Below are 56422 nucleotides of genomic sequence, written 5' to 3'. Positions count from 1 at the left end.
TGTATGGGTGCTATCCAAGTCTCTAGTGTCAAATTTAAGCTCTATTCATTTCTTTTCTTTGCGTTGCTGTGCTAATATCTAAAACAAACTTTATCTTTTATTTTTCGCATTAAGTATTTCCGGTCGTTTGAATTCGAAGAATAGAAGACTTTCCAAGTTTGCAAAGTTTTTTATAAATAGCAAAAGCAGATAACGTTGAAAATAAATTTATGTGTCAGTTTAATACACTACACGCCCTTGTACGTAATTGAACTAGGATATCTTTTAGTCGCGCATTTTCGACTCTCAAGACTCGAGTACTTTTCCACGCAATCTCGAAAAACACTTTTTCTTTCGACAAATTCGTATGCGTACTAAGTGTGTCTTGTCAATCGAATCCACTTGGATTCCACAATGGAAGTCACTTCGATATGCCACTCAAGATAAACTAATGACGCGTGTTGGGGAACCAGGAGAAGTATGCGATAAGCATGAAGAAAGAACTCAAGAACTTCCACGAGAGAATGTATGCGTAGCTTTAAATTCCAAGAGTGTTCATTTTATTCTTAATTTATGGAAATGAAAAGTTCGATCGAATTTTCTTGTTTCTCTCTCAAAAAATTTTCCCTAATTTAACTATTTGTATGTGTGGGGACGTTTATAACGGCGCTTAAAAATAGTTTTTTCTGACATTTGATGACCAAACATTAGAACCCTTCACTTGTTTTGGAGTGTGGAAAGGTGTTCAAAGCAATCGATTTCATTCATAATCACAAAAAATGTGCCCACGTGATTTTTAGTTTCTATCTCAAAACATGAGGGTAATAAACATCGGGACTTGTAAAAATTTTATGTGATGATTGACACGAATTGAGTGACATGCTTTTGAGCTCAGCTCAAGCGAGACAGTGTAGTGACTGTGATGATGCTGATGATGATGACCGCGATGATGCAGGCACAACCCACTGCATATGGTATGTGTTCTTGAGTTTCGTCTTTTATCTGATGAAAGCACAGTTAGAACTCATCTCATTTGGTATGCACATGGAAATGCCCTGCAACGAATATCATTAAAACTAGTTCAAACTGTTTAATATAAAAGACAGATGCCAAGGTCTGTTCTCAACTCAGTTTGTGGATGCTGCTGCCATAGAACACATCATGTTATCGTATTCTCTGCTTGCCGTGCTGCTGCTCGGTAAGTGCCCAAAGGATTAACTGTACCTCAGCTGCGACTGCTGCAACTTCTTCGACTTTCTTCAGGCTTTTACTCGGCTGCTAATGCTTCGCTCTTGAACTGCAACTGTGAGCCAGGACCTCCGGGTCCGCCTGGACCGCGTGGCCCTCCAGGTCTTGGTGGCCTCGGCAGTGCTGGAGGCGGTGGCGGCATCTGGGGTTATCCGCCTGTGCCGCCCTTCAACCAACACATTCCACCACTGATTGGACCCAGAGGATTGCCTGGACCGCCAGGACCACCTGGCTACTGCTTTCCCTGTCAGTACGGTGGTCAAGGTGGCCAAGGATTCGGTCCGAATAACTTTGGCTTGGCTGGTCCCGGCGGTGTTCAAGGACAGGGCATTGCCTCAGCCATTGGCAACATTATCATTATTCCCTCGGGCGTCAATGGACGTGCGCAACTTTTCCGTATCACACCCGATGGGCAGCTAGTGCGAATTGAAAACCCCCGCGAAGGGATAAATGAGATACTACCCAGCAATTTGCAAGATTTACTCGCCCAACAGGCAGCTGTACCCACAGCAGCCACAACATCAGGAATTACGCCGCCAGGTCAGGCCAGACCAGGAGCTACGCCCCCCACACCCGATGATCAACCCGAAGGATTAGATGAAGCCATGTTTGCTGTTTCCTCTAACAATATGGAATCGCGCAAGGAGGCAGCGTTGCGTGGCATTACCGATGCCAACGATTGGCGTCGGGTGCTGCTTTTGGGTGAACCGAATGCTCATAGTGCGGCCAGCTCGGAACCGGGAAGCACTAATCAGCTGGAGAGCAGCATGGATAGTTTTCAGCGCGCCCTCGTCGATTTGAGGGACAAGTACGCTTCGCTTATTCAGCCACGCACCACCGATCAACGATATGCCGTCATCCTCTAGACTCCTAAGTAGACCCACTTAATATACAGTTATTATAATAAACACGTACTGATAATTCCTAACAATCTTGACACAATCGCGTCTCAATCTATGGCTTATTGACACACCCTAATGAAATACCCTCAATGGAGACACAGACGTTGGTAGCGAGAAGGAGAGTGTGCGAAACATTCTAGAGTCTAAATATGGAATTTCCTGGGGTCTTGAGATAATCTCGCCTCAAATCTCGACAATATTGACAATTCATTCTGAAAAAAAAATCAAAAAATAAATGGGATATTTATTATTCTATGTATAGTTCGGAATTTCCATAGATCGATCATGGTTCAACGTGCCATTAAAAAATACCCCCAATAGATAGATACGCAGTAAAAGAAAGACAAAGAATGAAACGTTCTTTATATTCGTGATATGGACTTTACTTCAATCCTAATCTCTATTAAATCGCAATAAAATTGATAACTTATTCGGAAACAAGAATTTTCCTACAAGAAAAAAAAGTAATTCCTATTTACATATCTTAAAAGAAGAATGAAATGAAGAATGCTACATTTAATACAGACTAACCACAGACCAAATATATTAAAACTGTTTTCCTTTAATTAGGAAATGATCTCACAAAAGAAAATACATAACGAGTTATCTATATTACGGAATTTCCGTTTGAAAACCTTTTCAAACGCTGATAGCGATAATTATTATATAGTTTCGATTTCTTAAGCTAATAACTGAAGGGCAATCACACGACTGCAGTTTGATTAGATCTAGAAAGTTGTTTGTTTCAAATTCGAAAAAAGATTAGTTTCAGCGACACTCATATCATATCAAATTGTCTGTCGAATTTACGATCAGAACAATTTAATTTCACTTATACTTATACGAGTACTTATAATCAATGAACATAGCGTGATCTCATATATCATTGAGTTGCCATTAAAGTGCTCATATTGTTTGGCTAATCATTGAAAATTTATTTATAATAAGTTGTTCAGAGAACCCATCAGATTCGGCGAATGTTGTTGAACTTATTCATAACTCCAAGCGGGTTCCCCTCGAAGTAATCTTCATAGAAAAGACAGAGTACAAGGTTATTAGAGAGATTATTCAGAATTATGACAGCGGAAAGTTAGGGATTCGATTGCTCAGAGAAACTATAAATAGTCTTCTATTGTTTTTTTGGTAATGTAGTCAAGGTGCATTTTTGTTTTCAAACAAATAAATAGGTACATATATGTAGATAACAAAATTAATTTATAATGTTATTCTACTATAATCTATAATGATAGCTTGTTGATTTAGGAAATCTTTCACTATCTAGTACCAATAAATTATACTTCTTGCATTTCCCTTGCAATCTGAAGCTATCATTTGATTGTTCGGCTCAGCAACGAGAGAATATTTCATGGTGCTCTTGAGATACAGGTTTTGTTAATTTAATAATGTTTTGAAGGTCTTTTATACTGCTTACATCCTTTGTATGTTAATCTATCGCTGGAATTTTTATAGCCTAGATAATCCTAAAACATGAAAGGTATACAATTCCATAACCTTTAATTACCTTCATGAATTCAAAGGTAAATTAACTTAAGAAGTATTTCCTCTGAAAATCTGAATTTTAAATCAATGACAAAACAACTGTTTTCATTTCAATACTTAATTTATTATTATTTTTGTATATTTACATTTAAATTATTATTCAATAATGAATCTATGGTCTTCAACTCTGAATTCAATATTCTGCGGAATAGAATCAATTCCATTATATTGTCCCGCTATCTAATCCCCATTTAAAAGACAACTTCTTATGTAAATATATTTTAAATTTATTCAAACTGTAATCCCCTTAAAAAGAGAACTTTTTTCCCAGCCGGATGAATATGTTGATTTGTGAGTATTAACGCGTATATGAGAATCGTTTTGGCAATCGTCACCAAAGAGTGCGAAGTTTAATTAGAACTAAACAATCAATCAATCAGTGCTTTAATCACAGGCAGTTTTGCCATCGCCAACACACGCAGCAAAGGCAAGCATATGAGGAATGGTGTTCTGCTCATAGACTCCAGTAAATAGATGAGCCCAAGGTCCAGAGGCAAACACGCCGACATCCTCGCCGCCATGAGTCTCCGACTCCAAAGGAGCTGTGGCCGGAAACAGTTGAGCAGTGTCCTCGGACAACAGAGCAGTGGGATCCATACGCTCATGGGCTTCCGTATCGTAGTACTGATCGAAACTCTTGCCGTTCGCATAGCTGAGGGTCAAGTAGGGTTTGCCATCGGTGCCCAGGGATTCGGCCTCGCCAAAGATGTCGCTGCCACGTGCCTGATAGCCGCCTACACTGAACGTATGCGAGTGATCCGAGGTGACCACGATGAGTGTGTCTTCGAGGTTAGTTAGTTCGCGTGCACGCTTAATGGCCTTGGAGAACTCGGCGGTCTCGTCGAGAGCAATGCGTGCCATGGTGTCGTGATGACTGATATCAATTTTGCCGCCCTCCACAAACAAAAAGTAGCCGTTCTCCTCCTTCTGTAGCATTTCGATGGCCTTCTCTGTCATCTCCTCCAATGTGGGTTCGTTGTTCTCGGGATCAGCCAACTGCTCCACATGGTAGTGCATATGACTCTTGCTGAACAAACCAAGCAGACGATCCGTTTCAGTCACATTCACTTTGAGCAGCTTCTTTTGGGTCTTCACGAAAGTGTTGCCCTCGGCCAGAGCTTCGAATTCGGCAACCAAATTACGTCCATCGGTGCGACGTCCCTTCTCATAGAACTCTGGATCGTAGAAGCTGCGTTTTCCGCCGCCAAGTATCACCTTCAGTTTGCCGCCAACCTCGCCATGAATAAGCTGCACTGCAATATCATCCAATTCCTCAGCTAGATCGCCACAAGCTTCCTCCAGCACAGCATTGTTCTCCCACTCACGATCGGCGGTGTGAGCATAAACTCCGGCTGGCGAAGCATGGGTTACTCGAGTGGTTGTCACTAGACCAGCCGCTTTGCCCGCATCCATGGCCCATTTACCAACAGAGAACACATGGTTGTTGGTGTCAGCCATAGCCTGGCAATCGCCACGTTTCACATGCGCATTGACACCAATGGTGCCATAGTTGGCTTTCACACCGCACAAATAAGAAGTTGAAGTCGAAGCCGAGTCGGGCACAATTTTGTCCACACAATAAGTCTTGGAGAGACCCGTGTAGGGGAACTCCTCGAAGGACAGTTTCTGCTCTTCACCGCCAATGTAGCTTCGGGCAGCAGCCAGCGTAGCCAAGCCCATGCCGTCGCCCAAGAAGAGAATGATGTTCTTGGCACGCTTCTCATTGCGCACATAGCTCAGCTTCTCCAGAATATGCGCCTTGCTCGCCGACAGCCAATAGTCCTGTGTGTCCTCGCCCTCAATGATGCGAGCCCGTGTGCGCGTATTGCGCTGCAGATCGGGATGCATGTGCTCCTCCTCATCCACTGGTGGCGTGCCGGGCACAGCGCCGCCCAAGACGCAGGCAGCCAAGAGCAGCGCGGTCAGCAAACGTAATGTCCACATCTCGATAGTCAGGCAGATACTGTACTAACTACCCAATTGATCGACCGTTTTATAACCACGCTACGGACACTCGGACAAACGGCAGACAAGCTGTTGTGAGGCGTTGATAGCGTTGATTGGCTTAAAACCGCACAGATGTTTATGGCCTTTTATTCGCGCTACCCAATACCATATGCTGGTGGCACTCAAGATTAATCGATCGCCACTCAAGATTGGGACAAATCACAATAACAATTGAAATACACCGGGGATTACTGGCCAATTCAGCTAACTCATCGATAAGCAAAACTTGAGGCTATATAACCAGGTCGCATTCACTTTGGACAACAGTCTAGCAGCAGCCGTCGGACGAGTTGTAACAGAAGAGTAAAGATGTCGCTGAAGTTGCAAAGCAGTTTGCTAGTCTGGTGCACCTTGGCCCTCGCCCTGGTGCTCACGTCGCCTACCAGAGCGGATCTAACAGACGATCAAGACCATGGTAAGTGAATGTCAACGATAAAGGCTTATCGTTAGCTAAGGCTAGAAAGTAGGGAAGGGATCCCTAAGTGAAAGGGAAATAGTGAAAGATAATTAATACCTCTACAGTGTCGCTAATCATTTGCTTTAAGTTGATTAGTTGCGAAGTGGAAGCTCCGACCGATTAGCAGATTGTATAAACGATTTGTGCTAAGGGGGAATAAAGTCATCAAGATAGGAGGTAATCGATTATTTATGAGATTTGAGAACATTATGGGAGGGGTTATTGAAAACCATTTAAGAGATTTTTGTACTGGCAAGGAAATATAAGAAAAAAGAACAAAGAGTTGTTAATAGCGAATAAGTAGAAGTTTTGAGGGACACTTAGAACCTCTTTACTTTGTTTGTGGTCTTTGCCAAACAATAATTTTCAGAATTGAATAGAATAGAATATATGTAATAGAAAGACGTCTTCGAGGGAGTCTTATAACCTCTTAAAGCCTTCCTCCGTGAGGGACTGAGTTCTTAGAGGCAATTTAAAAAAATGTATAAAGGAGCTCTGGCGGATGATGGGTTCATAAAGGAACTGTCTATTAATTTCTCTTTACTAAAGGTTTATCTCCTTAACGTTTAGATTATTTTATTTTTTTTTAAATCGTCAGTTATCAAGGCTCTTAATTGGTAATAATGATTGTGAAGAAGATTTGTTAAAAAATTCCATGAATAATTTTCAACCAATCCGATAATTTTATTTGTGCAGAACAACATCCTAAAATGCCAAGCTCCCGGGCCTACGTCGAATTGGATGAGGAGCTCGACACCAAGTTCTGGTACGACAAAGCACAATCTATATTGGCCGACAAACTGGAGCACCACAAGAAGCTTAATGAGAATCGCGCGAAGAACATCATACTCTTCATGGGCGACGGCATGTCAGTTCACACTATCGCCGCTACTCGCAACTACATGGGTGACAGCAACAAGCAAGTCTCCTTCGAAAAATTCCCGTATGTGGGACTCTCAAAGACCTATGCAGTTGATGAACGCACTCCTGACTCGGCAAATACAGCAACGGCGTATCTGACTGGTGTCAAAGCTAACTACGGCACCATTGGTGTCAATGCCCAGGTGAAACGCAAGGATTGCTATGCCGGAGTTGATAACAGCACACACACCCAGAGCATTGCCCAGTGGGCACAGGAGGCTGGAAAGTGGGCGGGTCTAGTGACAACAGCTCGTGTCACACACGCTTCTCCCGCTGGTGTCTATGCGCATGTGGCTAATCGCGAATGGGAACACGATGAGCGTATCACCAAGGACGGCTGCAGTGCGGAGGTCAACACGGACATTGCTCGCCAGCTGGTGGAGTGGCCTGTGGGCAAGGATCTGCGCGTGGTTCTGGGTGGCGGAAGAGCTTACTTCCGTGACAAGAAGTTGCGCGATGAAGAAGGCATCCTGGGTCTGCGCACTGATGGACGCGATCTGATCAAGGACTGGCAGCAGGATAAGAAAGAACAAGGCGCTGAGGGGCACTATGTCTGGTCGCGCAAGGGTCTCTACGATCTCAACCTGGACAAGACAGACTATCTGCTGGGACTCTTCGATGTCTCGCACTGTCCGTATCACGGCGATCGCACCCGCAGCAGGCTTGACTATGCAGAGCCCTCGCTTTCTGAAATGACCGAGGCAGCCATCAAGGTGCTAAGTCGCAACGAGAAGGGTTATTTCCTTTTCGTCGAGAGTGGACGCATTGACATGGCGCATCACGATACCCTGGCACGCAAGGCTCTCGAGGACACCAAAGAGTTTGCCTACACCGTTGAGATGGCACGCAAGATGACCTCCGAGGAGGACACACTCATTGTGGTCACCTCAGATCACTCGCACACGATGTCCATCAACGGGTATCCTGTAAGGAATTTCACTATATTACCTCTTTTTAGCTCTGCTAATTCTTTTTCCTTTGCAGTATCGTCGCCAGAACATCTTTTCGCTGGCTCCCAATCTGGCCACCGATGAGAAGCCTTTTACCATTCTTTCATATGCTAACGGTCCTGGCTATGCAAACACCTATAATGAGAAGGGTCGCATTGATCTCACTAATGTAGACACCTATCAGCCCGACTTCATGTTCCAGGCCACAGTACCACTCTACTCTGAGACGCACGGCGCCGAAGATGTGGGCGTCTTTGCCTCAGGTCCCAAGGAGCACTTATTTGCCGGCAACTACGAACAGAGCACCATTCCCGCCCTGATGGCTCATGCTGCTGACATTGGTCCCTTTGCCCAGGACAAGCTGAAGAAATAGAAATAGAAATAGTAGTTGCAATAAAGTGATGCCTTTGTTGATGATATTATAGTATAAGATTCCAGTAGTCAACTATCTTAGGGATTAAACAGGCTATTAGGAGATCTGCACATTAGTCTTATATGACGGCTATATGATAAAAGCTGCGTATACTTTATGTTTAAATTTACTATTAAAAGATAAGATAATTGAATGATTAATTTATGCAACGTTCATGCTATGTTTTATATTCTGTTATCACACTCAATATACCCTATAAGCAACTAAATAAATATTTAAAGTAAAGTTGAACTTTTTTTTAGATACATAAAGTCACGAACGCAAAGCTTAATAATTTTGAAACCAAACTATCTACTTGTATCTTATTTATATCCTTTTTAAAAACCATCGAAAACCACCAAATCAAAAGAAATCTTCAAAGGATTCGTGAGCAATCAAAATGTCTTGTTATCTTCTTCAAGGACTCTCCGATTTTATTGCATAGTAAGGCTTAAAGCACTCTAGTCTTTCTGCATGTAAGAGAACATCCTGGTATTCCTTAAATTAAAGAAATCATAGCTAGTTCTATATGATCAGGATCAATTTTTTTATACTTATCATTTTGTCATATCCTTTCGCACATTGATAGGGCATTGTTTGCTAGGTTACACAAGTGAAACTTTATCGATTGGCATAAAAAAATAATATGGTCAAATTTGTAAATTGTAAATTTTTGCCCAAAAGTCGCAAAGGAATCGCCCAAAAACAGAAAATCCTTGATAACTTCGAAACTAACAGGTCGATTTGAATGATATTTGGCCAATTGATAGACCTTTGTTAACAGCTTCGATTGACACCAATTCAATCATCAGGATCCTTCAAAGGACTCTCGAGTTATAGCTTATTTTTTCTACACAGAAATGTACGATTAATTCCGCTCCTGTAAGGACTTTTATCCTTTTTATATTATATTTCAATTCAGGGCACCAAGCACTATTGGTATGCCAAAGGACATTTCGCTAGTACTTCAAACGGCGGAGTTACAACCGATTTTCCAAATTTTCGACAATTTTTCCATGCCTCACCCTATAAAAATTTTCAAAAATTTTGTGGTGAAAAATCTTAAAATCCTTGAATGCAGATCGGTAGAATCGATCACTAACGGCGCAAAAATTAAGGTCCTTTTTACATTTGCAAGGAAATAAGGGAACTAGAACTAAGTGTAAAATCTGTTATGTTTTGTATGATTCTATGTACGCAACTGTACTTTCGTTTATTTGCAGAATTTAGTATAAATGTAGTTTGTTTAGTTTTTCTCGATTGTTTTGTTTTTGTTCTTAAATAGAATACGAACTTTGCTTAGACTAGGGATTCGATTCGATATATTTTCACATTTTTCCAGATGAATCGATTCTATTTACAGGCGTTTTAGTTTCTTGTAGAAATCAATGGACTAAATGACAATGAGGATGCTAAATAATGCTCTCAGTTGGTTAAATCTATCTCGAGTTAACAATAAATGCGTTCTGCTTCCAATAAACAAATGAAATCAAAATGAATTCAAAATAATAAATGTTTCTATGGAAGTATAAAACCAATGTAAATGATACGTATATAATTGCCAGGAGTTTGGCTCGTTGGTTGATCATGTAAAAAAAAAGAAATAGGTCTACGTCCATACTAAGGCTATAAGATAACTACTTAAAACTAGCTTGTTATATGATGTGTCCAGCTTGCAGGTTTGTCGGTTCTAAGTACTTGCGAGTATCTATCTATAAGAGTGTATAATATAGCGAACCGGGTGATCTTAAAACTGATCAGGAAGTGGCTGAGGAGCGTGCATAGTGTTGTGTGTCTGTTCCTGTTCTCTTCGATTTGTGTCTTAGGCTTCAAGCAGTTGTGGTGCTGACGGCGTTTGCACCTTGGCATCGGCTGCCACTTTCGGCGCCGCTTCGGCATCCGTGAGATCGGAAGTGGGCTCATCCAGGCCAGGATCCAAGTCCAGTGTTTTGGGCAACGGTCCAATCTTTTGCAAAATGTCCACTGGCATAATCTCTCGCATTGTTGACACCGGCTGCACCTTGAAATGCGATGATAACGTGGGCAGCGGTGGTGGCGTGAAGAATGGCGGAGGTGTCGATGTCATGGGCGATGCAGTAAGCGGAGGAACGGGCAGTGGCAGCGGCAGAGGTAGCGGCACAGGTTGTGGCACAGGCGCTGGTGTGGTTAAAGATGCAGGCACTGGTATGGGTGCAGGCGTTGGATGATACCCGCTGTAGTTCTGTGAACCGAGCACAGGAATCGGCTGTGATGCGGGTGCGGGCGCTGTCATCGCTGGCGGTGGACCGCGCAGATAGTGGGGCAGCACATGATGTAACGGCGGTGGCGGATGTCGCGTGAAGAACTCTTGCAGCAAGGCCTCTGCCTGGGCAGGCGGTGGCGGCGGTCGATGGCGCATAAACGAAGGCATGGGCAGATGTCCTAATTTCACCAGCATGGCCATGTACTTGGGATCAAAGTGCGGTGGAGGGGCTGGATGCGTGGGTCGTAAGATGCGTTCCCGTGACTTGATTACCAAACCTTTGGCTACATCACAATGGTAATAACGAAAAACGGGCTTTTTCTGCACCAGAACCGCCTTGCTCGCAGTCGCTGGCTTGGGTGCCATGGGTCGAGGTGGCACAGGCAACGCCAGCAGCTGTTCGCGCGCCTGTTGCTCGCGTGCCAACTGCGCGGCTGCTCGTTGTTGATTCTGTCGCACTTTTTGCTCTAGCAGCTGCACCACAACTTTGCGATCTTCCTTGTCGCTCTCGTAGTTAGGCAGCACCATATCCACAAAGTTGACGCGCTTGCGCTTTGGTTTGCTAAAGGATTAAAACGAAATAATAAAAGAGTTGAAATAAAGAATGCTTTGGCAAAACTTACCTGTTATCTTCGAGCGGCACCTCGGGCTGCACAGGCGCCACTATAGCCAGCGGCTCCACAGTCGCCACCATCGAGGGCACAATCTCCAGCACATTGCCCTTTTGCACAGCCACCGATGACATAGGCATGCTTGCTATGGGCATTACAGGCGTCATGGACGACATGGGTGCCATAGGCAGCTCTCGTAGCACAGGCATCGCCGCGCCAGCTGCTCCGACTGGTTCTACTAGCGCACCGTTATAATCATAGTTCATGGGCGCCACAGCAGCTGTTGCGCTGCCCGCATACTCTCCGCTGTAGTGCGCATAAGCCTCCTCCATGCTGTACGCCGGATCCATGTAGGCATATCCGTCGTAGTGCTCGCCACTTGCCGCCGCCTCCTGTTGCTGCATCAGGGTCATGTTGTAGTAGTATTCAGCTGCCTCCATGCTCTGGTTCTCCACAAAGTAGTCAGCAAAGCTCTGACTGTGAGGCGATCTCGAACGCGATCTACTCGGCGATCGTGTACGCGGGCGACGTCGTGGCGGCGAGCGGGATCTCGACGATGACCAGCTGCGTCGCATGGGCGGCGAAGGTGGCTTGAAGGGCAACGGTGAGCGGGAGTAGCATCTGTCGCGACTGAAGGAGCGACGTCTGTTTGGCGGTGGTGGCGAACGTGGACCAGCAAAGAGCTTGCCGCCGCCGGGCGGTGACAGCGAACTGCGACGACGTCGCATCATCGCTGGCTTCACGTTGCGATTACGCCTGTGCAGCGGACTGCGGCTGCGCGTTCGACTGCGACTTATGCTGCGACTGTGACGTCCCATGCTACCCATGCGCCCCTTGACAAAGCGTCCGCGTCGCAGCGGAGGCGAAGTAAGCGGTCTGCGTCGTCTGGGACTTGGCGAGCGGGTGATATCCTTACTGCGACTCGGTCGCACATGACGTCGGAAGTGATTACGCGAGAGCGAGCGAGATCTGGAGCGTTCGCGGGTGCGTGAACGCTTCAGCGAATGCGGCGGATGTTGCTGATGTGATGACGGCGGATGATGACTTGAGTTATGGGAGCGGGAAACGGACAACGGAGACGGTGGCAGTGGCTTTGAGTGACGCGTATCCATAATAGTGGGCTTCACAATGGCAATCTCCTTGTGCGGCTTCACCAGCTTCGGTTCTGTTGGCGCTGGCTGCGTCGTCGTCTCCGGCTCATCCTTGTCGAAGATGGCGGGTTTGCGTGCCGACAGCTTCAACGGCGAAATGGTCAGCTTGATGGCCTCGCGATTCGCATTGAAGATGTTGTTCACAGGCGATGCAATTGCGGCGACTTGCGGCGGTGTCTCAACGGCTCGCGACTGTTCTACTTGCTGTTCCTCATCGCCAGCTGCTGTCGGCGGCTTTAGCTCCGATTTGCGATACTTGTTCATGATGGCGTTCCGCTGTGTAATGAACAGCGATTCCATTTTCAGCAGCTCCTCGCAGATATCATCACCTGAATCGTAGTTCTCTCGCATCATTTGTATGCGCGCTAGATTATCCTCGAGACTCTGCAACTTGCGCAGATCCCGACTCACATTGTTCTTCTTGTAGTTGAGTTGTTGCTTGCCGGGCATTGACTCTTCGGTGGCGGATGATTGCGATTGCGATTGTGATTGATCGGTGCTCTCCATGCTGAGAAGTTGCTTTTGCTCTTCCTGCTCGTTTTTGTTCGTCTGCTCTTCGTCCTCTGCACTCGAAGCTTCAGCATCATCATCTTCGTCATCTTCCTCCTCTTCGTCGTCGTCATCATCAGAGCTGCTTGCACTGCTGCTACTGCCGCTGCTGCTGCTCGAGGTGCCGTCGTCTGTGCCATCGCTGGAAGATTCTTCGGCAGTGGAATTGCTTAAGGAACTATTTGTTGTTGCTGTTGTGGTTGTGGCAGTTGTAGCCAGATTTGCTGTGTTCTCGCTTGCAGCGCTGCTTGCTTCAGTCGAGCTGTTACCTCCCATCTTAATACTCTTCATGAACTTGTCATACAGATCGTGTATATTAATCAACGGCTTGTCAGGCACAGTTGTTGCGACTCCTTCTCCTGTCGCTGCTTCTGCTACTACTGATGTTTGCTGCAGTTTCGCCCTGGGAGGCGGCGTGCTCTTGGCATTCCACAAGGTATTCGAGTCATCGTCGTCGCCATTCAATCGCGCCACAATTGTGCTTGCTGCATTCTTCGGTGTGCTGCTGTCGCCGCCTGCTGTCGAGTCATCGTTCTCCCAGTTGTCTATGTAGTCATCAGTATCCGGACTGTGTGCATCAGCGGTAACAGCAAGAGGTTTGGCTAGCGGAGGCGGTTCATTGGCAACCCGCGCTCCATTACGCACTGGCGCGTCTCGCTCCCTATCACGTTCGCGTTCTTTTTCCCGCTTCATTTCCCACTCGATTTCTCGCTCCACATCTCGCGGCGGCGGCGTCAAATTGCGCTCCACTTTTATCTGTCGCGCTGTGAGCAACGGCGGCGTTCGGGAGCGATTCTTCTCTTGCTTAATGCTGCGCTCCCTGTACTTGTTGTCCCGCTCTCTGTCCCTCTCTCTGGAGCTATTTCGATAGCTACCATTGCGCTGCATGCTGCGGCGACCTTCAGTTAATACTGTTTCACGCTTGAAAGGATTCGCATGCCTTGGTTTCTCTCTCGGTTGCTCCTCCTCGACGTGTTCCTGCTTAATGTGCAGAACTTCCACCACCTTCTTGGTCCGATGCTCATGACTCTTGCGCAGCAGCTGTTCCTTAGTGGCCAGCAATGCATCCAAATGTAAATCATTATCCTCGAGAAGCGCTCCAATGCGACTGTGAATCTCGCTGTGCATTTTTAGCTGCGGTGTTGTTGATTTTGAGGGCTCTGGGGGCGTTGCTGATTTGTTTACGTGTCGATTGTCAAGAGGTGGCGTCGTACTTCGCTCCAGCGACACAACTGGCGTGGGCGTCAATGTCCTGACTGGGCTGGCTTCTTTGTTCAGTCTTGGCGGCGATTCGGCAAATATATCGAAAGCTTTGCGCGTCTCGACGACATTCGTTGGCGCTCTTGGCGGTGTTAGCGGTTGCTGTTGCTCCTTCTCCTGTTCTTGCACATTTTGCACTACAGCTGGCAGTGTTTGTTGCTGTATTTCTGGCTGAGGCGTCACCGCTGCCGTTGCTACTGTTGGTGGCGGTGGCGTCGACGGTGTTCTCACTTTTATCTCTGCCTTGCGACTCTTGCTGCGACTTCGTCGTGTCTCCCTTTCTGTACGTTCCCGGGACTTTTCTTTACTTACATTGCTGCTCGTCTCGTGGCGACGCTCTTGCTCCCTATGGCGTTCATTTGACTTCTCCGTTGGCTTCGATCGCCCCCTGGAACGTTCCCTTGCCCTCTGATGGTTCTCCGTTCTCTCTCGCGAACGCGGCGTCTTCTGCCTCGGCTCTTTGGATCGTTCCCTTCGTTTTTCCCTGTGATTGGATCGCTCCCGTCGTCTGCTGCTCTTGCCGGCATCTGGATTGCTTGCTAAACTGGAACGTGATCTCTGCTGTGCTCGTTCTTTAGAACGTTCTCGTCGCTCCGCTCGTTCCTTGGAGCGTTCGCGTTGCTTCTCCATATGTTCCTTGGGCAGCTCTTTGTTAGCTTTCTCCTTTGACCTGCTGCGTCTATCACGCGGCCCGCAATCTCGATGCTGCTTGTTGCCGCAATTTTTGACCAATTTAAAAATGAACGACATCGATGGCTTCGTAGTGGTCCAGCTACAAAAAGAGATCGATTTTAAGGTAAAGACGTCGGTATCTTTCTGCTACTTACAGTAATTCAGAGCGGGAACGCATTCCGCTTTGTCCTGGGCCTTGATTGGGAGGTAAAGCTGGTCCATAGGTGCTGCCTGCTGCTGCATTTGGAGACGTCGTTCCCTGAGGTCCATTGCACGTTGTTGATGACGATAGTGTTGATAAAACGCTGTTGTTGGGCGTTATACAACGATTGGGTGCCGGCGGCCGACTGAAGAAGGGCGAACGCATGCCTCGCATGCCACCACGCGGCATCCTCGGTCGAAATGGACCCATGCGCCCGAAGTCAAAGCATTGCGGCGGCGGACGCATGTGAAAACGCAGCGGATTGATTCCAATGAAGTTGCTGTGATGCGGGGCGGGCGATGGTTGTTGTGATTGTGACGATGCTGATGAAGATGGTGTTGATGTTGAAGCGGCAGCTGCTTCCGCTTGTTTCTCCTGACGCGCCAACTGCACATCCTTCACATCCTGCGAATCGGAATCGGTATCAGAGTACAAACCTTCGCTGTCATCCGCATCCGCTTCTGTTGAGGTTGTTTCGCATGTGGCGCTCCCATTTGGTTGGGTTTGATTTGCAGTCGCCTCCTTGCGCCTGATGGCTTCCAGCTCCAGCAAAGCGCGCACATTTTCTTCGCCAGAGTTCGCGTTATCGTTATCGATTTGTGATGTCAGCTTGCGCAATGATTTGTTCATAACGTCCTTGGCCAGTACTTTCTTCAGCGCTGGACTTGCATTGCCTTGTTGTTGTTGATGGGGCGGTGTGACCAGCTCTCCCGGCTCCAGTTCTCGGCTGTTGTCTCCATCTTGCATTTCCTCAGCCAACGCGACGCCGCCTTCGCCTCCACCTCCTACTGCTTCTCCTCCACCAATTATTAGCGACATTTTTGCATAAATTTGCTTGTAAATTGTTTTTTCGTTGCTCGCTGCTCACATACAAACACACACACACAATGATGATGATGAAAATATGTAGTAATCAATGCGATTGCTTTTGCGGGCTGCGTGGGGTGCTGCACGGGGGGGTGTGGTTCATCCTCGTTTTGACACTTTTGCGCTTACTTGGTTATTGTGTGATTTATGTTGTGTTTCCAATTAGTGAGTGCACTGTCCTTTGCACTGTTCACCTCGTACGGCACACACGCTGCGTCGCATCCACGTGCACACGATTTGAGTTTGCTTTTGTTTGAATACTTCATGTAAAATGGTGTTTATGCATTTTCAAAGACCATTACAATTGTGTCGAATCCCGTTCACATCTATAATGCCCTCAGCGTGACCGCAGCTTTCAATACTCAATATACCAAATACAAATATACCAAATACACTTGACAGCGTTCGCTCAAATGAACTGCTTAGTGGCTCCGATAAGGGCGCCAACTGTTAATTAGATTTTTTGTGTTTTCCTTTTTTTCTGTCACACTAATATCAAAGCAAAACACTTTTAATTCAAAAACTGCAAAATTTGTTGTGTTGTGTGGCAATAAGTTCCTTATATCTTAAATATATACTAAAAAGTACCACATACCACAGCTGTCGGCCATAGAGGTTTTTCCCACAAACACGTGCCTGGAAGGGTGCTTGGAATAAAATATATTCGAAGCTTAATATCGTAATGCATGACGAATATTTTTTCATTCATCTGAAAACACAAAATGAATTATTATTATTTACAAAACGATGCAAACATGTGGCTGTAATCGATAGATTTTCTCATGCATTATACACGCCGCACGAAAGTATGCAATAAAATATGTGCTTACAGTTTGAAAGTCGTACGTAACTATCGATAAGTGGCAGCGATAAGACGCTACACTTTCAAATTGGTAAAAACGGTATGCTTAAGTGATTGGCAACTTTGTTAAAGAGCAATTTGAAACGGGCAAATTGAATTTAAACGCACTCAAACATCACACTCTACAACAAATGCCACTTATTTCCGCTTCCTGCTGTTTCTGTGGCTGATGTTTGCCGTTTTCTGCAAAAACGCAGTCAAATGCGAAGTGCAAAAGCAAATAAATGACAAATAACGCACACAATTGCCAAGTTGGGTTAGGCACCCAACTGAAGCGAAACGCTTTTAGCTTTAGTTTAAGCTTCGGCTTGCAATGAGGAAAAGACAGTGCACATTATGACATAGCCATAGCCACAAGAAAAGAAAAAGAAGGGCCCTCTGGGAAGCAGCAGCCTCCAGAAGAGAGTGCACCAGATCATGATTTGAATTTGCAGCTTGCTGCTGCTGTTTGAGCCACAGTTTTTTTGTTGTTGCTTTGCTTTTTATTTGCATGCAACTTTCACCGGCTGCTGTCTATAGATGTTGCTGCTGCCACGACAGCTGCTGCTGGTTGCTGCTGCTGATGTTGCAGCGACAGCGACGGCAGCAGAGGCGAAAGGTGCAAATTAATTTGTGGCGCCCCACAATATGCATACATACAGATATATACATATACTATAAAACCTTCCTCGCTTTGTCTTTGTCATTATTGTTCATACTTCAAGTGTAATTTTCGTTGCTTTTCTTCTATAATTTCCAAAAAACCAAAAAAAAACTCCCAAATGTGACTTGTTATCGCTTTCGAAAATCGCATTCGTTAAGTGGATTTGCAATATTGCGAGCACAACAAAAGAAATACAACTTGAGATACAGCATTGTATGTTTTTTTACGTTTTGAAGATGTCAACAATGACAAAAAAGTACAAAAAAAATGAAGAAGAAACGTCCCCGAGACAAGACTTTGACTCAAATTTGGCACCTTGGTGTGAAAACCTTGAGCATTGTCTTTTTTTAGCATCCAACTCCTTGTGGTTAACGATCACGTGCTCGAAGCAGGAGCACAATTGCGTTGGATTGTATTTTGTTTCATATATTTGAACAGTGTTTTTTCTTTCCTCATAGAGCACTCCCAATGATTTTGGCCAATTAACATTTCTAAATGCCATTTTAAAGCCACAATAGTTGGATTTGAAGTTACAACTAGAATTGCTGTTGTTGTTGTTGGCAAGTATTTATGATCTGCTTAACAATTAATAACACAAAAGCGTTAAAAGCGCAACGCTCTATGGCTATTGAGGGCGACATTGCCATTGTTGTTGTTCTTGTTGTTGTTATAGTTGTTGCCTCTTGTTGTCGTTGCTGCTGTTGTTGTTGTTGTTGTTGACAAATGAGCACTGCAAATGCCACACTCTGCCTCCAGCTGAAACAGAGCTCTAGTTATATAGCTTCAGCCAAGTCATTGACATTCAGAGCTAAAGCGTTGAAGCCAGCCAACAGAGCTTGAACTAGAAAATCAAAGCAAGCAGCAAACACAGCAAAAGCCAAAGCCAAAGCAAAAAGCAAAAGCAATTTGGGCTTGCCAGAACGGATGGTGTTAATTGGCATTTATATACAAAAATAAAGCCACATTTATCTATACCCATATATCATATATACTTTAAATATAGAAATGTTTTCTATACAAAAATTTCTCTAAACTGACCAAAAAAAAAAAAAAAATAATAATAAACTGTGGCGTGGATAATCTGCGCATCCAAACAAACTCAATTATTACTCGTCTCGCTTTGCTTTTGTGCCACAGCAAATTGATTAAATGCAAGCTCAGAGCGGGGCGAAGGGGAAGGGGAAGGGAGCTGCGTGTTCTATTGTTCAGGTGTTAATCACAAACATACAAAAAAGTGTTTCTTTGAGTAGGAAAACCAGCTCACAGCAATTACTTTTAATTAAGTTCCTCTTCGATGAGAGTGCGATCTAAAAGAAATGCCGACTAACTTATGACTGAGTCAAGTAAACCTTTAAGAAAACAAGCCTCTGACACACCCACTCCACATTTAATGTCATTCCCAGAGTATCCCACAACAAATCAAATCAGGTAGAAAGAGAAGTTACGTATTTGAAATTAAATAATATATATATTGCAGCAGATGGTACTTTGTCCATTGGGAATACCCTTTCGCTTGAGAGTGCAGAAAATCCCCCTAAAAACGATCTTCAGACACGTCAACAAAAAACCAACAACAACAAATACTAATTGTAATCACCGCAACAATCGTTCTCCCGTGACCAACTCAAAATATAATCATTGCTTACTCAATAGTTGTTCACACTATCCTACAGAGTTGACCAACTATGTATATTTGCAACTGCTCCCAAAAAATCTCAAACTCAATCTCAAAAGCAAATATGTTACAAAGCTCAAAACAATTCCACAGACAGTTTTATATTTTTCAACTTATATTTCTATTATTTATTGTTCATATTTCGCATGACAAAAATTGCTAATGATCTTCGCTATGCGTTTGAAGCTGAAGTTTTGTTTTTTTGTCGCGTTTGTTTACCTTTTTTAATACTCTGTAAATAATTTTTATTAAACAAGAGATGTGTGAAAAGAAAACAAAAATTTGATAGCTGAAAAGTCTATTTTAAGAAAGTGTAAATTTCTAATAATGAATGCATAAATACAAAGTCTTCTAAGAAAATTACTAAAAATTATAATTATCTCCACTCCCTGCTATAAAAACGAAATATGTAAATTTATACACTTTTCTTTGTAACTCAATTTAATAAGAAATAATTATATGCATTGTAATGAAAATTAATGCACTATGAAAATATAAATAATCTATACTTACTTTTAATTTTTATATTTATCAAAATAAATAATTCAAATGCGCAACAATTCCAAAAATTTGAACCTCAGACAACAAAGCGGGACTAGCGCCATCTATCGTTCGTGGTCTAAAGCACATAAGCCTTCACATGCGTCTTAAGAATTTGCAACTGAATTAAGAGTATTCTTTAGCCGTTTAGAGGGTAACTTTGAGTCAAGCAATCGCCTCCATAGCGTTCTCACAAGTTTTTGCTAACTATTTTTGCTTTTTTTATTTTGGACTTTTTTCAATACGAGTATTATTATTAGCTAATTTGAAGCCGAGCCAAAATGGCGCAGCTGAACAGCATCGAGCGACTTGTTATTATTTATAGCTTTACTGTGCTTGTTGTTGTTAGACACATATGTGTGTGTGTGTGATTGTGTGAGTGAATGAGTATCTGTATACTTCAGTATCTTTTAGAGTATCTTTCGCTGTTTCGGCTGCATCAAGTGCGAGTTGAAGTAAGCTCGCATTGAAAGCGCTTTTGTTTTCCTTTTTGTTTTCGCTGCTTTTATTTTACTTCATTTTGTTTTTTATTATTATTTGTTGTGGTTTGCTGCTCAATTCCCAGGCATGTGCCCCGGCTCGCTTGACTCGACTTGGCAGCAATGGTGCCAAGACGTAGCTTGGTACCGTCCCAGCCGGCTCCCAGCTCACACACTCAGCTCCCACAGCTGAGATAGCTCCCAACTAAATTGCGATACAGGTTGTCTGCGCTCGGCTCATCGCTGTTTTTTTTAGTGTAAATTGAATTTAGCGATAGTTAAAATCAAAATAAAAACACAGCAAAAATCCCCAAAGAAAATGAAATTTACAAGCCTCGCTCCTCCCTCCAACGCGTCCCTCAAACCCGTAACTTATTGGCAATAGACGTTAACAACTTGGCATCATCCCCGCTCATTAAATGCGCAGTAGACACATCCACATACCACAACGGGGATGCGACGTGCATATAAACAGCCATCGCCAGACCAGATTATCATCTGTCCAGACCCTGGTTCCAGCTCCAGCTCAAGCTACAGCTCCAGCAAACAGGTGACGGCTTCTCTGTTTCCCCGTCGCCCACGTTTCACGTGCTTCATGTTGTGGGGGGCTATTACGGTGCGGTCTATAAATAACATATACTCATTGAATCTAACTATAATATGAATTTATTTCAATTTCAGTTCGTTATTGTTTTGATTAATCGCATGCAATGGCAGTTTACCCTGTAGACTTTGAAATGGGGTGTTATTACTATACTCAAGAGCAGCTTAGCAAATTATTTAAGTTTCGTATGAAAAATATAACTAGTAATTACATAAAATAAAAGTTGATTATTGTTCTCTTACTAATGTTATTTTTCTGGCATTTAAAGATAACTAAATAATCTTAATCTTAGAATTTCAGCATAAAACTCGAAATATTCTTCTCTACTCAAAGCGATCATGAATTGAATTATTATAGTCTCAGTTTTATACATTAATTTCTATGAAAACCAGTCTTTGTGGAAGCTAACAAGTGATTCTTGATGCCAAAGTCTGCTTTTCGCTAAAGTGTAGGTGGATCAGCTTACTCTATAAAAAATTTAAAATGCTGTTGCTTAATGATATTTAAATTTTATTGAGTAGCAGAGCATAGTCTGAAGAACAGGTACCTTAACGATTATAATTTGTAATAATATTTTACTTTTTTTCATTAATTGAAAACTAACTTGTTAATAATGAATGACAACTTTATATTATCACTTACGTACCAACACATAATCTATCGCCGTGCTATTGAACTAAAATTAAATTTTATTTTTTATACCCGCTACTCATAGGGTAGAAGGGTATTAACACCTTTGTACCTGCTGGAAATGTATGTAACAGACAGAAGGAATCATCTCTGACCATAAAGAGTATAAATATTCTTGATCAGCGTTAACGACCAAGACGTTATAGTCATGTCCGCCTGTCTGTCTGACCATCTGTCTGCCTGTCCGTCTGCTCGTATGAATACCCAGATCTCGGATACTATAAGAGATAGTAGACAGATGATTTTCGAATAACAAGCGTAATTTGGAAGTTGTGTATTTTGGTATATATGTATGTTACAATAATAATTATGATTCCAGAGAATTTGATTATTTAAAAAATACTTCAAATTACGCCTACTGTAATGGGTCTTAGGTGCTTTGGCTAACAATCTAGTATATTTTAACCTCTATTATATATCTTGAATGTAGTACTCCATCGATATACTAAATATGTCCTTTAATATTTTTTATTTTAGCAGTTTTGCGGTTAATTATTTGATATATCAAAATACCGCATTGTTTTACATTTATCTAAGCACACACGACTGAAGCTTTCTTGCTTGTTTATTATTATTATAATAATGTTAAATACAAGTTTATCAAAGTTGCTGATATGTTGTAAATAATGCAATTAACATATTTTATAAACGTACTTCAATTTTTGTAACTTATATACATATATTTTTTTTTGCTGGCGACTATTACAAAAATTGCATCTATTTAGTTTTCACCAAATCATCTTTGCTGCTACATATAATTTTGAAAGTGTTAAATAAAGTTGCCTCTTTGAAAGGTTCTTTCCTCTGTCTGAAGAGTATTTTGCAGTCAAAATCATAGTTCAATGGATTATTGTTTTTTCTTTAGCGAGATTTAGCAAAGAAACCAGATACGCAACTTGTTTTTATGTATGTAAATTCCTGCATAAATATTGGGAATTGCCCAAGAACATTAATAATTTCAAAGAGATTAAATAAAGTTGGAATTGTATGCGAGTTTTATGCATCAGCGATAAGGATATTTACATAATTATTGCGATACGTTTCGCAGTTTGCTGCAATTGATTCGATTGTTAATTAATTTGGCAAACAAATTATATGCAAATTGGGGGGAGATCTGTTTGAAATTGAATGAAAATGAAAACAGCAAAGCAGACAAAAGAAATGGAAAGTCATGCGAAGACTGAAGCTGGCAATTAGCCTCAACTTCAAATTCAACTTCAACTTCAACTCCAACTCCAACTTTAACTGAGGGGGCAGCAGCATCCAAACGTTTAATGAACCGACCGACTGGGAATCGAGTGAAGCGTGGGCCAAACGGTCATTGGGCGTCTTGGGTTGCATAACGCCAAACAAAAACATAAAAGATAAAACCCTAAAAAAAAAAGAAAAGAAATTTAATAACTAATAACTCAATGTGAGTTGAGCTGAGCTGAGCTCCAAAGTTAAAGTTTGTGTGCTGCTGCGTTCGTTGGCTTGTGACATTTTAAACATAAAAATTATGTAATTACATTAAGAAAAAAAAAAACATAAATAAAGCAAAGATTGCATAACGGAAATGGACAAACGCCGGAGATGGAGATGAAGTCGGAGTTGAAAACGAAGACGAAGATGAAGATGAAGCCGGTGCCATCGGCCATTGGGTCATTCCCCAAACAAAAAAAACAGAGTTCGAGTTAGATGAAGATATTGGCTAGACGTAATAAACGAGCATCTAGCATGATATAAAACATTAGCAAGGCAAATCTTCGGCTCGCTTTGAATGCGTTCGTTCATATATACAATATGTGATCATTTATAAGAATTAAATAACAGATTCGGCGATGCCAGCGACAAGCACCAATAATGCGAATGACAGACGAAAAACAAAAAGACGAAAATGCCGAAAAACAGAGATCAAAACAAAAAACAGCCACAGCTGTTGTAAGCTATCAAAAGATCATAAAGATCACAGTCAAAAAAAAAAAAACAAACGAGAAATTCATATTAATATAAACAGCAAAAATATAATAAAAATAATACTCAGAGCTATTCAACTTAATCGCTCACAAAATGTAGCGACTAATTTGATGGTAATACTTTGGCATAATGATAATGCTTCGGGTCATTTGATTGGCCATAAGTTAAGTTAAGCTAATAGCTGGCGACGTGGCGTATGAGTAATATATCGAACTTTATTCTGCGTTCACTGCGTTTGTAGTTGCTATTGAAATGTGCAATGCAATACGCTTAGTTATGGCATCGATTTGCTTGGCCAACAAGCTGGCTTTGAGCTCAAGTGTTTTGTGTGTGTGGCGAGAGGTTAAATGGACAAAGCTAAACAAACATTCAGCGGACAGTGGCAGCTGCTGAAGCAATCAAGATGAACCCGAGTCACACACTCACCAAGTACATATATGTTACTATATACTCGATATTGTGTACATAAATGTATCTGTGGAGTGCAATGATTTGTTGTTGTGGCCACAACAATTATTCGAGCTACAACAATAATAACACAATACTACTACTACAGCAAAAGCGAAAAGTTTATGTTTATTTTTTGGTTTTTTTCGTAAGCAGCAACAAGTTTGAGTGGTGCAACAACAACAACAACAACAACAATAACGAAGGCAGCAGCAACAGCTGCCACAAAGGCGACTTGATCAACGGCCGTTGCAGCAGCTGAAGTAGCAGCAACAACGTCAGCTGAGACGTCAACGTCAACGTCGACTGCGGCGTCGCTGCCGATGCCAACGTCAGCGGCAACAACTTTGAACCGAAGCTAGTTTTACGAGATCCGAGTTTTAATTTGTGTGTACACGAATGTATTGGGTACCTTTAATTTTCGTATGCCAAGCTTTAGCGTTGCGCTACACGCCAATGATCGAGCTTATTGATTCAATCAGAATATGAGTATGGTATGTCTCATACATTTATTTTTTCCTAATTATGAATTTTTAACTCCTTTGTCAAACAATTTTTGTCAAATCGCATTAAAAAAAAGTCTGTTGTTCTTTATCAACAGTTACGGTCTATAACTTCAGAATAATAAAAATAATAATTCCTAAAGAAAAACAATTTATATAGTTCATAAAAGAAACTATTTAAAAATACTAAGGAAAACTGAAAACCGAAAAAATATAAATATGCTGGAAATGAATGAAAAATTTACACAACAATGTTTCATTTTGTAGTTTTAGTTTTTACATTAACAATTTAACATTTGAATTTATGAATACATTTGTATAGTATTTGAACTCTGAAAGTTGCATTCTAGTCACACTTACTTTATGAAAATATCGCTGTGTTTTATATAATATTTGCAATGCAATTTGCAATTTGCCATGCAATAATAATAGGGTTGATAATTTACTTAAGACGCAATTAAATCTTATTATACATTCCAAAGCAATATTATCAACTTTGCTTTAATTGATTCTCAGAAAAGACTTCTCGCATTGCAAACAACCTAATTCTTAAATTGTTTATTGTGAATACCGTCAGATTTGGCTTTTTACTTTATTTTTATTTAATTGACATTGCTCTCCATCTGCATTGATAAGCTCATTGCGATTATTAGTTATCAACTGATACTATATGTGTTTAAACTTTGACATGACGTCACGATGCACCGAGTTAGTCCAAATAATCTACATAATCAAAAATATACACTTTAGAGAGAGAAGGTCACGAATTCATAATCCGGAGCTCAACCGTTAGAAATAAGAAAATATTGTTAGCTATATAAGACCTTAGATTTTACGAAATAAAGGTTAGTTCTTAAACATAATTCATACGTGTGTTTTGTACATGTAAATTTAACACACATGTCTGTGAGCGACAAATGAAGAAAATCAATACTGGAATTTTAATTTCTTCTTGAATATTGTATGCTGCTTTACTTACGTATATTGGTCAAACGCATCTGTAATTTTCATTGAAATAATAATTCTATTGAACTTTAATTTATTTTTTATTTACTTAATGAAAGGACGCCTGGTCATACGTATAGGTTTATCATCCAACGTGGCGGAATAATGCCCTAAGGCAATGTTAAAGTCTTTGTAAGTAATATTCTCGGAAATTGGATTATATCCTAGATCCCCGAATATTACGGTCGCCAGGAAAAAAAGTAAAATGTATAGCCATCCCATAATGCAGTCCTGATGTTATGTGGATTCTTCGCTTGTCTGCGCCTATTGAATTACGTTCCTTCAAGACTTACAAACGAATGCTTGAACAATTTACTGGGCTTCTGCTATTTATGAATCCTGAAATGGCGAATGTTTACAACATTTAATTTGATAATCGACAAGAAAAGGTCAGATGCGGGCAAAAAAATAAATTTAATTTATTATTGAAATGTGTTTACAGACATTTTATACCCTTGATTAACTTTACATATGCCAGTAAGTAAACAAAAATAATTGATTATTATTACGGCATTTTTTTAATCTTTATGCTAAAATCTGCCTGTCAAAAGTGATTAAAATGCAATTCAATTTCAAAAATAAGGTATTTTTTTAAATTGAATTTTAATCACTTAACTTTGTACTAAAAATATGATATATAATATGTATGTATGTATACTATTCACTTAAGATGTATTTCCATTATGTATTGGTGTATTTATTATTACAGCTAGAAATATATGCTAACTAATGATGAAAAATCAAAATTTGTAGATAAAAAAAGAAAAAACTAAACATAATTTTATTTAGAATTGGAACTATATGGAATACGAGCTAAAGATTAATTCCAATTACTTCAATTTACTAAATTTACTTATAATAAGTGAAGTATTCAAATTCCAACAAAATTTAATTTGCAAGTTTGAAAGTTTGACTGCAACTGTTGTTGTTGTTTGTGTAGGTGATCTGAGAATTCAGAAGACTGCAATTGAAAGCTTTTTAAGCTTCGTGTCAAGCTTGGCTGCAAAGCACACAGCAATTGACAATGTAAGTGTATGTGAGTACTGTATGTACGTGTATGTGTGTGTGTTTTTGTCGTTTTACTCTTATTTTTATTCGCTTCTCGTTTCGTCGTTGTTCGTTTTTGTTTTGTTGTTGCTGTCGCTGCCGTTGCCGATCGTGTGCTTTTAGCTTGGGTGTGCGGCTACTGCGTGTTGCTGTATATGTGTGTGTGTGTGTGTGTGTGTGCGGCAGCGCAGTCGACGGCGACAGCTGAAAAAAGTTTTAAATCTGGTAGAAAAATCTGAAATGAAACGCGTTTGAGGCCTCAGACGGCGAGTGGCAGTCGTACAACAAAGACGTATTATTATTTTCGTTATCCACCTGGCGGAGGCTCTAAAAAGTTGGTCAGACAACTTTTCAAAAAAACACAACTAAAAACAAAACCGACAACAACCAAAAAAATACCAACAGAAAAACCGCAAACATATTAAAATTGAACTCCTTTTACTTTTTCGTAAAAATTAACAAAAATTTCAATGTAAGTGAATGAAACAAAGTGAAATTTTATATCGTATTTCGAAAGTGCCGCCAAAGCAAGCAAAAGAAATATGGAACAAAAAAAGACGAAAAACTGTGCTCAGCAAGCGAAACGCAATGCAAAAAGGATAAATGTGAAATATGTCTTCTATATTTTTGTAGTGCTATCTACTCTCTCTGGATATTATATAGATGACCGAGAAGGATAACGTATCCATGGCTACCGTGCAACTGAAGCCCGACTATGCGGCTAGCGAGGTCTACAGCACGGCCAGCGAACCGCCACCGGTAAGAATCGATATACTATATACTATATATGGTAGATTAGTATACTAACAAAAATAATAATCTGAATTGATGTGAAGTTTTGTGCGTTTTTTTTTTGGTCGATTGCGTTTTAATGCGTACAATTTTTGTCATTGTTGAATGGCCAAACTAATTACAATTTCCATATGTCATTTTGTCATTTAGTGTGGCAATTATTTGCGCTACCTTTATGTAAGCCAGAAGCAGAAGCAGGTCAGCAAGATCTAAAGGTAGAAACTGAGCAACTGAGCAACTGACTCGCCAGGGTCAATTGGTTCGCTGTGTTGGCCAGCACATCCGTTGCGGCGAGCACACAGCGCGTATGCGCAATATGTCGTTGTCGTCCCTCTATCTGTATCTGTATCTCTGTGTCTCAAGCCTTTGTCTTTTGTCTGGTTTCTGTGTCTGCACGCAGCTGCAAACGTGATCATTTTCACTAAGCAAGTCGCGTCGTCGAGACAGTGCAACTGCATGCATAAGCAATTTGGCTGTGGATAATTTTAATGCAATTGTTTTTTTTTCTTTGCTCTTTGCCTGTATTTTTTTAAATTATTATTATGATTACAATATTGCCTGCTGACTGCTGACAGGCTTTGTGGCAATTGCATGCAACGTGCGCTGCTTTGACAATTGTCTCTGTGATTCTGTCGGCGACCCCCGTTGACATTTTAAAACAGCAAAAATAAAATAACACAGACTAACCGACTAAATCAAAAACCACTCTGAGCCTGAGAGTGAGAGCTTCACAAGTGGTATGTGTGGCTATGGCGCAGTTGATGTCGGTACAAATAAGTGTGAATAGATTTGTACTCATTTGCAACCGCAGCCACAGTCGATGTTGAAGTCGGATGGCAAAAGCCCGGAGATCAAATAGAAAACCAGTTGAAAACCCAAATTCGAGATCTAATACAAAAGTCACGACTGTAAATAACAAAAACCTAATAATGATAAACTCAAACAAATGAGTATAACAATAATCCGCTATGACAACATCCACTTCGAGTCGAGTCGAGTCGAGAAACTGGCTCAATTTAGCGACAGACTCTAAACAGATTTTTTTCTCTCTCGTGAGTTCTGAAACCGTGTTTGTGGGCTGGCAAATTGATTTGTTGAATTTGCATAAAGCGCGATTTGCATTTTTGTGCAGTTTTCCGCATTTTCTGCATCAGCCCATAAATTGCAGCTGCATTACAGTGAAAGCCAGCAGTTATCTAACACACAGATGGCAGTTCAATTACTACCTTTTAGTGTGTGGGATCACAAAGCTGTGTGATCAATCATGCCAAAAGCCCTATTCACCGTGTGCGTATACTTACAGCTTTCACTGTAACTCATTAACCTTTCATCTCTTTCACTCTCTCTGTGTCTGCTCTCATTTGCTGTGTGTTTTTCTTTTGTCGTAATGCACACACATAATCGAATCATCAAAGATATATATACATATATACATATATTATATGTTCGTATTTTTCAATCTCCCCCCCCTTTTCGCACCTCAACAACAACAACAACAAACAACTGCAAAACAACCATCACAACAACAACAACAACAACAACCACACAGCTGGGATTTTTTAACTTTAATCATCAGGTTTGTCGCTCAAGTCTTTTGTCTTTAACTGCACCCCAAAAAAACACCACCAACCAACACCAACCAACAACAGTAGCAACAACAGCAGTGTAGTAAAAAACCCATCAACCATCCATTGGTAAACGAGCAACAGCTGTTTTGTTGTAGTCGTTGTTGTAGCTTTGCCTCTAACATTCACCAAAACACACTTCACTTCTTCTTCTTCTTCTTCTCTACGTCTACGTCTACGTCTATGTCTACGTCTCCACTCGACTTTACTCCACTTCACTTCAGTTCAGTTCACTTCACTACACTTCGCGCTTAACAACGATGATGATGTTGTGACGTCGACTGCGACTGCGACTCACTTTCGCAATTGCATTTGAAAACATGAAAATGGGCACAAAACTCACGTAGTAACACACAAAGGTGTAAAAATTGCACATTTCGCTGCACACACACACACACACACTCGCACACACTCATGCGAAGTTGTGGCCTCACCCATAGCAAAAAAGCAAAACGCAAAAAAACACAAAAAAAACTATCCTCTCTTTTATTTTCACTGGGTTTTTGGGGCTACTCATAGCACACAGATGCGCTGTTGCCAAATTTCATTTCCTCAATTTTCGCCAGTATATTTTTGCGGTATTTCCTGCTAACGCTCTGCAAGCATATTTGCTTTGCTGATTCGACTATTTTGACATGATCTTGGCAATTTTGGCACCTATAAAAACTATGCAAATATTTATGTGCCAGAGAGAGACTGTGATCTAATCGAGTTACAGTTACGCTTGGCAGTTATCGCACACCGTTTGGCCTAATCAGCATTTGCGCATTATGCAATTCTCATCATCAAGTAGCTCTCTTACCTCGACTTTTTCTTTTCGGGTTTTCGCTTTGACACTCGATTTTTTTTTTTGTTATATGTTTTTTTGGTTTTTCCTTGAGGCGTTTTCTTTTGCTCTGCACTTTTGCACTATGAAACGTGAGTCAAAGACAAGGTGAACGCTTTTACTTTGCTCGCAACGCCAAAAAGGTCAAGCCCCAAGAGCACAGAGCGCACTCACAATAACAATCACAATCACAATCTCAAAATGAGCTACTTACGAGTCTAAAAATGTAATTACACAAAAAAAAAAGTAAATGAATTAATTAAACTTAAATGCTTAAATGTGATTATTACTACAAATTTTGTGAACTGTTTTTGCAGGCCTACAAGCGTCAGGCGAATTCGGTGAAGATCGCCAAGATCACCGCATTCACCATCATCGTGTCCTCGTTCATTCTGGGCGCCTTCATTCTGGCCTCGTCCTATCTGCAGGCCAAGGCCTCATGCGATCAGGTGCAGGCCCTCGACTCGGTGCTGGAGAAAGAGCTGATGCTGGAAACGTTGCAGCAGGTGAACAAGGTAAGTGAAGTGATCGGTGGGGGCATGTGGCAAGCGGCAGCTAAGTGGTTGGTTGCACGCCTCAATGCACAGCGATTATATCGCAGAGATCTGAGAGATTCGAGTTAGGGAAATAAACGCCCAGCTCGTATCAGGCGGTGTCAGCTTGTGCTTTTTTTTTTGCACACAGTCCAAAAATACAAAAATTATTGTGTTAGGTAAGCTACACACATACGCTAAGGTATGTGTATGTGTGTGTGTGTGGTTGTTATTGCCTTTTGCATCGTTCGCTGAACACGCCACAAAACTTTATACTCGCCGATTAGCCGCAACAGACTCGAATTATTAAGCCAAATTAATGATAATTACCGGAAAATGTCGGCATATATCTACAACTTCAACTACTTATAGTATATATGTATATACATTTGTTTATAACAACAGCTGCGTGCTTCTGATTATTGCCGCTGTTAACACACACACACAAGAAACGTTCGCTGTTGTTTTCCCATTTGATTTCTTGATTTTTTATTGCACGCACTATTTAGTTTCAATAAAACAAAAAAAAAGTGTATGCACACATGCAATATGCAATATTTCTGTGCAATAAACTTATTTATACTGATAACATTTAGCTAGAAATGCAAATGGGAATGGGAAAACCCAAAGTCAGCAATAATCTCACATCTCAACCTTTGGCTTTTTGTGAGCTTTGAAAGCATCTGAAATACCCATAAGAAAAACAATGCGCTGAATGCTAAATACTTCAAGTTTCCTACAGTTTAAAAGTCTAATTAGAAGAGCATTTTGTGAAGGGAGAATTACATTACATTAAGTGTTTATAATTAAAAAGAAAAGCTGAGAAAATGTATTCCATAATGTAAGCTTCGGATTTAAAGAGAGAGAACAAAAAGGGAGAAATACTTTTTATTACTTGTAATTATAATAAAGACTTTACACAAGTTAAAAAGAGCAAGTGACAGTTATTATGATATTACGATTTCGTTTATGAACACAAGACAAAGACACCTCAAACTCTTTAGAAATTTAAATGAGTCATTGTGTGCCAAATGCACTTGACAGCTCATAACAATTTCTTGCAGCATTTTAAGGTTATTCAATAAAGGGAAGCTTAAAAAAAAACTGACCCAAAAAGATTACGAAGAAACATACAAAATTATTACGAGATAACAAATAAACAACAATATTATTTGAAGATTACGAAGTAACATCAAAATGGGTTTCAACAATTAAAAATGCTAAAGATAGATTACGATTACGAGGAAACATTGAAATTATTTCAATGTTGCGAAGACATCATCAAAATAATTTTCAACAAATAAAAATGTTTGTAATCTCAACTAAAGATAGATTAAGATTAGGAAAAAACAATTAAAATTATTGTTACAAAGTTTACAAAGAAATATCGAAACTGATTTTCAACAAATTAATAAAAGTGTAATCACAGCTAAAGATTGATTGAAAAAGTGACTTGGCTGTACAAAATAAAAGCAAGATCAGAGATCAAAATAAAGGGTTTCCTGAAGCAATTGCATTGACCCAGTCGTATACGTGATAAAGCCATAAAGCGATTTGAAGAAGGAAATAAATCGATTCGATATGCTAAACTGCAACCTCAGTTGTCATCGAGTGTTAAATTAATGATTTCTACGATTGCATGAGTTATTCATAGCGAAGTATTCATATATACATTCATAGCTATATTCATATGCAATTGTATAAGTGCAAATTGAATTAGCGTGTTGCGTGCTTCCTTGAGAAATTTCACTCATGTAACCGAATAGACACAATCATTAAACCATAACCATAACGATATGGCGTTAACAGCCATAGGGTATGCATCGAGTATGTAGTATACACAGGGTATAATTCAAATTTAATGGCACTTAAGTTATTTTTTCTTATTATTAATCACATTTGCATGCAACGGCATTATGCGACGTCATCAATATTCAATTAGCGTGCAACAGAAAGTACATAAACAATAAGCAATCAAACTAATTAAATGCCATTCATTAATATGCAGCGGCAATTAAATTTAATGATGAGTCGCAGGCCGCGATTGAATTGCATTGCATTGAATCGCATACGATTGCATTGAAAATGATGCTGCCCCATTTGGGAGTCGGGTTATTCAACTCGACAGCGATGAAAAACTCTCTCACACACAAAACTTATGTAAAGCTGCTGCGGCAGGCAGCAAATGGAAAAATTCAATCAAGCGAAATTCCCATAATTTGACGCTTAAATGGACAACGAAATGATACAGCTGGGAGAGACTGCAATGAAGTGGAGTTTGGGAGCTGTTGCTGCTGCTGCTTGCGACATAATCATCGGTGGCAACAATTGGCGAATCAAATGGCATACACAAAGTGAAAGCAGCAAACGGAACAGCAGCCAAGAGGGAGATGAAGTTGAAGCTAGAGACTTGAGTGCTGCATGTTGCAATGTCTGTGCATAGCTAAACCTGATTTGCTCAAACGGGGGGAGCGGGCGTGGGCGCGGCAAAATGCCAGAGATCATCAGCTGCAGCAACCATAATGCAGTCGCTGTCACTTTTTGCCGGCTGGCGCCGCTTGGCACCGTCACACAAATAGACAAGCGGACAGCCAAGACAGACAGACAGTTAGACGGGTTGTAACCGCACACACAAACACACACACACATACTGACTGTGACTGAGTCACACACTTGCAGCCACAGAGACCGACAAACGAAGACGCGTTGACTGTTTGCCATTTAAGGCAAGTTGCGCGCTTAAGTCTTTCGTTTTGAGCACGCAAACAAAAGCCAGCAACAACAATAACATCAACAACTTATGGCCCGCAGGCGATTATGTAATGCCAACACACACACACACACACACACACACACACACACACACACAACACTCAATATATGCTTATACTTTAATTTATTTGACGATTGTGCAAATTTGTTTCGCCAGCGGAATTATTATTATTGTTATTATTATTGTGAATTCTCTTTTCTGTTGCTTTTGGCTTTTCTAAAGGAAATTCTGTTGTATTCCTCTAGAATTTTAATGCTGAAACATTTGCGTCAACGTCTAAAAATAAGTGTAAATTGAGTGGAACAATAATTGCAATAGAAAAAAAAGAATGTAAACATTTAATTATCGCATTTGTGATTGTTTTTTTTTTTCTTCTCTCTTTTTTATTGAACGTTCTGTGCCGTGTGTAATTTGATCTTATCTTGTCGCGTTCAATCGAGTCATGCAGTTTAGTTCAGTGTTGGCCTTGAAATCGCCCAACAAAAAAGCTTACAGCAAATTGAGCTGTAAACCGGAGTTAAGTTTAGCAAACAGACTTAATGAAGGGGGCGAACTGGAACACAGACTTGTCGAGTTGACTCGATTGTTGTTGTTGTCAAACTGGTTTAGTTTCTGTCTTCTGTTTTTATTTATTTTTCGCTTTTTTTTGTTTTCTTGAGTGAAATTTTTGAAGTTTTTGATTTGATTTCGGGCGAAAAGCAATTATGTGTCACACGCCTTGGCACCATGACTCAGTTAAACTATAGTTTAAAGCGCTGTTCGCTAATGAACTAATGTTGAAAATAGGGCGCAAAAAACATTCCATTGCCTCATTACGTATGGAAATTGGCAAATTGCAATTGCACAGCTGCTTTTGCGATGTTTACTCAATTGGTCAATAGCATTTCCTTAAGCGTAGCTATCCGCGATGCTCAATCTGTTCAATGTCAAGCTAGATAATGACCCAGAACCCAGCAAAAGCAACAACAGCAACAACAACAACAACGGCAGCGAAGCCATCAGCTACCGGATATATGTATTACGAGGCGTATACATTATTTTTCCAAGCCAAATCACTTGCTGCTTGCGTGGGCGCTCTGCCCCTGGGCAGGTGCTGCTGCTGCCCCTCCTGCCTCTGCCCCTCCGGCACACTCTTGGCTCCCACTATCAATCATCATCATCAACAGCAACATCATCATCATTATCATCATCAGCTGCGTCGCATTGAATTAATGAGATTTTTGTTCTCTCTCTCTTGTTTTGTTCAACAAATTATTTAAATTTTGCTTTTGTTTGCTTTGAAGTATGCTCAACCACACTCACACACACACACACACACTCGAGTGCTTATGTAATCTATGTGTGTGTGTTTTTTGCTTTTGCTCATTTTGTTTATTTTTATGGCATTTTACTTTTGGTTTCAGTCGCAGTTGACGTCGCTTCGCTTCGGCTTTGTATGTAGGTTGGGGTCACATCTTCTGACGACAACGTCGCATTGTTGTTGTTAGTGGCACATAACAATTGCAGTCACTGTATGTACTTTAAATACTGCTGCCCGGTTTCGTACGTGTTCGATGGCCCAAGTCATTTTAACTGCCTTCTAACAACGCAGAGCAAAAAATAAAAAATAAAATACACAAAATGAAAAAGACAAAACGCAAAACAGAAACATTTCCTTGTCAAATAAATGGCATGTTAGACATGCTTTTCGGAGACGAACAGAATTAGAGCCTTGACTTGACTTGAGAATTCCAGAAGTGAACACAAAAAGCGTCGATTGTAATTGTCACTCTTTTTTTATTTTGCTAGACTACAAGTCAATTATCGGACTTCAGTTAAATCTTCTTGTTGGCATTGAAACTTCTTTAAACACAACAGAATTGGAGTCTTGATTTACCTGAGAAGTAACGAATATTGTAATTTTCACTCCTTTTTTGCTAGACTACAAGTCAATTACCAGTCCTCAGTTAAATTTTAAAATCATCTTAAGATTCAATCATAAATACTTTGCTGACATTGAAACTTTTTTAAAACACGGCAGAACTGAAGCTTGACTAAGAATTTGAGAAGTGACAATTGTAATTGTCACTGCTTTGCTTTTTAAATATAATCTTGCAGGCAATCTTCTTAAAGTTTAGCACTTTGTTGACATTGAAAACATCTTTAAAAATGTTTCCTAAAAAAATTTGTCATCTGTTTCAAACACAAACTTAAGTTTATTTAAAATTACAAATTGCAAATTGTTGATTTATGCCGCTTTAGCTTTTTCATTGCTCATTAACTTCTTAATCTTTTTAGAGATTCTCTGATTTATTCAAAGTGTTTTTTTGTTTTTGCTGATTTAAATCTTAGCTATACAAGTTTATTTGCACAGCCGTCCATGAATTGCTAATTTTATTGAGACTTTTGCATGGATTAGTGGCTTTAAAGAATTTTAATTTTTGCAAACAAACATCTTTTTTGGGATTCTAGAGTTGACTGCTAATTTTTATTTAAATTTTTGCATGGATCAGTGACTTTAAAATATTTTAGTTTTGATTTCAAATATCCCTTTGGATTCTGGAAAATATTTACATTTTCAGGTATACTTTTGCATTGGATTTAGTGGATATTTTATCCGATAAACTTGATTAAACTTTATAGCTTAAAATATTTTTATTAGTTTTTGGACATGCTAAAAAGCATTCTGAGTAATCAAATATTGAACGACGTTCCTTTGTTTTTGTTGACAATACAAGATTATTTGCAAAGTCATTGAGTTGCCAAAGAGATGCTTATTTTTATTGAGATTTTTGCATGGATTAGTGGCCATAAAATATTAAATTTTTTGCACAGAAAAACGCTTTGAATTCGTGGATTTGATTAGACTACAGACATCTCTTTGAAGTGTAGAATTGTTTACATATTATTATTGACAATTTTGCACGGATTGAATTTTAGTTAAAATAAAAACCTCCTGAAAATATTTGCATGTTGGGCTTGACATTTATAGCTACAAAGTAATTTTTTGTAATCGATTTCTTGGGGTACTCAAAAGATCTCTCAAATGTGCTCAAATATTGAAATCCCTTCTAAGTATAAAGTAATTTCTAATCTTTTATTCAATCATAATTTTAGGAACTACCCCGTGCTGAAGCTTTGCTGGGCAAATCCGATGGCGGCGAGGACTTGCAGAATCTGGATCATGATGATGCGGATAAGAAGCGCGACCCCAAGGCCGAGGACATTGAGCCGACTGTGAGTGAGCACGACAACTCGTACTCGGACAGCGATGAGACCGAGGAGCTGCAAAAGTTCCCCGGCAAGATGCCGCTCGAGCTGGACTTGAGCGATCTGGCTGCCGCCATTCTGCGCAACAACAAGAAGTAACTTTCTGAATAATCAAATGTAAACATATGTAATAATAAATGTGTTTTTGCAGATCCCGCATGAACTGCGTGGTCGAGCGCAAGCATGCCGAGGAGTTTGTCGACTCACCCTCGAAGACTGTGGCGCTGCCTTTTGGCGTCAATCTGACCACCGATCCCAAGAAGGCGCGCATCACCGGCGAACGCATCTCCATCTTCTGCGACGGCGGCGACGACAAGGAAGACAAGGAGGAGAAGGAAGCCAAGCGTCAGCGTGAAGAGGAAGACGATTCCGAGGAAGATGAACCCATGCGTCCCATGTTCATTCCCTTCCAGCGTGTGCCCATTCCCTTTGGCCGCATTCCCGACCAGATGCCCCTGACCCACATGCCCCAGCGCATGATGCCTCCGGCAATGCAACAGCAACTGCCCCAGCAGGGTTCGATCATCATCCGTCAGCTGCCTCCCCCATTCCAGCATCTGCCCATGCGTCCCCCCATGCCTCCTCAGGTGATGCAGGCCCCACGCATGGAACAGGAGCAACCTCAGCCACAGCAACCCCAAGTGCAAACCGTGCGCATTCACATGCAGCAGTTGCCTTTCCGTCAGATCCACATGGCCGATGATGTGCCCATGCAGATTCCCGCCCAGCAGCAGCGTGAGATGCAGATGCAGCGTGAGATGCAACAGCAGCGCGAGATGCAACAGCAACAGCAGCAGCAGCGTGAGCGTGAGATGCCCCAACAGCGTGAGATGCCACAGATTCAGATCCAGCACTTGCCTCTGGGTTTGGCACTGCAGCGTGTGGGGATCACCGCCGATGATCTGCGCAACATTCAGCGCATGGCCGAGAATCGTTTCACCGAAGAGATGCGTCGCCTGACCGCCGAGGAGGCCGCCGACTCCAGTGAGAACACCAGCTCCAATTCCAGCGAAGAGGATGAGCACAGCGAGACCCCCATGTCATCGGATGAGCAATCATCAACCTCCTCCGCACAGTCCGAGCAGCAGCAGCCCGAGCAGCAACAGCCCCGTGAGCAGCAGCAGCAACGCGAACAGGAGTCCAGTGACCAGCAGGAGGAGCAGACGCCTCAGCTGCAGATCCAGCGCTTGATTCTGCAACCGCTGCCGGAGCAGCCACGCGACACGATGACCCCGCCGATGCCCGATCAGCCCGCTCAGGTGCCATTCGGTCGCATGATCTTTGGCCGCAGCCTGGCGCAACCGGTGCGCATTCCAGTGCCCATGATGCAGCCAGCTGAGGGCGGTGCTGCCTCCGAGGAGTCGCAGCGACCACACTGTGAGTATAAAACTATGTTCATACCAAATATAGCCTTCGGTATATTATAGTATTTCTGCGGTATATTCTGAATGCCATGTTTTATCAATATACCAAATATAGCCTTCGGTATAGTATAGTATTTTTGCGATAATGCTCTATCAATATAATATAATTGAATTGATTGAGCATTCAGAAAATATAAAAAGTAAATTTTTGCGGTACATTCAGAATGTTATGCTCTATTAATATACAAAATGCATCCGTCGATTATATATTATATTTGGTATATTGATTAAGTATTCAGAATATACCACAAAAATCTAAAAAAAGTAAATATTTTTGTGGTGTATTCTGAATGTAGTACTTTATCAATATACCAAATATAGCCTTCGGTATATTATAGTATTTCTGCGGTATATTCTGAATACCATGTCTTATCAATATACCAAATATGTTATATCCTACGTAATTTTTTTTTTTTAATATTTTTGTGGTATATTATGAATGCAGTACTCTATCAATATACCAAATATATGTAGCTTTCGATATATTTTTTGTATTTGTGGGGTATATTCTGAATGTAGTACTTTATTAAAATACCAATTGTAGTCTTTGATATATTTTGGTATTTTTGCGGTATATTCTGAATGTAGTGCTCTATCATTATATGAAATATAGCCTTTAGTATATTTTAGTATGTTTGCGGTATATTCCAAATGTCGTATTGTATTAATATAGTAAATATAGTCATCCGCATACTTTAGTATTTTTACAGTATATTAATTAGGTATATATTCGAAAAATTTTCGCTTTATTGTTATTAAAAATGGGTAACTTTATTACTCGTTTAAATAAAATATTAATCCCTTTCTCTTCCTCTATATCTCTTTGCAGTCGTCCAGCCTCGTTCCGTTTAAGTAACAACAACACCATGCCTGTGATTGCTGCTCTGCGAATTCGAATTCGAATCTGAATCAGAATCTGTATTGTAATTTTCGTTAATTTTTTGTAACCATGTCGCGTCATCCGATTCCGATGCTCGATTCCGAACAAAACAAAAACATCTCAACAGCAGCCTCCCAAAACACCAAAAAAAAAAAGAAAAGCAATGAAATCAAATTTTTGAGTTTTGGCCCTAACTTTCGAAATCTCCCCTCCAAATCTCTATCTATATATGTTACATATCTGTATTCTCCACTTATCTATGTATATCTATCTACCTACATATATGTGTGTACTACTTTTCGTATATATAACTATCTATATATTTGTATATTGATATATTGTGTGTGTATAACATTCCAAATTGGTCTCGTTTACAACAACAAATTTGATGTGAAAAATTACAAAAGTATCATAAAAAAAAAATGAAAAACAATTTGAGTTCCATTTCGCGAGTTTTGATTTGATTTTTGTTTTCTATTCTTCGCCCTGGCCTGTATTTCACAAACAAAAAAAAATAAATCCGATGCAAATTTGTACATAAATTATTGTATTTTATTTTTAAATACGTTTTACTAGTTTTTTTAGTAAGTTAAAAACAATCAACAAAACGAACAAAGCCAAACAACAAATTGTAAATTTTTTTATATACATACATTTTGAAGCGAATAAAATTGTGGATAATTGGAAATCAAAATGGGAAATCGTTTTGAAAATGTTTATGGGGAATTCTTAGAAAACGTGATTGGCTTTGATAATAATTGAAGTCAAGTCATTAAATCCAATTGCAATCAATGTGAGACAGATTTTATTACAATTGTGATTGCAATGAAAGCGAATATATAATCTATATTTAAGATTAGACATTTAAATAAAGCTGAGTTGAAAGCATATTGAAAAGTTCAGTTATCAGTTCCAGACTGATTGCCTTAGATGACAAGAAAGTGACTAGGTTCAAAGCACTTTAGTAGAGTTCCATGTTAATATATATTAATATATATATATATATATCTTATCTAGCATTTCAGATTAAAATAAAGTAAAAAAGTTTTTAGAATTGGGAATAAAATAGAATGAAAAGTAGCATCATAATCATAAAAATATAATAAAGTATTGAATATCTGAAATCAGAATATGAATATAAAAATACTTCGACAGGATTTAAATTTACATTGGGATTGGTTAAAAGTCTTATAAACTAGAACAGTTCTTAAAATATTGAGCTGTCTGTACAATTACCATTTAGGGATTGCAGATTATTTAGTTGTAAATAGTTTTAGACAAACTTTAGATGAAAACAACATTCAAGTTACAGCTTTCAATTTTTTTTATTTCGTTTCTAAACATTATTTCGTTTTTTTTCGTTACGTTAGTTATCAATCTTTTTGTTTATTTTTTGTTTTTTTAAATAATTCAATCAATCTCGTGATTAACAATTTTTGTCGCGTCTTAATGTAGAAAACCAAATATATCTTGTCTTTAGCATTTCTGATTATTTCACACAATTCATTTAAATACTTATATATGAAGATTTACATATACATATGTATATATTAATGTGTAAAGTATATTTCTAATAGTGTGTATTTGTATTTGTGCGCGTATGTGCGTGTGTATGTGTGTCTGTGTATGTGTCAGTGTAATTATATACAATTTGCATGTGCAGAAGACAGGGGAACAACCGATATCAACGTCCAAAAAGGAAGGACGCACAGCATTAGTTTTCTTTTCTTGTCGTTTTTACAATTATTTATTTAAATAATACACATAAATGTATGTATAATATAAATATTTATATATGACTAATTGTAGAATTGCATTGACGGACTGAACAGCGATTGGGGAGGGAAGCTGGAGGAGGCGGGAGGTTTGCAATTACCATTACCACACATTTACAATACATTTTGTAGCGCTTCTTAAATAATACACTTCAAATGGGGATGCGGATGGGGAGATGGATCTCGGTTTGGGAAACATTTAGCTAAGTTATCAACTAAAAATACGTAATGTAGAACGAGTAGTAGAAACGGTTATGCGATCGATCGAACGTTGGGATGAAGTCGGTTTCGGTTTCAGTTTCGTTCATGGTTTTGGTTTTTAGTCTCCAAGGTTTTTTCACTGCTAACAGGCGTAGGCGTAACAGAACTCTGTTAAATCACACACTTTACATAGACGTAACAGAACTCTGTTAACTCACTCACTTTTTTATCACTGATTGTTTCGCTTGTAACTCTTTTCGCCTTTATTTGTTGTTGTTTGTCGATTAATATGCAAATTGTTCATGATTTATATAAATTTTTCTATATTTAGCACTCGTTCTCTTCTTCTTCTTGCATGTTCTGCACCGTGTTATCGTTTCGTCGTTGACTATTTTGCTAGACTGATGATTGTTGTTAAAGGATGGGATGCAGCATATTTTGTTGTTGTGGTTGCTTTTGCCGCTTAGCCATTCTCGCAATGATGTCCCTCGCAGTTGCCCCAGAAGATGCAGTTGCCAACGCCGCTGTAGCAGATTAGGGAGACTGCTGTGAGAAACACCAGACTGCATATGGTGCACGGCTTGCGCTCCAGAAAGAATCCAATCAAATAGAGCACTATGAACATGACGTGCGTTTCCATTAACGCTGGATTCGTTGGCTTTGGTATCAGCAGCACAGGTAATAAACATTGCAGGCAATACATTTTTGTGTTGTATTATGTTGACGTGTCGTTAGCCAAATACGTTGTTGTTGCTGCAAACGTTATAAAGTAGGTCTATAATTGCTTTAATCGTTTTTTGGTGTCCTGGCCTGGCACAAGCGAGACGTCAGCAAAAATATTTTGTTGTCTCAGTTGCACTTTGCATTTTGTTGTTGCCCACAGAAACTTGTGCGCGTGTTTGTTTGTGTGTATGTGCGTACGATTGACACTTACCTTCCCCAATCAAGCCCGGCCTGGCTGCAGTTGTCTCTGCTAATTTTAAGCGTCAGTTTGTTGTGCGTTTTTTATGTTATCATCATTCACACATTGCTCATGATTGGAGGTGGAGAAACATCGATTGCACTATCGATGCATCCGATGTGTTTGGACTTTGTATAAACATCGATTTCTTGTGACAAATATCGATGTATTTGTAAGCAGAGAAGATATACCAAAACAAAGAAACGTAAACTGTCGGCTGTTTCCTATTCGTTAAGCATATTCGTAAAATACAAATCTCATGTAAATGTGTGTTTCATTAATTGATTTCCACTGATTAATAGCAAACATTTTTAAAATTTGAGATAGAGAAACTATTTTTTACAGTATATTTCACAGTACGGTCTGATTATTCTGTAATAATAGTTGATGACTATTTTTGATATCGCTGCCTCACCTTTTAATGCTGACAACTTATCGCTCTGCGTGCGCTTTTCGATATCTTTTACAGGCGCTTCTGCTGTACGCTTATTGCGCGCCAGTACAAAAATCGATTTGTTTTTTTTAATTGAATATTTTTTATTCATTCATGTAACGGAAGACTTATTGTAGATGATATGACTTATGATGTGATACATAAATAAATATGTACATACGTGTGCGACAACAAATTCTCAAATATGGCAACAATATAACATTTGACTAAATCCAATCGACTTCTCTTAAACATTCCAATAAAGTCTATTCTGGTAGAGCGACGGCTCAGTCGCAATGGGCAGCAGGTAAACCCAGCCAGCAAACCCAACCAGGTATAAAATGATCGCTACCACACGCTTCCACTGATCCTGTTGCCACAAATCCTGAACATCAGGCAGTCCCATGTAATTACACAATGCATGAGCCAATAGAGGAGCAATCAAATGCCCGGTGCGGGCAAACAAATAGGCCGAATAGAAGCCGAACAATGTGGTGTAGGTGAACTGAAACAAACCGATGAGCAGCGAGGTGCTCAACTCGATGCCCATGCTCAGACGCTCCACAATGTGATGTAGATGGGCGACGCCAAAGAAAAGAGGCGTAATGAACACAGCTGTGAGCGGTGTAAAGCTCTGCAGGATGAGTGGCATCATGCAGGCACGAAAGACAAACTCTTCACTCAAAGGAGCCATCACATGGTTGCGTATCCAGATGATGTTGCTGAACGATCCTCGCCAATAATCCAAGTCTAAAATATGCAATTGTGATTAATTATAATTTGTTAGCATCTCTCACACCTACCGAAATATGAACGGAATGATTCATTCTGCATGTTAACAAATATGGGGCCCAAGTAGAGCAGCGCAGTCAACAGATAAGGTATCACAGTAGCTTGCCATAATCCTGGTAGCCGGAAACCCAGCAATTTAGGGAATGGTTCGCGTTGCAGCAACTCTGGCGACGAATAAAAATACACGAAAAACGGTGCAAAAAGCATCACAACCGAGACGCTGGCAAAGCGTCGTTTAATGGTTGTGGGATGATCCCGATTGTATTTCGTGTCCCAAACATACAAGCTGCCCACATAGATCACAGCTAAGATGAAGCTACAGGCAACCGATGTGACTATTGGTATTTGTGGAAGTGCCTCTAGAGGCGGCAGTGCTTCACTTTCGTTATACATTTATTAATTGGGGTTATATCAATTAGTCATTAAAAATTCCTTGCGAACAAACAAAAAAAACACAACAGGAAAAAACAGCTGTCGCTCCAGTAACCAAACAGCAGAGTTGTGTCCACTGTTGCCACAAACGGCAAATACAAATATAAAACTGTACAGTTTGATGGTCACATCTTATAATCCCGACCAACGAGCATATTTGCGTCACGTTAACAGAGCTGTTATATTAAATACCAATTTTATAGAGCAAACATCGTTATGATTAATATTTTTGATGTTAATTAAAATTTTGAATACATATTTTTTTGGTATACAGTGAGCGTTTATTGATATTTTTCGAACTACAATTCATAGACAAAATAAATGTCGTCACTCGATTTTCTGTTATGGGAATTTTTGAAACATGTGAACATTTCTAACGGAACTTTAATTGCTATGTGTAAAACAAGAAACTATATTTTAAAAAAATCACCTTTTTACATGTCATTGGAAATATACCAAAACCTTATATGCAATTTTTGTATCTTTGAATATTTCCCGTGTCCACAGTTGTTTCTTGCTTGTTCAAAATAAGAAATAATAACAGCAATAGAGCATTTTTGCGTCATGTTGTTCGCAGCGCGTTAACAGTGTTGTTCTATTATTAAACCAGTGGCCTGTTAAGCAACGACAGCGGCGGCATCGTTTGTTGTTGTTGTGGGTTATTTAAACAAAAACAGCGCTAATTGCAGACAATAAATATATCAAATTTGAAATTATACAGTTCAGTAACGCAACGAATTTGAAAGAACAACATGTCGCTTCTGATTAGAGCCGCCTCCACAGCACGTCAACTCATTCATAAGGTTTCCTATCATTAACATATGTTAAACACACTTAAGATTCTTGACCTTTGCCTCAAACTCCAATACGTCTTTGTTTATCTAAAATTGCAGTTGCCTGCACTGCAACAACAGCAAGTGCGTCACTTGAATCTCTTGGAGTTCCAGTCAAAGGATTTACTGCAAAAATATGGCGTTGCCATTCAACAGTTCAAGGTCTTGGACAACTCCAAGACTGATGAGCAAGTGGTCCAAAAATTTGGTAAGCAACCGGTTGAGTTTTATATAATCTCTGAACTTAATTGTTGCTAATTATCACACACAGATTGTCCCGAATATGTGGTGAAGGCACAGATTCTTGCCGGTGGGCGGGGCAAGGGAACTTTCGACAATGGTTTCAAGGGAGGCGTGCACATAACCTCAAAGTAAGTGGCCACCGTTCTGCAGTGATAACGCAACAGCGATAACAGAGAATGTGTGTGGGAGTGAAAGAGATAGCAAGATAATAAACATAACAATTAAAATTTCACTTTGCAGCAAGAGCGAAGTTCTATCGCTGAGCAAACAGATGATTGGCAATCGACTGATTACCAAGCAGACACCCAAATCGGGTATTCTGGTCAACAAGGTGATGGTGGCACGCAGCGTCAACATCACCCGAGAGACTTATCTCTGCATTTTGCTCGATCGCGAACATAATGGGCCCGTCTTGATTGCTTCACCCGCTGGTGGCATGGACATTGAGGCTGTGGCTGAGGAAACCCCTGAGAAAATTAAGACTGTTCCCCTGGATATTGCTAAACCGATTCCGGAGAGCGTGCTGCTGGATGTGGCCAAGTTTCTGGAGTTCAAAGGTGATGCGGTGAAACGTTGCGCCGATGAGATACAAAAACTATACACACTCTTCAAGTCGGTGGATGCTGTGCAGATTGAAATCAATCCATTGGCTGAGACCGATAACGGTGAAGTTATCTCTGTAGATGCTAAGCTGAACTTTGATGATAATGCGCAGTTCAGGCAAAAGCCTATCTTCGACATGGACGTCACCGAGGAGGAGTCGGATCCACGCGAAGTGGAGGCAGCTAAATACAATCTCAACTATGTGGCCATGGATGGCAACATTGGTTGTTTGGTGAATGGCGCTGGACTCGCTATGGCCACCATGGACATTATTAAGCTGAATGGTGGCGATCCGGCCAACTTCTTGGATGTGGGTGGCGGTGTCAAGGAGGATCAGGTGGCCAAGGCTTTTGAAATTCTCACATCGGATCCCAAAGTCAAGGGCATACTGGTTAATGTCTTTGGCGGCATTGTCAATTGTGCCACCATTGCCAATGGCATTGTTGCTGCTTCCAAGAAGCTGCAGCTGAATGTGCCACTTGTTGTGCGTCTGGAGGGCACCAATGTCAACCAGGCCCGCGAGATTTTGAAGAACTCGGGACTTCCCATTCAGACAGCGAGTGATTTGGATGATGCCGCTCAGAAGGCAGTTGCTGCCCTCTAAAGTGGCACACACATACATTCATCATCATTAAAGACGCACAGTGTTTAGCATTTAAATTGACGAAACGTAGTTGTTATGCCTTTACATTTTATGGATTTTTAATCATATAAATACATACTTTATATATTTACACCGTTAAAATGACGTAGCGTTTGAATTGTTAACATGGCGGGTACAAGCTGCTGGTGGGAACATTCTGTAAACAGTGTTCTGACTTATCGATAGGCAGCTTAGTCATGCCTATCGTTGCAATGTTAAGTGGTGTAATGTATCGCACAAACTGCTACGATATAAATATCGTTTAAAATTATAGGCAATTAAATGCAGCTCAAAATTAAACTATTTTGATTCATAATACTGCTAATTACTGAATTCTAATTACAGTAGTTCATAATTCATACAGAAATTGTAATCATTATTATAGCGATATATTAAACATCGCTTAGCATATCGATAACAGTGAGTCGCAAGCTTTGCCATCGCCAACCAGTCCACACCCTAAGCCCAAGAAACCAAACATTTCAAACGAAATCTGTGAAAAACATTGCCAATTCTCATACAAAGCATGCAAAAATCGCCACATTTTGCACGCGAGGATTCCCAGGAGCATCTGCCCAGCCCACACAATACCGTCAACATGAAGCGTCGCACTCTCGCTGGAAGCTGCGGCGTTGGCGTCTTCATATTTGCCTTCGCATTCATTGCGATTGCCTTTGCAACGCCCAGTTGGTTGGTGAGCGATTATCGCATAACGGGTGCGAAGCTGGACAGATTGGGACTCTGGGTGCACTGTTTCCGTTCGCTACCCGACGTCAACGATGACAGTCAGCGTCGCTTCTTCGTAGGCTGTCGTTGGGTCTATGACCCATTTACCAAAGGCTACGATGAGATACGTGGATTCCTGCTGCCTGCTTTCATGATTGCCACACAGTTCTTTTACACGCTCACCTTCATTGGCATGCTGGTCAGTGCCATTGCAGTGCTCGTCTTCTTCCTATGCGCAGGACCAGATCAGAAGCACTTCATCAATCTCATTCGTGGTCTGGGCTATGTGCTACTTGGCTCTGGGGTGAGTGCAGCAATTGCTGTGATTGTTTTCGCGGTATTTGGCAATCGCAATGGTTGGATGCCGGAGCATGCGAACAATTGGTTTGGCTGGTCCTTTGTGGTGGCGTGTGTGGGAACCGTGCTCACCTTGGTGGCGGCCACGTTATTTCTCACTGAGGCTCACGTGCAACATCGCAAGCGTTTGCAGTTCAAGGAGTCACAGACACGCTTCGAGCTGGTGCGTGGTTAGCCCACAAATTGCTTTCCCTTTTTTTAGCTAAGTGACAATAATTTTGGGTAAGTCGTGGAGTATTCAGTGTGAGACATAAGTTTAACCTTCATTCTTCTTATTTGTTTGCAGCATCACACCACAACAACAGCAGCAATAACAAAAACAACACATTCCGTCCCCACGTCACTGCTACAAAGAATTCTCACCATATAATTAATTGTATACTTAGTTTTAGTTTGGCCTAAACCAGCAGCTTGTTGAATGTTTATGCAATTTGCCAGAGAACTTTCCGCATAACACCTCCCCGCAAAAAAGAGACTTTCAGTTGGTACTTATGAATCATTCAATCAGCACAGTTCAATCAAACGACAAAAACAACGAGGCAAAACTGTTCTACCAGAAGACTGAATGAATCTGCAATGTTTCTTCTCAACCACAACAACAACAAACAGCAATAGCATCTAACGAAGCTCAAATGAATCATTATCGCGTGTAACATCAAATATTTGCATAAGAAATTGCGCTCAATTAACGCACAATTACCCAGCCCTTGTCCCCCCGCCAATGTGACACCTTCTCCTCTGAAATTGTTTTTATTATTTTGTATGACGTCGCAAGCGCTTAGAAGTAACAGTAGCAACAATTAGATACACTCTCGTGCCTTAATTAGACATCGCTGCTAAATAGTTCTTAGTGCCTTAAATCAAAGTATTGTTTAGCTTCTAAAATACCTGAAAATGCGCGTTGCGACGACAAACCGATTGGATTGCATAAACTTCTACTAATCTAGTGCCTTAGATAAGCATGTCATGTCCCAAAATTAATAATGCTAAACAACAAAATGTAACTTAGTTAAGCACAACGAAACGATTAACGTCCAATATACTTCTTATATTTAAGACATTCCATTTTTCTAATATCGAATACACACAATTTACACTCGAGTTTACCTGCTAGTGAAGGTATTGAGAGCTTTATTGCATCTACTATGAACTCTTGTCCAAGAAATCTTACAAATTTTTGTACCATATTCAAAAGGTATTAAACTGTTTTTTACCATATATATTTACACATACATATCTATTATACATGTAACTTTTTTGTACAAACGACTTTTTAGCTAAAGCGACGAATAATAAAGATTTTTATTGTATACAACAACAAAACAACAACAATGTAAGTCAACTGCAATCTTGCATTTACTCCATGCGAGTTCAAGGCAACAAATCCCATGACAAAAGCAAATGAAAGATTTTTGTCTAAAGTTTTCCCATGAAACTCGTTGCAGTTATTTGATTGTATTGGGCAAACGAAGATTTATGCAACGCATTGTACTATATTAGTAACTGTAACAATAGTCAGTGAGTGGCTTTGAAATCTTTTCGGAATTTCCTATTGGAATTCTCAACTAATTAAATCAGATCACCACTTAAAATTGTATTAAAATGGCAAACGCAAAATTGATAAAAACATTAAGTGAAAAGATGTTTTTGGTCATAATTAGTCAGACCTGTCGGATTTAAGCCAGAGTAAAGTAAGAATTATGAAATCCATTTTGTGTTGTGCCCACACACAATTTGGCAAATTTGGCCCCCCATGTCGTGAGGACGTGTCGAAAAGCAGCCAATGAAGATAGTGAAGCGTGAATCGCTGCTCAACAACGCAATCTGCATTCAACTATTACTCTCATAGTAGTAGTGACGATTGATGGATGGATAAATCGAATGGGTGAACTGAATTCGCCACAGATCTGATTAGCACTTGCCGAACCGGATGTTTTGTCTTGACTCACCCATTCACCCATTCGATCAGCCTTTTCAGAGAGGTGTAGTAGTAGCCTTGATGATCATAGCGCAGAAATGTGCTAAACGCAAATTTATTATGCCAATCCAAATAGGAATCGTTGGCATGACCTCACAACAACATCAACTAGCCGACAAACTGAGAATCCAAATCTGCAAATGCCGTTAGAAAAGCAAATAAAATCCGCTTAGTTATTAATAACAAGTGCGAAATGCACATAAAAAAAAACCGTTTGGATTTAAAATACTGTGAGAAAATCATCAAGTCGTGTGTTCAGCAAAGCGAAAAACGGCAAAACTGAAAAACCGAATTTCAAATTCCAAATGACGGCATAAATGTCAACTTTGACAGTTGCGAGAAAAAATTGTATATACTATACATATAAAAAACAAGATTATTAATATTCTTATTATAGATATTACATTCTGATTTAAGACTGGCTTAATTACGACTACTATTTTATTAGCTACAGTAGTCACTCGATAAGCTAAAAACTAGAAAATATAATGATTTAAAACAAATTTGTATTTTATTTATTTTTAAATCTGCCTTATATTGTATTTGACAAAGGGTATTTGAAAAATAGTATAATGAAAAGCACTTATCATTCTAGTTTGACGAATGAACACTGTATTTGCCATAGAAGACACTTTTCAGCTATAATAAAATAAAATAAAACAAAATACGGAAGATTTTGAGTGTGCGAAATAAAAATTAAATTTATTTATTCAAATGAAAATAAATATAAATTAATAAGCATAGACAAAGATTAAAAAACAACAACAACAACAACAACAAAAACTTGGATCGCAAGTCGTGAATACAAATAAATTCTTTGTTAATTTGTAGCTAAGTTTAAGCAGTTTCAGTTGCTTTTTAAACAAATTTCGTTTTCATTTGCATAAAATGTGGCTGCTATCAAGAACATGACTAAAGGACAGATGGACAGACTGGCAGACGGACGGACAGAGAGTCATCATCGTGTATTGGTTAGTTGCTTCGGCAGCCTGTCAAAAAATTAATTTCAAAGCAAAGCTTCATTAACAAAGGCTATGGACCTGTTCCGAAGCGCCTAACAGAGATTAATTGCCCAAAAGAGCCGCCGCAACGAGAAGCGCTTTGGATAACGTTTTCTATCAAATGTTTTTTCTTTTTGTTTTTCTTTGGATTTGCCGAAGTGAATGAACGCATTGAAACCAAAAGTTTTTGTGGATTCCAAGATATGAAAAAGCGCCGAGAGTTGAGAGTGCGTCGCGTCTTTAAATAAACACATTAGATTGATTATTGTTTATCGCACACAAACTTTCCTCATTCGTCTCTTGCCTACTGTATATGTTTTTTTTTTTTGTGGGGGCAACTCGCACTTTAAATATTGACGCGTCAAAGAGATGGATCTGGTATCCAGCCGCAACACGAAGGTCTTTTGAGCCAATCGTCGCATTAAAACTTAATCGATTTGATACAAATAGAACTACTTTCATGGCATTCAAATTCAAACTATTAACGAATTGGTCAAACACAATCGCCCACAAATGATAAACTCGTCTAGTTTATTAGTTGATTCCATTTAATTGGTTTCCTTTTATGACTTTAGAATCTATTTGGCTGCTACTGAGGCAGCTCAGCTACCGCCGCTGTTCCGTTGACCTTGAGCTTGACCAGGACAAGTTGTAAACAGCCTAAAGCCTCAGCTTCCAGCCTCTGACGTCTGTCGTCGCCGTATTTAATGAGGCATGCCCCGTGTGTCTCTCTACCCGCTGTCCAACTACTATAGTTATGCAAATTATCATCTGTGTTATTTGCATAATTTGGAACGAGCTACTTTAACTTATCTAAAATGGAGCAGCTTTGCAGGAGCCACAATTTTTGGCGATTTGCATTTCCTACGTGTTTTTCAAAACGAGCTTCACATTATCATTATTATTCTTTGTGCGATTATCTAATAAACTTGACATGAGTTGATTTTGTCAAACACTTTCTTAATATTCATTTATTTTCATTTCAAAATCAATAGCTGCAAAAATCAAGTTCTATAGGAAATAATTAACTGAGGCCACTGAGAACAATAAACGAACGAATCCGGTATAATAGTCATAATTATATAATAGTTTATTGTATACTCTAAAAAAATCCCGAATTTTTAACATAAATCTTCCAGAATTGTGGCTACTTAAAAGAAGCCAGATGCATTTGGTTAGTTCGAAGCGGTTTCTAATGTGATTATAGATTCATTGCATCCGTCTATGAATTGGATTTGAAACTAGTTTGTTTGAGGAAAGTCAATAAATAAACAATCCCGAAATTCAAAAACAATAAATGGCGAAGAAGTCTTGTTATGAGAACCATTCATTTGCTTAATGTCAAAGTGAAAGTTCTTTCTTCTACAATGATTACATAATATTCTAGCTTCCGCTTGGAAGTTATTTAATTATATAATTTCTTTCGTAATTTGCATGTATTATTTAATCAAATGTCAGATGTGCAATAAAAATTCTTTCAAATCTAAAAAATTTGGGTTTGACGACTAATATTTCAACTCATTTTCTAGATCCTTTATCAAGTGCGAAGAATTTATTTGAGGTAGAACTAATTTTTCCTGCTGTTAAGTTAATTGGTTTTATGAACAAATTTGACAAAGCAGCCATAAATGTTTGTCAAATTTCGTAGAATTTTTGTCAATGTCAAACTGTGTTTTATCAGCATCAAATTTGTTTGAAATTAGAGTGATTTATAAGCTATAAATCTTCGAGTATTCAAGCTGCGGATTGAACTGAAATGAGTTATACATTGATTGAATGTCGGCAATAAATGACTTTCTTGTAGGCCATAAAAACAACAATCAAGACTGCAAACAGAATGTCGTAACTTAAGTCGGCCAGCCAGTTCCTTGAACTTGAACACGGGTTATCCGAAAATAGAAAATAGATAGGCATAGCTTTGAATAAACATGTGAATATTAGGTGAGTTTGTGGTTAAGATTCGTGAATGTCGCTTATGAATCTAGGAGACACAATAGTGAGTTTTTTTTTTGGGGGCTAGCAGGCGGCAGAACATGTGTGCGAGAGCCATGAGATATTATCATTTAAATGGTTTGGCCAACATGAAAAACGCCAAACCACCAGCCAAGCCGGACCAACGAGATGGGGGCATAAAAATAGTGCTGAGCAAAGCTAGAGTCAAGTTAGCCGCAGCACACATTAACACTTGATCAGATAAAAGAGCTAACTTATATGAATTTTATGTAAATACAATATGCTATCTACAGTTTATACTATGGATATATATATCTGCGATATAGATTTAGTTTTTTTTTTTTTATAATTTTTTGTTGGGTGGGTTTGGTTGCCTCAAATTAGCTGGCGAACACAAGTCTGTGACGATCATGTTAATGATCACGAAATTTTAGCTGAGTTATGAAAGTAAATTGGCATTAACACTTCATATCGTCAGAGACCGAATGAGAGCCTGTTGTGTCCAGTTGAAGAGCTGCTACATTAAAGTCTTGAAAACAAACAAAAACGATAAACACGAATGTAAATATAAGGAATATATGCATTATCGATTCGATTCAATTCGCTTCGCTTCGATTGGATTTAAATTTATGCACACACTTTGGAATTTTGATATTCTGATATAGGCAGAAAGTAAGTTATAGACTATCTGGTAATAAAACAAGCTACTTCAACGAAATTTGGCATTCAGAAATGTGGTTGACTTTTCTGGTCCTAGTTCAATTCTCAGATGCGTCTCGTTTGACGACATTTGGGTGCGAATCTTTAATGAGTTGCTATTGGTATTAATTGCATTTATTTATGAATGTTGTTAACGAGTAACAAACAATAAACCACAAACAACAAACAACAAACAAAATGGCAGGCTAAAAGCACAACCTAATTGAATGATTTACATGCAAATTCGTTTCGAACTGCTTGAACTGCTCGTAAAAGTCAAATGATGATGCCAGCGAGAACTCATTCCCAAATACCTAAAAGCTAAAAGCTAAAAACCAAAATCCAAATATACAAATCTAAAAGCCCGCCTCGCAGCGAAAAACCTTAACACTCCAATTAATATCAAATGTGATACCTGTGCCACAAAATGTATCATCCAATCTCCAATCTCCTGTCGCCATCGTCTACTAAAATGTTATTTAATTTGGGTTTGCTTTAGTTTTAGTTTTATAATTTTTTTATACAATATATTTTTGTTTAATTTCGTATTTTATTTTAGTTTTGGGTTCGTGCAAATTAATGCATGTTTTTATTTGTGAGACGCTTCAATGCCACCGGTCTTATTTTGTTGTTGTTCTAGTTGTTGTTGGTTTTATTTAAGTCTCCCATCTGTTTGTATTTCCTGAATGAATTCTTCAAATGTGGACAAACTAACGCATTATATAAAGATAAATCAATAGGCACCCTGATTTCAGTTTTTTTTGTCTTTTTTTTTGCTTGTTTTAGCCGCACAAAAGGTTTTTTGAAAGTTTCATTTGAGTCGAAGCGCAAATGACTCTTAAATGTCTATTAAGATACACAATAAATTATATTTAGTTCAGACAATATTCATGACTCTATTGTAGGTGTTTTTTTTTGTTCTACAAAAACAATAGATACACAACTGCGAGATACTTTTTGTTTGAGATACTTATTTGCATTCGCTAATGAAACTCATCATTCGTATTACCTTTTTTGGTTGTTTCAGTTTTTTTCGTTTAAAACTATATATAATTTATTAAAACTATTTGCAAAATGCATAAAAGAGGTTAATTGTTTCTTTGAATTTCTTAATTATTGTTGCGAAGCAATCATAAAAGCTGTGAATTGTTCTAAAGATCATAGGATGATTAAAACTGGAACTATACTGGAGATGAGCGCAATTGCAGTTAAATGCCGTATAACATTTTTTATTAAGATATTCAAGAATATCCTGTTTATGTTGATATTTGAAAACCATGAAGAGTGCCGTTAAACCTACAAAATATCTAAATATCAAATTTTTTTCGCAATAAATACTCCTCATAATTAAATCTAGATATTGTATATGTATAACCTGTAGTTGAATTGCAAAATTTCTAAAAAATATATACTACACAAAAGGTAGTTTAATAGAATATACTTTTAGAAATTGAAAGTCAAAATAACATCAGTTATACAAATGTTATCTATAGATCTATTTCTATTCATTCAGTAGGTCAAACTTTTGTTGGTATATTGTATGTTTAGTATATTGTTTTGCGATTTGTTTGTGTGATAATTTAGTTAAGAAATTGAAGAAATTATTGCATATGTAGAATACATGCTATACGAAAGTTAGTTAAATAGAATTTACTTAAGAATGTTTGTCAAACTTTTGTAGTGTTATATTGCAAAATTTCTATAAATACATGCTATACAAAAGTTAGTTAAATAGAATTTACTTTAGAAATTGAAAGTTCAAAATTTAATTGACGTTAAATGTTGTCTATTTGTATTCATTCAGTATGTCAAACTTGTGATGCCTTATAGAGTGTATTATATGATTAGTACGCTTAATTTTGTCAAGAAATCGAAGAAATGATATTTGGATATTGTATATGTTATAACCTGTAGTTGTTTACTTTTATAAATTGTTATTCAAATGAATAATGCAATATTATCTTTATTATCTTTAGATATATTTCTATTCATTCAGTGGGTCAAACGTTTTTTGTTTTATAGAGTATATTGACTTGTGATTAGTTTTCTGAGCTTAATTTAGTTAAGAAATCGTAGAAATATCGCATATTATGCTAATAGGCGCAATATATCATTTTAATACCTCAATATTAAGTCAACAATTTATCAAAGACGGATTTTACATTCCACAGCAAGTAGCAAACGCAATCTTGGCCGATTTTCATATCGAAAACAAATTTATTGAATGTTAAAAAATGTGTGCTAAATAAATTAGCAATCATTTCGTAAAAAACGCATCGCTTATCAATTGTATCTCAGGCGGAAGTACACGAGTTCTCTCATCCGAATGATGATGATGATGATCAAGATGAAGATGATTTTGCAAACCTGCGAAATTGAATGACCTTTACACCAGAGAGAAACAAGAAGTTTAGCATATAGAAGCTGTCTTGTCTCAGCGTTTTTGATTGTTTGATTGTTGATTGATTGCGTTGCGCTGGTGAAAAGATGTTTGCAGTTTGTTTAACTGACAAATTCAGATGTTTTGCACCGCCTAAAGAGCCTTCGCCTGCAGTTCTGAACAGAAATAACACGACAAGCACCCGAAGCTTAGCAGGTGTTTCCCTCAGTCAAGTCTGATCACATAATTTATGCATGAAATTTATATGCAAACTATTTGTCGATAGGCCTCAAACAAGTTGTTCTGCTGATACCAATGATAAGATGCCACAAACAAGCATGAGCAAACCCAAACTCAGTTGGCTGTCATTTGTGACAGGTCTGTCATTTGTTTTAGCATTATCTTAATTTTAATTGGCCATAGAAAATGACACGCATTTAGTTGAATCGTTTTTGGTTTGAATTAGATTGGACTCGCGTCTCTCATGGATTTCTCACGCATTGTTTTTCGACTATTTCGACTTTGATTTGAAAGTTAGGCTTAGTTTGTTTTTAATTCCACGCTCTGCAAATTTGACTAATGCATTTTTAATGGCGAATCCGTATCCGATTCGTCGCCGCATCAGTATCAGAATAAGAAATATGACATCAGCTTGTTTTGTGTTTGGCCTGAGTTCTGATTTCAATTACATCAACACTCAAGAACTCATTATGAGATGGCAAAGATAAAGGCCAAGAAGTGGTATGTGAAGAAGCGTGGCTTCGCCTTTCACATTTGCGCTGACATTAAAGGATTAAATTTTTGATTAAAGTTGAGAAACTCAACGACACGCCTGGGAAATACCTCGGATGGCAAGTCAAGAACGCGCGATGCGCTAAGCGCAACATCTTTTTAGTTGATTTATATGTTATTTTGAGCCAACAGAAACTGCAATTGGTGGTCCAAGGTCGAGTATGCGACGACCCCTCCAAGTTCACTCCAGCTCCAGCTTCAAGCAGAAATCCAGCTGAAGTTAACTCGAACCCGCGTTGTTGTCGTGCTGCCAAGAAAGTCATTCAACTTTATGCATGAGTTCGATGCTGATAAACCTTACATAAGCATTCGCCAAACGAGGCATGCAACCAACCAGCAGCAGCTGGTTTCGCTGAATGGATGCTGCCTGCCTGCCGCATCCAAGGTCAACGCATGTCACATGCCGGTCGACAGGAAACTGGGATGATTCATGCCCAGAAACAGACGGAGACAGAGACGGAGACAGAAAGAGACATCGACTACACGCATAATATGTAAGTCAGGTCACCTTCTGATTCAGGGAAGCGAATTAAATTTTAAATTGATTGCTCGTACACATTTGCTGTTAACTCAGGTTCAGATCGGAACGAAACGGATCAGTCATCAACTCTTTTTTTGAGTCAGCTCTCAGTTTCATTGACATTTGATATTTCAACAGCCAGGAGATTGCAATTTACACAGGCTTTCTCAATTTGGCCATTTCAAGATTGTGCGCAATAGTCTCTCAACGCAATCGGAAGACGCATTCTTTTCGCTTGGTCAGCGGGCAAATACTTGTATTTGGTTTTGGGTTAAACTCTGTTTTAAAAAAAGCAAAAAAAAAAAGGTAACGTCGTATTTGTCAGCCTTAATTCGGTATTTGATAGTTTATGAATACATTATAAATATTCAACTTGTTTTTCGGCTTTGCTCTTGGGTGCTTTGTGTCTTGTGTTTTGTTTGTTCTCATCAAAGGTCGTTTCAAAAACAGTTTTCATCATCATCACCATCATCATCATCGTTTGCTGATGCTGCTGCGGTTGCTGATGCTGTTGCTGATGCGTGGGTTGAACAATATTTGTGTTAAATTATTGAAAT

The 56422-nt window shown here is 39.5% G+C and overlaps 9 protein-coding genes across 12 annotated transcripts; 5 read left to right on the top strand and 4 right to left on the bottom strand.

Annotated features, from left to right (window-relative positions):
* Positions 1-37: 37 nt before the first annotated feature.
* On the top strand, positions 38-2318 carry LOC133844837 (collagen alpha-2(I) chain). Of its 2 annotated transcripts, XM_062279104.1 has the most exons (4): positions 38-505; positions 660-1015; positions 1082-1177; positions 1243-2318. In XM_062279104.1, the coding sequence occupies exons 2-4, from the start codon at positions 859-861 to the stop codon at positions 2091-2093; spliced, it is 1104 nt and encodes a 367-aa protein (XP_062135088.1). In that variant the 5' UTR covers positions 38-505; positions 660-858; the 3' UTR covers positions 2094-2318. The 2 variants fall into 2 exon arrangements, with proteins under 2 accessions (XP_062135088.1, XP_062135089.1); XM_062279105.1 differs by having other exon boundaries at positions 41-957; positions 1060-1177; positions 1243-2314.
* A 1687-nt stretch (positions 2319-4005) lies between these two features.
* On the bottom strand, positions 4006-5668 carry LOC133842401 (membrane-bound alkaline phosphatase). The gene has a single exon (XM_062275472.1). The coding sequence runs from the start codon at positions 5631-5633 to the stop codon at positions 4074-4076; it is 1560 nt and encodes a 519-aa protein (XP_062131456.1). The 5' UTR covers positions 5634-5668; the 3' UTR covers positions 4006-4073.
* A 284-nt stretch (positions 5669-5952) lies between these two features.
* On the top strand, positions 5953-8441 carry LOC133842400 (alkaline phosphatase). Its single transcript, XM_062275471.1, has 3 exons — positions 5953-6111; positions 6850-8000; positions 8059-8441. Exons 1-3 carry the CDS (start codon positions 6006-6008, stop codon positions 8395-8397), a joined length of 1596 nt encoding a protein of 531 aa, XP_062131455.1. The 5' UTR covers positions 5953-6005; the 3' UTR covers positions 8398-8441.
* Positions 8442-9608: 1167 nt separating this feature from the next.
* LOC133840655 (serine/arginine repetitive matrix protein 2) lies at positions 9609-16450 on the bottom strand. Its single transcript, XM_062272603.1, has 3 exons — positions 15077-16450; positions 11302-15021; positions 9609-11240 (listed from the first exon to the last, which is right to left on the bottom strand). The coding sequence occupies exons 1-3, from the start codon at positions 15940-15942 to the stop codon at positions 10259-10261; spliced, it is 5568 nt and encodes a 1855-aa protein (XP_062128587.1). The 5' UTR covers positions 15943-16450; the 3' UTR covers positions 9609-10258.
* Positions 16451-26695: 10245 nt separating this feature from the next.
* Positions 26696-39085, top strand: LOC133839916 (putative mediator of RNA polymerase II transcription subunit 12). Of its 2 annotated transcripts, XM_062271561.1 has the most exons (7): positions 26696-26913; positions 27075-27200; positions 28783-28809; positions 30002-30199; positions 36087-36334; positions 36391-37616; positions 38493-39085. In XM_062271561.1, the coding sequence occupies exons 2-7, from the start codon at positions 27105-27107 to the stop codon at positions 38513-38515; spliced, it is 1818 nt and encodes a 605-aa protein (XP_062127545.1). In that variant the 5' UTR covers positions 26696-26913; positions 27075-27104; the 3' UTR covers positions 38516-39085. The 2 variants fall into 2 exon arrangements, with proteins under 2 accessions (XP_062127545.1, XP_062127546.1); XM_062271562.1 differs by lacking the exon at positions 28783-28809 and having other exon boundaries at positions 26698-26913.
* A 764-nt stretch (positions 39086-39849) lies between these two features.
* Positions 39850-41611, bottom strand: LOC133839915 (bladder cancer-associated protein). Its single transcript, XM_062271560.1, has 2 exons — positions 41454-41611; positions 39850-41272 (listed from the first exon to the last, which is right to left on the bottom strand). Exon 2 carries the CDS (start codon positions 41220-41222, stop codon positions 40983-40985), a length of 240 nt encoding a protein of 79 aa, XP_062127544.1. The 5' UTR covers positions 41223-41272; positions 41454-41611; the 3' UTR covers positions 39850-40982.
* A 383-nt stretch (positions 41612-41994) lies between these two features.
* LOC133839914 (CAAX prenyl protease 2) lies at positions 41995-43221 on the bottom strand. The gene is made up of 2 exons (XM_062271559.1): positions 42717-43221; positions 41995-42663 (listed from the first exon to the last, which is right to left on the bottom strand). The coding sequence occupies exons 1-2, from the start codon at positions 43096-43098 to the stop codon at positions 42161-42163; spliced, it is 885 nt and encodes a 294-aa protein (XP_062127543.1). The 5' UTR covers positions 43099-43221; the 3' UTR covers positions 41995-42160.
* Positions 43222-43744: 523 nt separating this feature from the next.
* LOC133841578 (succinate--CoA ligase [GDP-forming] subunit beta, mitochondrial) lies at positions 43745-45561 on the top strand. The gene is made up of 4 exons (XM_062274160.1): positions 43745-43940; positions 44031-44178; positions 44242-44341; positions 44454-45561. The coding sequence occupies exons 1-4, from the start codon at positions 43890-43892 to the stop codon at positions 45418-45420; spliced, it is 1266 nt and encodes a 421-aa protein (XP_062130144.1). The 5' UTR covers positions 43745-43889; the 3' UTR covers positions 45421-45561.
* A 323-nt stretch (positions 45562-45884) lies between these two features.
* Positions 45885-47857, top strand: LOC133841579 (uncharacterized). Of its 2 annotated transcripts, none has more exons than XM_062274162.1 (2): positions 45885-46764; positions 46832-47857. In XM_062274162.1, the coding sequence occupies exon 1, from the start codon at positions 45986-45988 to the stop codon at positions 46715-46717; it is 732 nt and encodes a 243-aa protein (XP_062130146.1). In that variant the 5' UTR covers positions 45885-45985; the 3' UTR covers positions 46718-46764; positions 46832-47857. The 2 variants fall into 2 exon arrangements, with proteins under 2 accessions (XP_062130146.1, XP_062130145.1); XM_062274161.1 differs by having other exon boundaries at positions 46829-47857.
* The last annotated feature ends 8565 nt before the right edge of the window (positions 47858-56422 follow it).

This window comes from Drosophila sulfurigaster, chromosome 3, assembly GCF_023558435.1.
Source record: "Drosophila sulfurigaster albostrigata strain 15112-1811.04 chromosome 3, ASM2355843v2, whole genome shotgun sequence".
Classification (NCBI taxonomy): domain Eukaryota; kingdom Metazoa; phylum Arthropoda; class Insecta; order Diptera; family Drosophilidae; genus Drosophila; species Drosophila sulfurigaster.
Note: the sequence above shows the minus strand (reverse complement) of the source record. Positions and strands in the feature narration are given on the sequence as shown.

Bases quoted from the DNA above. Each gene is read 5' to 3' on its own strand.
- LOC133844837 (XM_062279104.1), top strand. From the start codon at position 859: ATGCTTTTGAGCTCAGCTCAAGCGAGACAGTGTAGTGACTGTGATGAT. The intron at 1,016-1,081 runs GTATGCACATGG...TTAATATAAAAG, and splicing joins GTTAGAACTCATCTCATTTG to ACAGATGCCAAGGTCTGTTC. The intron at 1,178-1,242 runs GTAAGTGCCCAA...GACTTTCTTCAG, and splicing joins GCTTGCCGTGCTGCTGCTCG to GCTTTTACTCGGCTGCTAAT.
- LOC133842401 (XM_062275472.1), bottom strand. From the start codon at position 5,633: ATGTGGACATTACGTTTGCTGACCGCGCTGCTCTTGGCTGCCTGCGTC.
- LOC133842400 (XM_062275471.1), top strand. From the start codon at position 6,006: ATGTCGCTGAAGTTGCAAAGCAGTTTGCTAGTCTGGTGCACCTTGGCC. The intron at 6,112-6,849 runs GTAAGTGAATGT...TTATTTGTGCAG, and splicing joins AACAGACGATCAAGACCATG to AACAACATCCTAAAATGCCA. The intron at 8,001-8,058 runs GTAAGGAATTTC...TTTCCTTTGCAG, and splicing joins TGTCCATCAACGGGTATCCT to TATCGTCGCCAGAACATCTT.
- LOC133840655 (XM_062272603.1), bottom strand. From the start codon at position 15,942: ATGTCGCTAATAATTGGTGGAGGAGAAGCAGTAGGAGGTGGAGGCGAA. The intron at 15,022-15,076 runs GTAAGTAGCAGA...CTCTTTTTGTAG, and splicing joins CGTTCCCGCTCTGAATTACT to CTGGACCACTACGAAGCCAT. The intron at 11,241-11,301 runs GTAAGTTTTGCC...TTAATCCTTTAG, and splicing joins GTGCCGCTCGAAGATAACAG to CAAACCAAAGCGCAAGCGCG.
- LOC133839916 (XM_062271561.1), top strand. From the start codon at position 27,105: ATGACCGAGAAGGATAACGTATCCATGGCTACCGTGCAACTGAAGCCC. The intron at 27,201-28,782 runs GTAAGAATCGAT...ACAACCACACAG, and splicing joins CGGCCAGCGAACCGCCACCG to CTGGGATTTTTTAACTTTAA. The intron at 36,335-36,390 runs GTAACTTTCTGA...GTGTTTTTGCAG, and splicing joins ATTCTGCGCAACAACAAGAA to ATCCCGCATGAACTGCGTGG.
- LOC133839915 (XM_062271560.1), bottom strand. From the start codon at position 41,222: ATGTATTGCCTGCAATGTTTATTACCTGTGCTGCTGATACCAAAGCCA.
- LOC133839914 (XM_062271559.1), bottom strand. From the start codon at position 43,098: ATGTATAACGAAAGTGAAGCACTGCCGCCTCTAGAGGCACTTCCACAA. The intron at 42,664-42,716 runs GTAGGTGTGAGA...TGCATATTTTAG, and splicing joins ATCATTCCGTTCATATTTCG to ACTTGGATTATTGGCGAGGA.
- LOC133841578 (XM_062274160.1), top strand. From the start codon at position 43,890: ATGTCGCTTCTGATTAGAGCCGCCTCCACAGCACGTCAACTCATTCAT. The intron at 43,941-44,030 runs GTTTCCTATCAT...CTAAAATTGCAG, and splicing joins CACGTCAACTCATTCATAAG to TTGCCTGCACTGCAACAACA. The intron at 44,179-44,241 runs GTAAGCAACCGG...TATCACACACAG, and splicing joins GCAAGTGGTCCAAAAATTTG to ATTGTCCCGAATATGTGGTG.
- LOC133841579 (XM_062274162.1), top strand. From the start codon at position 45,986: ATGCAAAAATCGCCACATTTTGCACGCGAGGATTCCCAGGAGCATCTG.